General features: G+C 35.6%; 1 protein-coding gene across 1 annotated transcript; it reads left to right on the forward strand.

Moving 5' to 3' along the window:
* The first annotated feature begins 21,894 nt into the window (after nt 1-21,894).
* Nucleotides 21,895-59,074, forward strand: LOC128226939 (gamma-aminobutyric acid type B receptor subunit 1-like). Its single transcript, XM_052937062.1, has 15 exons — nt 21,895-22,146; nt 26,025-26,162; nt 26,823-26,993; nt 27,761-27,865; nt 39,111-39,176; nt 40,759-40,954; nt 47,146-47,307; nt 48,478-48,564; nt 49,132-49,282; nt 50,227-50,341; nt 50,933-51,040; nt 52,468-52,590; nt 53,532-53,678; nt 55,060-55,248; nt 59,021-59,074. Exons 1-15 carry the CDS (start codon nt 21,895-21,897, stop codon nt 59,072-59,074), a joined length of 2,064 nt encoding a protein of 687 aa, XP_052793022.1.
* The last annotated feature ends 11,282 nt before the right edge of the window (nt 59,075-70,356 follow it).

Raw genomic sequence — 70,356 nt, forward strand, 5'->3', positions numbered from 1 at the left:
CGTGATCTAACTGACTTAGAATACAACCTTATTGGCTGAAACATTGGCGACGAACACTTTGAAGCAGGGAATGTGTATCGGATGAGTGGCAGTGGGCGGACCCTTTAAACATCCGCGAAAGTTGGAATTCTTAATAATTGAGTCTAGTACTTAATGATTGCCTATGTGCATTTTCATTGGCTGCAAATTTAGTTTAGTTTAATATTAACTTTACAACGATTGTGAAACAAGTTATTACAACATTATATTTATCACTCTCGTTGGCACGATGTTACACGAGAGTGTGGTCTTGTGTTGTAGGAGAAACCGGAGTACCCGGAGAAAGTCCACTTGTCCGGCTTGGTGACCACATACCAAACTCACATGCGCCCAAGGCGGGAATCGATCCCAGGTCGCCTAGGTGAGAAGCGAGTGCGCTTACCACTGCGCTAACCGGATAACGATTTGGCTGCAAATGTAGGCTGGATTCTAATGAAAGTTTGCTACGTGAAGGGAAATGTTTGTACTATGATCTTATTTTGCCCTCGAGGTCGTTTGATTGGTTTATTTCATTTTTTTTACAAAGGTCTGCCCGCGCCTATGGACTGCATTATGTCGTGGCCTAGCCGTGATGTCATCACGACTTCTACCGACAATCCATAACAGAGTCCTAGGGGTACAGAATAAGTTGATGCCATTTTTTTAAAATAAAGTTAATGCAATATTATGTTTAACTAATTTGACTTGAATGATAAAAAAACAAAGTATGATTTGCGTACAGATAGAACAAAGTAAGAAATACTTAGCTGGGGAACTTGTGGCCGCGTAGCTTTTAAATGAAAATGGATTAATTTTATAAACTCAAACAGTTTTTTATTTGTGCACAAATCAAATACCTTTTTCAAAACCACGTGACAAGGACGCAGTGATTAATACTGCATAAGAGTTCCGAAAACGAAACGATGAGAAAAGAGAGATAAAAAATGACTTTAAATGGATAGTCGGCCCGGTTAGCTCAATCGGTAGAGCGTTAGACTCGGAATCGGACAACCCGGGTTAGATTCCCGGGCGGACCAGGTCACTTCTGTTGTGATTGGTTATGAAATCCTTTCTACCACTGCCCCTGGCATGTACAGAAGTTGTCAGTTCCTTGCAGAGGTGAAGGCACCTAGTACTGGTTCTGCCCAGGATAGGTGTGCGGTGGTTGAACTGTCACTCTGGGACCCTTCAATGTGCTCACGCCGGTTTATACCCGGAGTATAAACTACTAACACCACCACCTTAAAATGGATATCTAATTAAAACGTTAATTTCAACTAAGGCCACAATAAAAAAATACATAATTTCATCTTACCCGACATAAATTTCGACGTGTCGGTAAGGATGAAGTTAATACTTAGTTTGTATGAATTTCTCTAAGCTTGATTGTGAAGAAAGCTGTAGCTTATAGAATCACTCTTGAGTATATTTTCTGGTTGAAACCAATACTGGTGTCCATTTTGAGCGGCCGTGAGAAGGTACCCCTGCTACCCACAACCACTTGGGTTCGAGGCGGTACACCAATACCACTAGATCACTCTCTTCCCCTCCATAATCCCTCAATTTTGTAATAAGAAATATAATTCTCCCACCTCAGATAAGTAGATCCATTAATTTAACCATGCTAGAAATTTAGAACGCTAGTTAATTATTTCTCGCTTCAAATGTCACCAGAAAACAATTTTCACGCACCTTTCAGGAAATAATGCTTCACTCTTCTTAGAATTATTTTAAGACCGATCAGACCATTTACATACTCTGAATCACTGCGCGAATATCCATGACAACCACGAATTATCGCATATCCGTACGCAATTATTTTCACTAAGCACAAAAGAGTTCCAGCAAAAAAATACTTTTTTACATAATTTTCTTTAACTGAGGTGGGAGAAAAAGCATCTACCATAGCCGCTCGTGTAAGATACACTCTCGGCCATGGAAGATACTTATAATATTGATATGACCACCGTGACCACCGGGGGAGGGGGGAGGCGGGGTGTTCGAGGTGCATGGGGTGGTGGAGAAAAAACTGTTGAATCACGGGTAATTTTGAGGGTCAGTCGGTAATGGCCGTACTAACTGATTATGAATTGTGGCCTAAGGATAACATCATTTATACAAAAACGTATTATTATTATTATTATTATTACTAGTAGTAGTAGTAGAAGAAGTGGTAGAAGTAGTAGAAGCAGTATAGTAGTAGTAGTAGTAGTAGTAGTAGTAGTAGTAGTAGTAGTAGTAGTAGTAGTAGTAGTAGTAGTAGTAGTAGTAGTAGTAGTAGTAGTAGTGGTGGTAGTGGTAGTGGTAGTAGTAGTAGTAGTAGTAGTAATAGTTGTAGTGGTAGTGGTAGTGGTAGTGGTAGTAGTAGTAGTAGTAGTATATTGATATGATAAAATAGTCATCTCAATAGATGCTTGATATACCTGTACCCTTTAATCATTTTTGGTGGGCCAATGTTACATACCTTTTAAACAAGATACCACGATTACATTTCCTTTTTATAAACTCTATGTAAAGTGTCGCTTTTCACGTGTAACTCAATAAACTATTAGGTCATCGGGTCGCAGTTTTGGATGTTCGCATTGTTAGACTAATGACAAAATTTAAAGAAATCACAAACTGTCTGGCGATCACATCAACTATCCGTTTTCAAGATAAGTTTTCAATGAAGGACTATTAGTCTGATATCCCGCATTCAGGTTTGTTTAAATTAATATGCTAATATGGTTGTTAAAGTAGAGACTGATTAAGCGATTATAAAGTATCATTTTCGCATCAAAAAAATAGTTTTTCATAAAAAGAGTTTTTGCCATCACCTAAGGCAAAAATGCTAGTAATTAGTTCCGCTGATGCTACGAAATTGACTCCTGACAAAATATGGTTGCACTATGTGAAACGTTTAGTGAAGAAAGGTTTATTTTCACCCATATAAATATCAGGTGCAAATGATCTGAAAGGCGGATCCGTGGTCTAGTGGTAACGGTGTCGTAGGTTCGATTCACCGCTGCACCACAAAAATACTAATCGTCTTCCGGGAGGTACGTTAAATAGGGGTCCCGTGTGACAGCGCTATACACTGATGCACGTTAAAGAACCAGTGTAGCTCTAACCAGGGTTACAATCTGTCTGTGCACTATGCTCCGAAAACCTATAACGACTAACAATCTTATCGGAACACTTGCCGAATAGGCAAGGCCCGAGTGCGAGTACAATTAAGCTTACATGCCACCATCTGAGTGGCAAATCGTCGTTTGAGTTCCAAACTGCTCTAAAGGTGTTTTTAGGGTCAACCAGAGAAATCTATATAACAGGTGTCGTTATGCTCACTCCGCCTATTCTTAATCATAAAGATTTTAATTCTGGTAATCTAACAATTACATAACGATTTATGTATAGTATTAATATTAGCAATTTTATGTCAAAACATAATTTCTAACAAAATAAGTATATATTGGTTAAACTTGTTATAAAATATTGTATTACTTTTTCATAAGACACCAAGCTTATCTTTTTACGTATTGGCGCCATTGTGGAACAATCTGTTAAGACGGTTATGTTACATATGAAATAAGGGTGTTGATATGGATACTGTCTTCGGAACTCCTCGGACAAATATATAAAAATGCATTGCATGTATCTGTAGATGCAGGTTTGAGTTTAATTAGATTACATGTATGATGTATTCGGGCATATTCAGATTAACTAAACTGCTTTAAGAACTGGTCGGAAAATGCCACATTATTCTGAAGCAATTATTTAAGTATTCTTTAAGGTTATTGCAGACTATAAGTATATATATTGTGTTTCCGGTAAGGATGGAACAATCCAACCCGAGGGCACGCGCGTAAGCCGGTAACGAGGCTTGCCGAGTTACCGGCCACGCAGTGTGCCCTCGGGTCAGATTTTTCGATCCGGACCGGAAGCACATGATTGATATTTTGTGTTTATTTTGTGGGAAGATTGACGTAAAAAACGCTCTTTTGACTATATCACCAAAAAGCGCGTGCGACGTTGTTTACTAACGTCATAAAGCGCAGTCATTTTTAATTACTATTGACGTCAAATAGTTCCTCTAAAACTCGCGCTTTAACGATTATTTATTTTCAATTCTAATAAAAAAAATAATGCATACTTATATATTTAATTGCGCTTTATTGAAATGGCATAATATACTGAAAATTATGATTGCCAATAATAAACCAATCAATTGTAACCACGGCCTCCAGGTGTGGGGGCATTTGGCGGGGATTTGACCATCAGTTCGTCCCCGCAGGGCGGAGATTTTACCCGGGGTTGGCTGGACCGAAAGTCAAAGTCCCCGCTATTCCCCGGACCTGGGGGCCGTGGTAACCATTGACTGGTGCATAAGGGTGACAAGAAATCAGCCTTTTCAGCATTGAATCTTGATACTACTTTTCAACTGCATACTTGTGAAGACAGCAGATTAAAAAGCTGACTCTGCATAATGAGTTTAATTTAAAGGTGCAAAATATAGGTTGATCTATTTACATAATTTAATTTTGATGCATGTTGATGTTTAACTTCTTTGACCTTAATAAGATTTATGAACAGATAAAAATATTAGCAATATTTGACTCATTTTAAACTGGGGCCTTTATGGCCACGCACCTATTAATTAAATGCTATTATCATTTTATATGTGAAAAAAAAACACGTTTTGATCATTGAGGTCAAATGAGTGAATCCTGATATATTTTTTCATCAATCTATATCGTGCGCCTTTAAACCGTATTACGACATGCATGCATTTAGCGGTAAGTAGGTAAAATTTATTATTTTACTTCCTAACTTCTTCTTCCCGTAATAAATAAACGAAAATAAAAATGACCACCGGAGAAGCTTAACAAACTATCGGGTCTCTGGAATTTTAGTTAACCGTTCCATTGCGGCCTTACAAGCACATTTTCGTATAGCTTGACCGAAGCTTGCCGGAGATGGCCGAGTTTTTACGAAAGCTCACCGGAGACGGCCGATTGGTTAAAAATCTTGCCGGAGATTGCCGAGTTGCTCCGATTGTAGTCTAGTGTTTATCTAGTAAACGATACTGTTCTTGTGCATTTAGAAAAGATCAAAGAGATAGATATTATTTGCCTTTACGCGAGTCAAACGCATATATACCGTAATATTATGAATACAATTATACAAATCAAACTCAACACTGTTTACCTATCATTCATAATCTAACAATCTTTTCATCGTCCCATTCTCAATCTGTATAAGAAAACTTAACCACATTAATTAGTTTTTCCTATAATCCAAATACATAAATATTTACAAACTCCGCTTCTGTTTACTTATTATAACTTTACCTTACAAATATTACCGCAGCTAGACTTCATTTATCACCAATTTCTAAGGGAAAGACACCCTTTGTTATTGATCAATAGAAGCGGTGCATTCTGTCGTACTGTTTTTTACCGATTAATTTTGAGCTTTCCGCCACCTACAGCGATCAAGCTTCCGTTATATAAGACACTGTAAAATATATAATTATGTTTAACTAAAAGATAAACATATCGACCGAACCCCATCCCCCGTGCAGTTTTAAAGCTGCACGTTTTGACAACTTTTTTATTTTTTGTCTTGGAACGAGCCAATTTTTGCGAAAATCCATTGAAACCAGTTATATAAGACTGCTGACAAAAAAGCAGATCGCAGATTTTTATATTTAAGTTCAAAAAATGATGTTTTGTGCATTTTTCTTAAACCATAAGTAACGGTTTAAGCCATAAAACATTAATATTCGAACGGAAATATGAAACTCTACGATCTGATTTTTTGTCAGCAGTCTTGTATCACTGGTTTACAGATATTTACGCAAAAATTTGCTCTTTCCAAGACAAAAAATAAAAAAGTTGTAAAAATGGAATATCTGTGAGAGTGCAGTTTTAAAGGTTTAGAAACAAAAGTGGGAACATATACCGTCACCCTTAAATAAGGTATAAAGCCAATTGCAATAATTTGCACCCCATTCCCCACCCCCCAAAAAACTACAAGTAAATTAATTTAAAAAATGGCTGTGTAACGGCAACTATGAATGAGATCTAAACGTTATACAACCGAAAGATGCGATGAAAGAGCGGTCAGTTTCGGACAAATGTGGGCCGAACGGGCTCCTTGGATCGTTTGCCCAGTTTGACCCCCAAGCAAGGATCAGACTATCGACTTAAAGCTGCACTCTCACAGATTGGACGTTTTGACAACTTTTTTTATTTTTTGTCTTGGAACGAGCCAATTTTTGCGAAAATCCATGGAAACGAATTATATAAGACTGCTGACAAAAAATCAGATCTCAGATTTTTATATATGAGTTCAAAAATTGATGTTTTACGCATTTTTCTCAAACCATTAGTAACGGTATAAGCCATGAAAACATTAATTTTCGAACGGAAATATGAAAATCTACGATCGATTTTTTTCAGCAATCTTTTATCGCTGGTTTGCAATATTTGCGCAAAAATTTGCTCTTTCCAAGACAAAAAGTTGTTAAAATTGTCAATCTGTGAGAGTGCAGCTTTAAGCTATCATTATATCCGATCGTAATCAAAGCCGATCTATGCTTTTCAATTACCATCAAATTAATAATATACTAGCAAAATAACCTAATGAAGAAAAAACAACAAACAAACAATATTATATGAATAAAAGCGCTCAGTGTCAAGAAAATTGTGTATAACTAGGCTATTACAACATGGCTCGATTAATCAGAACATTGCTAAAGTGACACTCTTATTCAAAATCAATACATACACATGTATAACAAACATACAATTTGAGTGTTACACGTTTAACTACTCACTAAATAATGCATTTATGGAAAATATTTATTTCTATTAACAGCATTATAATCGTGTTTTAATAGCTGAAAACGCAAAAGTGAGTGCTAAAAGATTTACTGTGATCTACTATAGTCTAATAAGATAAGCAATGCCGTATTTTCTGTACATTTCTTTTAAACTTAACTGGGTTTCCTCCATAAGAACCATTGTTTTTGACATTTGTTCATCCTTTTTGGTATATTAAAAGAATTGTATTAAATGTGTTAAATCTCATTTGGGAGAAATATTGCATCTTTAAAAAAATGTTGACATCATCGTTTTTAACTTTCAAATCCTGTATTGCCTCTGCAGTGGCGTAGCTACATATAAGCTTTGTAGGCCTGGGCCTACAACTACTATAAAAAAAAGACAACTTTAAATATCCCTAAAATGCAATAAAATAGCTACTTAACAACTCTAAAATTTGTTTTATGTTTAACCTAAGCAAGTTTGGTGTTAATTAAACTACGTGCAGGGTGTATTGCATGATTTAATTGTAATAATTGCAAATATAAATAAGTCTGTGTAATGTGCATATGAAAGTCCCCAAGCTCACATAGAACCATCGGGCCTACACGTTTTACGGCTTAACTACGCGCTTGCTCTGTAGTACATTTTATATCTAACAAGGATGGATACGCCTGATTTAGGTGTATGTGTTTAACAAAATATATGAGCATATTATACAAAATCATCTTTTAAAATTGACGAAGGTGCTGTTAAAACCCTTGTTAACTTTAACAGAGTTCAGACAATCTGTCCATTCGCCGTCCATTATGAAAACCAAGGATATATTAAGGGCAATAAAAAGTTGAACCAATCAAACTCCATGCAGCGTTACTTCCCTTACAGTGCAATATTCAAATCACGTGATCCAAATTTTTTTTTTTTGTATTTTAACCTCAATGCACCTTTAATAATTGAAATTTAATAAACACAATCCAAAAAAGAAAAAAAAGATACTAATATGGTGGCAGAGATCTATTTTGCTTGTCAGGGGAGGTCACTGCGAAAGAGATTGCCGCTGTTCTATCACGAGTTGTCATTCTTCGAAAGGACTTGCCAATTTTTAGCTCTACTGGCCAAAGGCCAGAAGAGCTTATGCGATGGTAATGTGTACGTAGTATGTGCATCCGTGCGTCCGTGCGTCCGTACGGTCGTGCGGTCGTGCGGTCGTGCGTTCGTGCGTCTGTAAACAATTGCTTGTGAACACGATACAGTCTTCAGTTTTGATTGTATCTTGATGAAACTTGTACAGTATCTAGATATCCATGTGAGCTGGGTTCCTTCCGAAAACCAGCCAGATCCGCCCATGCATGCCTAGATTATGGCCCTTGATAGTATAAAAAAAATGCTATTGTGTAAACAATTGGTTGTGAACACGATACAGTCTTCAGTTTTGATTGTATCTCGATGAAACTTGTACAGTATCTAGATATAGATTAGAGCTCGGTTCCTTTCGAAAACCAGCCAGATCCGCCCATGAATGCCTAGATTATGGGCCATGAAAGTTTCAAAGAAATGCTTTCTATTTTTAGCCAGGTCTGCATGAGCGAATTCTATTTTTAGCCAAGTTTACATGTACATGTAAATTCAAGTCTAGAGAGGGGAGACAATTTGCAAGTCTAGGATTTTGAGAGACAATTTGCTTTTTGCTTCTGCAACTGATTTTGTGAATTACTCTGCCTTGTTCTTGTTTAAAGCCCAAAGGCCATTTTTTAGCTTTAAGTTTTGTAGTTTGCGCATTCATTTTAACAAAATTGGTTGTGATTGTTTAAGTTATGCACCTGGTGTCATTACTGGCCACACCCAGGATTCACAGGTTTGGTAAACATATCTGGAAAGGTTTGAAAATCTTTTTGTGTGTTCGTGCATCCATCTCAGCACAATTGATTGTGAATGTTTGTTCAAATTGATCAATGTTGTCCTAGGATGCCCTTGACTTTGACCAACTTTTTTAACTTTTAAAACTACAGAATGTTTTACTATGAGTACAGTTTTGAAAGCATTTTTTTTTGTCAGATGACTTTTACTTGGCACATATTAAAATAATTCATGCAACTAATCTGCTTACAATACTTTCTGGGCTCAGATGTTGAACGTGCTACGTTTTTAGGTAACCCAAACACAAAACATAAACTATATGTCTGTTGCCTTTTACCCATACATACATGCTCTGGATTGATATGACCACAAAAGCCATGCCAGTAGAGCATAGGCCCTTTTGGGCCTTTTGTTTTATGTCTCATGAGAACGACATACATTTTTCAATGAATTATATCATTATCATTATTATTATTATTATTATTATTATTATTATTATTATTATTATTATTTCATTTTTTTTATTATTATTATTATTATTATTATTATTATTATTATTATTATTATTATTATTATTATTATTTCATTTTTATTATTATTATTATTATTATTATTATTATTATTATTATTATTATTATTATTATTATTTCATTTTTATTATTATTATTATTATTATTATTATTATTATTATTATTATTATTATTATTATTATTATTATTGTATATGTTGTAGATATTGAATAAACTAATCGTTCCATGGTAATTATTGTCAGACCCCTAATGAAACTTCCTTATTGCCATACTCATTTTAAAATCAAACGATTGATTACAACTTTCAACTTTTAAACTTACCTTGTACAAACACATGACATATTTAAGTGAATTATTATATGTGATTAGACAATGTACGTTAGTATAAGTCTTAATAAAATGTCTGTTCTGTTCTGTTCTGATTACATTTATCATGACAAATAATAAACAACTTTATTTTCAAACCAACTCATAGGGCCTCGAAAAAGAAAGTAAGTAAAAATTGCAACTTTATATAAGATGACATCACTATATACAGTACCATTAAAGCCATAAATTGTGTATTGGAACTAAGTTATACATCTGTCAAACTTAAAAAACAACAACATTTTACCGTGTAGCCAACACACAATACATTAAACAATCTTATTAATAAGTTAATTACACTAAGTAGACTAGTATATGATGTGAATAATACATAAGAGTTCACCTCTAAGATAAATTCCGCGCCACTTACGTTGTTGTCAAGCCACAATGGGCATTATGCGTTCAACAAAAAGATATGAATGTCGTGCTATCACCGAAATGGACATTCTACATTCAAAACATGAAAATATGAATATCGTGCTAGCACCATATGACATTTCGAATTAATAAAATATTCTTCGATAAATTTAACAAAACAAAATCATCTTGAATTTTGAATAACATACGTACATCTTTACTTCACCTTCGCCCCGCCAGGACAGAAAGCAAAATTGACTTGTATCTCAATTAACATACATACAAATGTACTTGACATTCGCCCCGCCAGGATAGAAAACAAAATGAACTTGCATTTTAAATGACATATAGAAATATACTTGACCTTCGCCCCGCTAGGACAAAAACAAAATTAACTTGTAACTTATCTTTGCCCCGCCAGGACAGAAAACAAAATGAACTTGTATCTAAAATAGCATACCTACAAAGTTAATATACCTCACCTTCGCCCCGACAGAACAGAACGCTCTCTAAATTATAACGTTTCAAAACGAACAAAGGACGTGTTATGATTGTATTGTATTCGAACAATGCATTTTAGCATGTATAGAAATAGGAATGAGTAAACAGAGTCATATTTGGGTAACCTTACATGTACATTGATCAGTTTGAAGGCGAGAAACGAGACAATACGGGCCATTCGTAGAGCCGGACATCCAGGTATGTTTTGTGTGTTTAACATTCATTTTGAATGGTGGTTTCTAAGAATAGTGAAATGCTTTGTGAAATTATGCCAATTTGCTTTTATTAATTTTGTGTTTTTCTTGCAATTGCTGTTAGTAAACAAATCGTTCATTTCATCATCAATCATTCTAAAAGAACCTGCTAAACAGGTAAATAGCAACACATCTACAAGTGCGTCAGCTATATATGGGATCTCTTAACGTGTCTTTTATGAACTACTTTTAAAATTCACGTATGGGGGAGAGTGTAAGAAAACTTTGTATTTTAATATATTGACAAACGATTAGGTTATTACAGAGCCCCCGGGAGAGGTGCAGACACCTGAGGTTGATCTTCCTGTACAAGGTGGTGGAAGGGCACGTACCAGCCATTGACATTGACCAATTTCTTAAAACTCAAAGACCTTAAAGAACTATAAAGGCTAAAAAATGAAGATTACGTAATACAAACATTGTGAATAACAACACCAAATGCTTTGTGGCTATTCATGCTAAAAGTGACATAAAAAATGGCACCATGGCACCGGGGTTGGAGACGTCACCGCCACCACCATTCGGCTTGATGCAACTATTGATGGCACAGTCCTATCAAATGATCAACCGTTGTCATCCGTACGACGTCATAGTAGTCGCTGATGTCATCATAGTAGCTGACAAGATCATCGTCGCGGAAGTCATAATAGACGTTGACGTCATCATTGTCGCTGGCGTTTCCCATCACTAATGCCCACTATCTCATCGCACCAGCTGACGTCGACAAGAACAAAATCAAAAGATAAGTTTCATTGTTATGCCCACTTTTGTGTATTAAAAGTTGTTTAAAGTCAAACAATATGTTCCGCATTCTAGATCACGACAAATATAAACATTAAACGGATTAGCAGTACAAAGATCAACTTCTTCGACAAACATTGTTCACTTAAAAGGTAAATTCATATTTCATGAGCTTAACATAAAGCTTTCTCAGTTTATCAAAAAACTGAAAAAATGTGTATCAAAATTAAAAAAAAACTTTAAGTACCTCATAAAACAAGTGAGAACTTTATTTTATTTATCAAAACATAATTGGATCAATAATTGTGGGAAAAATATTTACACTTATCATTAAAAAACAACCACATTATTCAACAAAAAACCCAAACGGAAATCAAATATACATTTTCTGTCGGTTAAAGAATTTTTAAAGTGAAAGTGTACAAGGTGCCAGCATTTCTCCCAAGATTTCTTTAACCGAAAACGGGTAGCAGAAAGTATTTATTTCATTTCCGTGTATATTGATATATATGTTTATAACATTGCAACCAAAAGTGCAAACATTTTGGAAAAAAACTGTAAGGTGCTTCGTTTGTATGAGATTAATGATACAGTCTAGAATGGGGTTAATGCGTTATGTAACAGTAGGAATATCTGATGAAATATGAAGACAGGACAACTATTTAAGAACGAATATAGGGAAAACGATATCTGTTTATTAATGAATCTATTTTGAATTGGTCAACGGGGGGCAGGCAGCAGATTACTATGGTCTTGAGCCATATTGAAGTAAAGTATATGAATCAGTTCGATGTTCCATCGTACGCTCTACCGGAAGTGATGCCCCTTGCAACCTGAAGTGATGTTCCATCAACCAAACCACCTGCTCGACGCATTGACGCACTCGTACACCTCTCTCGTTCTCTACGCAAGCTGACCTCCATAACACCACCACCACCACCAACAACATCACCACCACCACCACCACCACCAACAACAACACCAACACCACCACTACCACCACCACCAACACCAACACCACCACCAACACCACCACCAACAACAACAACACGAACACCACCACCACCACCACCACCACCACCATCACCACCACCACCACAAACAACAACAACAACAACAACAACAACAACAACAACAACAACAAGATCGAAAGATAAGTTTCCTTTTGCTCACTCTTCTGTACTTGAACTTGTTTTAAGCCAAAAAGATATGTTTCACCTTTCGAGTTATGGATGCAGTATCTTCGTGTTTGCCTCCGGATGGACCCAATGTGTATTGCCAGGATTGATGTCAAGTGCCACTCTTCGGGTATCTATGTATGTATCCAAGGGACCAGCGTCTTATGCTTAATACAAAATATTTATTTAGAGGACCTCTATTCTTAATGATGGACCCAAGGGGATTAGGCAATATTAATTTATGGAGCCACTCATGTTTACACTGTCATGTATTTAAGGGGCCACCCTCTTTTTGTTAAATACGTATTTACTCATAAGTCCAGCTACGGTGTGCATCGATAATAACATATGGTTTGACTCAGGAAAGGCTTATGCAATGTGAAGTGAATGAAACATACGAAATAATATAAGCATTACGATGTTATTCTTTAATGAACCAATTCTAATCAATATTGAATAATACTTGTTTATAGCAAACTGTTTTCTCTATTCAACGTGTGCTTGTTTAATTGTGATATGTTATATGCACTTTATATTGAAGTGAGGGTATATGAATCGGTTCAAAGTTTCAGGGTCCACCCTACTGGAAGTATCCGTCTATGCGACCGGCAGTGATGCCCCTTGTGAAGTGATGTTCCATCAACGAAACCTCCTCCCCGAGAACTTGGCGCACGCCGAAACCTCAACACTCCCCTTACGCCCTCTTCGGGCCAGCTGCCGTCGACACTTTTAAGATAAGTTTTGAATAACTGCCTTTTGTGTATTGTAAGTTTGTTTGAGCATAATGAATCTATTCTGCATGTAAAGTTAAAACGAAAGTCACGGGTTTAGCTTTATGCGGATCAACTATTCGAAAAACAGTCTAGTTAGCAAACAAATACGTTTTACTTAATAGGTTACTTAAAGTATTAAGGCTTGTAAAAGTATTTGGGTTTTATAGTTATTTCTGTTTTTAGGCTGAAAACGAACGATACAAAAACTACATATTAAGCAATATTGATTAATACTAGTTTATAGCAAACTGTTTTCTCTATTCAACGTGTGTTTGTCTAATTGTGATATTTTATATGCCTTTTATATTGAGGTGAGGGTATATGACAACACCAACACCAACATTATCATCATCAACAACAACAACAACACCACCACCACCACCACCAACAACAACAACAACAACAACAACAACATCAACAACAATAGCACATTAGTGCAAACATTTTGGAAAAATTGTATGAGATTAATGATACAGTCTAGAATGGGCAGGCGGCAGATAACTGTGGACTTGAGCCATATTTAAGAATGATGAAGTATGCAGTGAACATCAATTTGGGAAATAAGCTTAGCAATCCGATATATTGAATTTATAAAAAAGTATTTAATAAATGTTGAGTAATATAAGTTTATTTCCACTATGTTATCATTGTTTAACATTTGTTTGTTTAATTGTGGTATGTTATACAAACTTTTTTATTGAAGTGAAGTTAATGAATCTATTCGATGTTTCAGCGTCCACTTGCAACCTGAAGTGCTGTTTCATCAACGATGCCTCATCCCCTGCCTTCTCTCTCTCTCTCTCTCTCCCTCTCTCTCTCTCTCTCTCTCTCTCTCTCTCTCTCTCTCTCTTTCTCGAACTAGTTGCCCCTTTTTGTTGCTCGCCTGAACCTCACCCCCTGGCTCTCTCTCTCTCCTCTCCTCTCCTCTCCTCTCCTCTCTCTCTCTCTCTCTCTCTCTCTCTCTCTCTCTCTCTCTCTCTCTCTCTCTCTCTCTCCCCTCCCCTCTCTCTCTCTCTCTCTCTCTCTCTCTCTCTCTCTCTCTCTCTCTCTCTTTCTCTTCCGAACTAGCTGCCGCTTTTGAAACCTTTTGTATAAGAGTAATGATACTATAATTGGTTAAGTGAATTATAAAACAGTAGCTAAGACTTAATGTATTTGGATGAAGTTATTGTTAATCAATTTTGTATGTATGAGTTGATGGACGCCATGAATCGACTGTTAAGCATATGTTTCTTCTGTTTATATGACCTCTATTTTAAAATGAAGTACATGGATCGGTTCGATGTTATAGCGTCATTGGTACCGGAAGTGTCCCTCCATGCAACCGGATGTGATGTATAAAAATTAGGTTGATACATGTAAATAAAAACATTCGTATTCGTATGTAATTAAATTTTATTGATATAGCACTCAAGTAGCTTGACCATCTTTGATACAACTCAGGAATAAAATATAATTATATATTTTAGGTTTATGATTTAGCTTAACTTTAATAATTTTTAAAAAGGTGCTGAATAATATCATATTCATATTATGATGAATGTACGTGGTGCTGGTGGTGGTGTTGTTTTTTTGAAGGATAATGACGTCACCAACTTCCATTTCCCGGATCCACCATTATCATCCCTACAAGGTGACCGTATTCGCCGACGTCTCTTAACCGTTTATTGACGCTCTCCAACACCCCTGTCTCTCTTCACCCAAGCTGTTGTCGACAAAACAACAGCGACAGGTAAGTTTTATTTCACTCATGATTGTGTAATAAAATTTAATGTAGTCAAATGATTTATTTCACAAAAATTCTCCAAATATTAAGAAAGTTATCTTTAAAAAACTTACCTGAATCGAGACTTGTTGGCATTTGTTGCCGTGCACTTTACCAAATAAGTCACGTGGGTTCTCCACCGTGACTAAGATGATGTTAATGTCCTTGAACCTTTGAGTCATTCAGAATCTTCAATTTTGCCATAACTTAGTAACCGTACAACATAATAACATGAAACTGTGTTCACATATGACCAGTGACAATGGACACAAACATAGAAAGGCCTATAACTGTGACTAAATAATGTTGAGTTATTACCCTTATTCGTCTTCAAAAACAGCACACTAGCATTGGTGTTCCTCTCGCGGCGCTCCTGTTTAAATCAATGTATAAATGTCCCCTTGAACTGATCCAGATATCGACCTGTTTTACTTAAGCTATTCTACTCATGTCGGCGCTATGGGGCCACAATGACACTCTTTTGTAAGGTTTACGATCCACATATAAGATAGTTTACTAGTTGTAAAATTACTTTATCTTTGCATGTATTTGTTTTCTAAACAATTTCATTCAAACTGTAGACGTCCTTATATTCGCAAATTGCATACATTTTATTGGGTGACTTGGCATGTAAATTTCACCTTAATTCAACTGATAAGATAGACATTATAAATATGATCATACTTATTTTTGTTTTCTTTCAGGGAAGAAAATAGGTACCTCTCCAAAAGAAGATGGAAATTGAAATGACGCTTGTGTTAATCGATATTACAGTACATCCTGTTGTGATGTTACATTCTTATATTGATGTGACATTCTTATATTGATGTGACATTCTTATATTGATGTTACATTCTTATATTGATGTGACATTCTTATATTGATGTGACATTCTTATATTGATGTGACATTCTTATATTGATGTGACATTCTTATATTGATGTTACATTCTTATATTGATGTGACATTCTTATTTTGATGTGACATTCTTATATTGATGTGACATTCTTATATTGATGTTACATTCTTATATTGATGTGACATTCTTATATTGATGTGACATTCTTATTTTGATGTGAAAATCTTCTATTGATGTGATATTCTTATATTGATGTGACATTCTTATTTTGATGTGAAAATCTTCTATTGATGTGATATTCTTATTTTGATGTGACATTCTTATATTGATGTGAAAATCTTCTATTGATGTGATATTCTTATATTGATGTGACATTCTTATATTGATGTGAAAATCTTCTATTGATGTGATATTCTTATATTGATGTGACATTCTTATATTGATGTGAAAATCTTCTATTGATGTGATATTCTTATATTGATGTGACATTCTTATTTTGATGTGAAAATCTTCTATTGATGTGATATTCTTATTTTGATGTGACATTCTTATATTGATGTGAAAATCTTCTATTGATGTGATATTCTTATTTTGATGTGACATTCTTATATTGATGTGAAAATCTTGATGGGGCATTCTAATGTTAATGTATACTCTTCAATTGAAGTGACATTTTAATGCTGATATCAAATTCTAATTTTCATGTTGTATGACATTGTTTTGACAAATGTTTATGTGATACATAGTAATTAAAGTTTGGCTTTACAACTTACAAATCAGGTTATTGAAATTAAACAAAAACGAAAACGTATCGCCATTTCGTACACTGTTAGTATTAAATTTTTATGAATTGTGAACGTATTTTAATTTCAAATTTAGGCCACTGTTAATTTGTTTCTTGTTCACTCTTGTTTGGAAGAAATGTAGGGAAGCGAGGAAAAGTACGTTTAATATCTATGTAAAAAGGCTACAACATAGAAATAATCAATAATTATTGTGTATTTCTAATTTTATCAAATATTGAGTACTACGAAGACGTTTATGATCTTATATAAAATGTTCACATTTTACATACATAATTCTTTCAAATGTGTAAAACCTTGGAAAATAATTGTGAAACAAAAACTCGATAAACGATTGTCCTTTAGATGGACACGTATGACATATGATAAAATTTGTTTTAACACCATTTCATTTGAATCAATGCAGTGGCGGCCCCAGAAATTAATAATTATGTGTGTGTGTGGGGGGGGGGGGGGGCACAACCGTCAAAACCACTCAAAACTTTATTTCACTAAGGTATAGTGTATACACGTGTACACTCGTTGATCCTTTTCATTTATTCATTCAAGAATGCCTTTGTAAATCTTATTAATAAGTGTGCATTCATTTACATATCGGCGTTTAAATTGCTAAGTTGAATCAATTTTAGGTTAATATTTGGTGTTTTAAGGGTTATTTCGCTAGCCAACTGGGTCTGTAGAATAAAACACGGACACGGACTGCAATGCTTATACGATGTTTACAACGATGATCCAGACTGCTTCCACACTTTTTATATCGCTTGACTTTTATTTTGTATTCTAGTACTTTCTAAAAATAAAGATTTATTTATGTTTTTGTTCATGTGTCTTTTTCCATTACTTACATTTCAACTTACAGACCAATGAAATCGGTTCAACTATTTGTCTAATGAGAAGATTTTGAGATAACGTATGGAATCTCTTTAAGATGAAAAAATGTTAGGCAAACTATTATAGTAAATGTGGTCTTGCATCTTATAAAGGGTCTTCCGCCATCACACAGTGGGTGGAGAAAGCCAAATATTAAAACATTTCTAAATTCGACGTTTTATTCAGTTTTTCGGTAAAGTAGTTTTCAAGTGGAAACATTACATCTTTTGTAACGTGTTTTGGTGTCATAAAAAGTTGAGAGAACTTTATGAAGGTATATTTGATGATATCTGTTGAAATGTCTTTCAACAACATGAATATGATTGTGTCAAAATTATCCAGGCGATTCAATCAGCATTGTCCTTTGTCTTCTTGATCAGTGTTTAAGTATATCCAGCTATTAAATTCAACTAACTGAACTCATAAAATGATGTATCTTAAATTACTGAAATATTTCTTAAAATAAGATTCGAGCTTACTAAATGTCAATACTTAATTACATTTATAAGTCATGTTCACCTTCTCATTAATAGTTTATTGATTTTTTTTCTACAAATTTGTATGTTGTAATGATAATTATTATTGTTTATTATCATTGCTCGTACACGTTGACAAATTGTATTATAAAATGTATGTGTTGTGACGATGTACTGTGTGTAAGTCAATAAATTGTTTGTCTGTCTGTCTTGATGATGTTTTAGAAATTGGAAGTATATTTAATAAATAATTGGAGAGTTCCTGGTTTCATTTATTTGTCAAAAATGAATCGACAATTCATTGTTGATCGATGTAAGTGAAGCTAGCGGCCACCAACTTCACGCCGCTAGGCCGCTGATTTTACGCTATCTCTCTTACTTCACGCACATCATGTATCAGCAATTGGACAATTACAACTTACAAGTATGCGCAATAGAAGCCAGCACCAACATGAAACTAATGGAGATAGAATAAAACAAGCATTTAAATGGACAAATTAATTCACGAACTCAACGACCAGAAGTCCGGAAACATCTCACTCGTCTTGAAGGTTATTCTTTTAAGAAGTCAAATTCAGGATAATCAATGTTTCAATAATTATGTGAAGTGTGACTTTGGCTATGGTTTGCATCTACACTTACAATATATACTATATATACAATATACGAACAGAAGAAAATATATGTAATACAAATACCGATGCAATATACCACCGCACATCTCACATCATATTTGACAGCATATTTGACAGCATGATTCACAGCTAGTCTATAAATAACTGTTTCACTTCATGATACCTGATTACTTTTGACATTTTTTTAAACAATTCCGAGTACCATTTGTAATGGTAGTCGCGGATGGTCCAGACATGCTGTTGATACATACTACCTTGTTAACACATACTTTCTAAAGGGCGTTTCTTGATTTTAAGTGTCGTCTGTCAACTGAACTTAAATAGATTTTCAAGACTATTCGAAGATTAGAAAGAAGACAGAAAGGGATATTTTTGTAAGTTCAATTGGAAGTATTACATAAATATTGTCGATTTACATTAGTCAAAGGTAAATAAGATAGGTGTATAAATAAATATTGACTAATCCCACTATCAAAGTGGTGTTTTATTTTGTGACAGAAGCTGTGAAAATGTAATAGTATGACATGAAACAAGTATGTCTACTTACTCTACGTAAGATGTGTAAATGTATTCTTGAATGAAGGGTTGAAGTGCATCAACGATTATATAGTGTCATTTTAATCCCTCAGTGAAAAAAAAGTTTGACCCGATTGAACCCCCCCCCCACCCCCCTTTCCAGTTTTTTTTCACAGATAATCACAGCAAATGTGCTAACATTGATTAACTTTGTTAAATCACTTTCAACAAAATAGATTCAAAACGCGAATACTCAAGGTGTGTCTGTTAAGATAAGGTAATAATCCTTTTTCTTAGGAGTAAGTGAAGTGGGGAGATTTAAGGAGGCATTTGGAGCTTCTCGGCCATTTTCCTCGAAAACAGCCTCGGATGTATGCCGGTACATCAGTAGAAGTAGTTCGTATATTTTTTAATTATATCATTTATTAAATGTAGACAATGTTTTAGCTTGTATTTATTGAACTAAGTTTAAATTGATTGCCAGTGAAGTGTATTATTGCAAACATAATTAAGATTCCCAAGAGATAAATCACTAAGTTTAACTGCAAAATTAAATTACTACGCGATCTACTTGCAGCGGACTTAAACGTACCGATTTCAGAGTATGTAAATCGTCTATATTCATCCGAGGTTGTTTTCGAGCAAAATGGCCGAGGAATTAGGATGTTTAGGATGTACTGGAGTTCATTTCCACTGTTGTTTACTTTACAAATGTTGCATTTACAATTGCTACTCAAGATGCTGTATAAATAAGTAAGGCTAGGGATAAAACAATTCTTTATATTTATGCTCCGTTATATTAATTCGATAATTGTTACACTGGTCAATCAAACTAATTGCTTTTTCCAGTTTTTGTACATATAGATATTTCTCATGGGAGAGTCTCTTATTAATTGAAATATGGCGCTGGCTTTTGACCCAACACAAAATCACAGCAACATTTCCATGACATTAAATCTAAAAATAATATCAATAATAGTTATATAATCATAATTTCTTACTTCTCTGCGGAGGATTACGAAGAGAGTTTAAATTAATATGTCTGAAGGCATAAGATGTATTAAAAATGATATAATATAAAACCGTGTCAGATTGTAATGTATGATGTTAGCTGGAATATTTTGCTGGTAGAACTGTTATACATATCTGTTTTAAGATACATTCAGAAAACCTTAGGCTTCAATGCCAACCATAGATTTGGAACCAAGAGGTAAAATGCAAAACTATATCTTTTTGGTTGTCCGGTTAGCGCAGTGGTTAGCGCACTCGCTTATCCCCAAGACGACCCGGGTTCGAATCTCGGCTTGGGCGCATGTGCGTTTGGTTAGTGGTCACCAAGCCGCCCGCAGTGGGTTTTCTCCGGGCACTCCGGTTTCCCCCACCACATAAGACCACACTCTCGCGCAACATCGTGCCAACGAGAGAGATTAATATAAGTTGCAATAGCTTGTTTCACAATCGTTGTGAAATGAAAAAAGTTTAAATTAAACTAATATACCTAAATGAAGTTTTGAACACTGAGAAAAATATTTTATCTGTGATATGTATAAATAAAATAACTTTCTTATTTATGCCCAGTATCTACCTACTTTCTTAATGGCCCTCGTATATATAAATGGTACAACTATAGTTATATTTAATATGTTAGTGTATTATCGTGGTTCCAAATGATCCAAACTTTGTTAATACTACGGAAAATATTCCTAGGTTCGTTTAAGGCACACGGTCAAACTTCAATCATTGTTTCAAATGTTTCTATCTTTGTCAATTAAGCTGAAAATACTCATAAGTTCGTTCAAGACACAGGGTTAACTTTATACCATGGTTTCAAATGTTTCTATCTTTGTCAATAATACGGAAAATATTCGTAGGTTCGTTTAAGACACGAGTCAAACTTCAATTTCTGTTTCAAATGTTCCTTTCTTTGTTAAAAATACGGAAAATATTCGTAGGTTCGTTTAAGACACGAGTCAAACTTTAATTACTGTTTTAAATGTTCCTATATTTGTTAAAATGCGGAATATATTCCAAGGATCGTTTTAAACACAAGGTTTACTACAAACATTTGTTCAAATGATCATATCTTTGTTTTAGTCCTAAAAATATAAGTAGGTTCGTTTTAAACACGAGGTCCTATAATTAAAATTATCCTATCTTTGATAATAATGCCGACAATCTCCCTAGAATTGTTTATAGCACAAGGCCAAACTTCAACCATGGTGTCTGATGATCTTAACGGGGAACCTCCCCAGGTTCATGCCTTGTAAGATTAAGCATTCAGTAACATCAGTGCCACGTGATATGATTTCCTATAAAGTCGCAAATTAATAAAGCCTGCGAGGCCATTTCCCAACTGTGTAATCTCACTGCCAACCCAAGTATTGTACATTGGAGAAAAGTTGAATTAAAACGTGGATAGGATATCTGCATATTATATGGGAGGATACAGTAAAAGACAAAATAACGTAATGAAACAAAAGTATTAACGTAAGATAAGTGAATATAGTGCAATTTGATAATATCTTATTGGCATTCTACGTTATAATTGACTTTTGAACCAGCAGTTGGGCAACAACGGAATTTAAAATCATGGCTCATAAAGGAAGTATAGTTGGCCAATTCCGTTTCGCCTTACTTTTCGTGTTAATACTGACTGAGAGTGTTACCTCAATTTCCGGTTTGAGGGAACTGCGACTTCTGGGACAGCTACCAATGACCGGAACTGCTTGGACAGGCGGAATGGCGTGCCTACCTCCCCTGAAAATGGCTATAGAGGACGTCAACGCCCGTCCAGGGATACTTGATGGCTATAAACTGACGTACGAATATATCGACTCAATGGTAAGGTTTTGTTTATAGGTACATATCATTGATATATGCACCAAATGAACATATGATTTCAATGCTTCAATGCATTTTTATGTTTAATTTACATTTATTTAATGATCACAACAAAAAGAGAAGATTTTTATACATATAAAAATGATAAGCGATATTTTGTCGCGTTTTAACAGGGGAATAGGTGGCCACGTAGCTATAAATTCAAAACCTTATTTATAAAGATAACACAAGCTTGTCTATTTTCTATACGCACATTTTTCCCTTTCGTTAACATAATTTACAAAGATTGCGAAGCAATACAATCATTTAGGTCGTCGCATAAAGCCTGTATCTTCTGACAGTCCCAGAGTTCGTGCTCTATTGTTTCTGGATATATTTTAAAAAAGGGGTATAGAGTTGTTCTTTTTATTCTACATTAATACAGATATCTATTGGTAGTCATATTTTTTAATTAAAATATTTACCGTAAACATCAAACATACGTTTATATTGTAGTTATATTGGCTTGTCCATTTTATATTGTCATTTTATTTTTTAAAAAATGCCTATTCTGAGAGAACGCATAAAAGTGACACTGCTTTTTTTTTAAAATCAATATATTTACACCTCAACTTCCATTCCTTAAATGAACTGCATTTCGGCAATTTGCGTTCATCAATCGATGAACGCAACATCTTCGGATATGTTTGGATCGCAATTCGTCGCATAAAAATATAAATGAAAACTATTGATCTTGTTATTTTTTGTATTGTGCCAGCAGGTCCCGTAAAATATAAATCAACATTTTAGAAAGTGCTAAGTTATTATATTTTAAACGTTTTGTTGCCAAAAGTGTTTCAATTTTACGTTTTAAAGTGATTTCAAGTGGTTGATCTTTTCCCGCGTTATTTTGACGTCATTTGAAAAAAAAAATGTTTCCGGTAACAGTCGGGTCGTTCTATTTACAGAATGGGTAAGAAAATAATGGGATAAACGCAATTGGGCTGGTCAAAGTACGCGTGGAGTCCTTCGGACTCCACACACTTAGACCAGCCCAATTGCGTTCAAACCCCGATTATGACATCAACACGGCAATTCATCCCTTAAATATCCACATGTATAACAAACATAAGTTTTGAGTGATAAAGCTTGAACTACTTAATAAATAATAGAATGCATCTATGGAAAACATGAATTACTGATATCAAGATTATAACTGTGTATTTAATAGCTGACAACGAACAGATATTGAATGAGTGGTGGGTCCTAAAATTTACAGTAATAGACTATTGTCTCATAGAAGTAGAAGTACCGTGTTTTATGCACCTTTCTTTCAAACTTAACACAGCAGCCATTGTTTTCTATATTTATTCATTCTTTTGGTAAATTAAAGCAATTGTATTATTGGTGTTATATCTTATTTTGGAGTAAGAGTGCTTCTTTAAGTGGTCTATATTTTTTGTGAAGTTTTGATATAAAAGAAACAGTAGCAACGCTTTGATTAAAGCAAGATATACTCCTTTCCTCTAATTAACTGCATTGGCAACCAAAACCCGCCAAGTGTGACCTTGACCTCAGGCTGCAAATGTAATCAAAACCGCCAAGTGTGATCTTGACCTTAGGCTGCATTGGCAACCCAATCCGCCAAGTGTGACCTTGACCTTAGGTTGCATTGACAACCAAAACCAATAATGTGTGTCATTGACCTAAGGTTGCATTGGCAACCCAAACCGCCAAGTGTGACCTTGACCTTAGGTTGCATTGCCAACCAAAACCGCCAAGTGTGACATTGTCCTAAGGCTGCGAATACATAAATTATGTTACTAAAATGCAATGGTTGAAACGATACATTGCTATGAAACTTGGTGGATGACATTTACCATTCAGGCTGTGAGCAAAAATGTAACAAAAGACATTCTCATGGTGCTCTATGTTATGTAGGGGATGTTAATTGAAATCCCTGTAATATCTTAACCACTTTACGGCTTAGAAACGATAAATATGTGCATTTCTACGTTTTCATTAAATGTGATTAATTTCAGAGTAGCCTGCTGAGCTGATTGCAAGTAAGGCATTGAGTTGATGCATACTATTGCATCCATCGGTGCAATCTGACCTGATCAAGGAAATTGTCTGATTGAGTTATATGCAGAGCAGCAATGGCAATGATGCCATTCCATGCTCATGGGGCCTTCATAGTCAACAAGTATTAAGTATACTAAGTGAAGACATGCAGATAGTCAGATAAACACATTTAGAACGTACATGAAAATAAACCAGATTTTTTTGAACGTTGGGCCCATTTGAACTTACTAATGGGTACTTCTGAGTTTATTAAAGGGACTGTACACCAGATAAAACCAGAATCTTTTGAACGTTGGGCCCATTTGAACTTACTAATGGGTACTTCTGAGTTTATTAAAGGGACTGTACACCAGATAATACAATTGAAAGAAAAAAAAAGAAAATTGTCAAAGATTTACATACACATTTATATCGCCGTGTACAATGCATTGACTCTATCGCAATTTTTGCGCATTTTTCCCAATACGAAATTTACTAGAGCTTTTTTTTTGAAATCCCGGGAAACACTTAGAGGTCAATATCTATTATATGACTATATTTCGTGTCTGTCTATATCTCTTGAACCGCTCAAACGAATTAAAAATAATACTGTATTGAGACGTTGTGCATTTGACATGTAATAACCAGTTTGGTAAAGGTCAAGGTCAGGCTAGGTAGTGTTTGTATTTATCCCGATATTTCTGTTTCTAGCGTTCTATTTTTTTCCATACATATTTCCCCCATGTTGTGGAATTGAATTGAATTGAATAGACAACCTTAGGATACAAATACAACCATGAAACGTTCACCAGTCTTATCCGAATTTGTTCTGCACGAATCTTCTTTTTCATAATCCAAATTAATACGCAATTAAGGAAATGGACATTCGCCGTTTATTAAATTTCTTTTGTCATTGTCAAAGTTAATGGAAACACGCATCTGTATTACCCAGCATTCATTTCGCTATCATACCTTCCCGAGCCTTGTCAGCAATATATATGAATTACTGTTTCCCCAGTCGACTTGTCGACCCCCGTTGAAGTGTGGATTTATTGGACATGCGACAGTTTAACTGCTACTTTTCGCGCTGACAAATTTGTTCATACATATAACAATGGACAGGGTTTTTGCAGTTCTCCACATAAATCGACGATAATCAGTTTTCCCAATTATCCAATATCCTTTTTCGGTCCGTCTTTGGAACTGTCGCACTTGAATTCAATTTTGTTTTTCATCAAAATGGCTACCATCGAAATCATTCCGTGCATTATTTACTTCAAATTGTATTGATTAGTTCTATAATATTATAAATAAATAAAATTTTAGAATGGCACTCGTATTAAAAATCCGGGTAAGCGTATTCATATTGCGAGAAAAGTCATAAAACTTACTAATCAGGTGAAAATATCTTCCCCTAAACACCAAAATCTCTTCGAACACCGGCATTTTATTCCGCATCACACGTTCCCACACTTAAAATTCGGAAACACAAAACACGTTAGACCCCCTGCTATTGAAACTATTAACTAATGATGACAAGATTGTGACCGTGTATTTAACTGTTGGAAACGCACAAATATTAAATGACTGGATGTCCTAGAATGTTTACAGTGGTCAACTTTCGCCTCAAAAGGTAGACAAACCGTGTTTTTTAACCTTTCTTTTAAACTAAACACGGTATCCTCCACAAGAACCCTTATTTTTTCGATAGATATACATTCTTTTTCATGAATTAAAACAAATCTGTTAATTGTGATACATCTTATTTGGAAGTAAGAGTGCATCTGTAAAGTAACGTACAGCTAATCCACTTAACTTTGACTCTTTAATTTCAGTGTAGCAAAGGCCCAGCTAGCTATCGGACATTTCGGACAATACATGAGAAGCCCCCATATGTCATGCTCCTGGGAGACGCCTGTTCAACGTCATCCGAGTCCACCGCCGAGGTGTCCCACTTTTACAACCTTACCCAGGTAAGAGGCGACTACCTACAATCTAATATACCTTATAAGAAATGTGAGTTTACTTTTATGGATGCTTTCAAAAGTTCATTTTTAGTACACGGTATTTAGCGGCCTTTTAAAGAGTACTTGGGACTCAAAGGGGTGGTACGCGTTATAAAGAAACTCAAAGTTTGGTATTGGTACGCCGGTTCGCAAAATGGATAGATATCATTTGGATCGCATTCTTTAAGTAGAACATAAAGGCTTTTTCTGTACGGAAGGAGGATGGGATTATACCATCAAATGGCCGCCAAACAACTTTGTTTCTTGACCAATCCCATATTTTGTGCATTTTTCGTTTATCTGGCAGATTAACGATTTATCAGGTTATTAATATTATATGGTTTATTTAGCTTCGTACTAAACGGTTTTATATAACAATTCCTTAATCAGGTACAATCGATCAAATGTACCACAAAACTTCCAGTATACTATATAATACTTATCGTACAACAATTCTCTTACACGTGTAAGACGAGTCCGAATTCCGACTACTTAATCTATGTACAGCCTTTCTTTTATTCTGCTAATAACGACCATTTGAAGCCCACAAGAAGGACTTCAATTTGAACATTGTGTCTCAGCCGCATTGAAAAAAAATCATTTATATTTAATTTATTCCACTGATAGTTGTCCTATGGATCTACATCACCAGTGTTGTCGGACAGGGAGAGGTTTCCTAAATTTTTCCGCCTGTCCCCGCCAGATACAACGATAAACCCGACCAGGATTGACCTCATGAGGACGTTCAACTGGAACAAAATTGCCACCATACATGAGGCGTTGGAGTTTTTCTCAGTTGTAGGTTTAATTTAGCTCATTTGTCTTTCGAGAAAATAAAATCGTGGTTGCAAATTACCATTGCCTTGACGTCGTCGCCGTCGTCATAATACAAAGCTTTAACTTGGGCGAAAACTCCAAAACTGTTTACGGTATTCAAGTTCGAGCCAACGGGGTTGGACTGTATGTTATAAACCTTTGCTGTTTTCTGTCGATGTGTGTCAGTAAGGCATTTGAGACTTGTGCCTCTTATAAGGAACACCGTTAACAAAATTATGCTTGGCATGTCTCTTGAGCTTCCATGGTGTTTTCGGGTAAGATATACACGAACTTTTAGAGTTCGAGTTTGATCGTAAATTTCCATGGTCACCTACATGGCTGTCAATATATCTTTTTTATTATACCGAACCAACAAAACTTGCATGGCGTCCGAGGGTCACAATGCGTCAAAGGGTGATATTGCGGGGCGATAGTCGAAATAAACCCTGGCGTTTGTACTATATGTTATATGGAAGTGATGTTTAATAAAGTTGATACCTAAAACAGTTTTTAATTAGCTGTAAGAGTACATGTGATATCAGAAACCGCTAGGTTACTGTCAGCGTATTCTGACAAACAGACGACTTTATTAACAGAATGAAAGTAGTGTACTTTAAATAATTGCTGAGAATCTGAGAACACTTCAGGGAATATTTTTTTACTATGTATGTACATTCAATCAAAATATCGAGTTTCAAATTTAGCATTTTGATTTCTTAACACTACTTATTGTTCTGTTCTGTTTGCAGTCAATGGACACATTTATCAGGGACGTCAAAAACCTGACCGAGATTGAAATAATTTCTCAGGAAGTATTTGTACATGATCCCTATAACAGAGTGAAGAATATGAAGGTAAGTTGTTAAAAAATCCTGTTTTGTTTCCATAGGTACATTGTAAGACCGGGGAAACCTGTCCTGTTTGTGTAGCCACATGTAGGCCTTGTAAGACAAGGAAAACCCGTCCTGTTTGTGTAGCTACATGAAGGCCTTGTAAGACCGGGAAAACCCGTCCTGTTTGTGTAGCTACATGAAGGCCTTGTAAGACCAGGAAAACCCGTCCTGTTTGTGAAGCTACATGAAGGCCTTGTAAGAAAGGGAAAACCTGTCCTGTTTGTGTAGCTACATGTAGGCCTTATAAGACCGGGAAAACCCGTCCTGTTTGTGTAGCTACATGAAGGCCTTGTAAGACCGGGAAAACCCGTCCTGTTTGTGTAGCTACATGAAGGCCTTGTAAGACCAGGAAAACCCGTCCTGTTTGTGAAGCTACATGAAGGCCTTGTAAGAAAGGGAAAACCTGTCCTGTTTGTGTAGCTACATGTAGGCCTTATAAGACCGGGAAAACCCGTCCTGTTTGTGTAGCTACATGAAGGCCTTGTAAGACCGGGAAACTCCTTCCTGTTTGTGTAGCAAAATGTAGGCCTTGTAAGACCGGGAAAACCTGTCATGTTTGTATACCTACATGTAGGCCTTGTAAGACAGGGAAACTCCTTCCTGTTTGTGTAGCTCCATGTAGGACTTGTAAGACCGGGAAAACCTGTCCTGTTTGTGTAGCTCCATGTAGGCCTTGTAAGACCGGGAAACCCCGTTCTGTTTGTGTAGCCACATATAGGCCTTGTAAGACCGGGAAACCCCGTCCTGTATATATAGCTACATGTAGGCCTTGTAAGACCGGGAAACCCCTTCCTGTTTGTGGGGCTACATGAAGGCCTTGTAAGACCGGGAAAACCTGTCATGTTTGTGTAGCTCCATGTAGGCCTTGTAAGACCGGGAAACACCGTTCTGTTTGTGTAGCCACATATAGGCCTTGTAAGACCGGGAAAACCCCGTCCTGTATGTGTAGCTACATGTAGGCCTTGTAAGACCGGGAAACCCCGTCCTGTTTGTGTGGCTACATGATTGCCTTGTAAGACCGGGAAAACCCGTCCTGTTTGTGTAGCTACATGAAGGCCTTGTAAGACCGGGAAAACCCGTCCTGTTTATGTAGCTACATGAAGGCCTTGTAAGACCGGAAAAACCCGTCCTGTTTGTGTAGCTCCATGTAGGCCTTGTAAGACCGGGAAACCCCGTCCTGTTTGTGTAGCTACATGAAGGCCATGTAAGACCGGTTAAACCCGTCCTGTTTGTGTAGCTACATGTAGGCCTTGAAAGACCGGGAAACTCCGTCCTGTTTGTGTAGCAGCATGTAGGCCTTGTAAGACCGAGAAACCCCGTCCTGTTTGTGTAGCTACATGTAGGCCTTGTAAGACCGGGAAACCTGTCCTGTTTGTGTAGCAACATGTAGGCCTTATAAGACCGGGAAAAACCGTCCTGTTTGTGTAGCTACATGTAGGCCTTGTAAGACCGGGAAAACCTGTCATGTTTGTGTAGCTACATGTAGGCCTTGAAAGACCGGAGAAAACCTGTTATGTTTGTGTAGCTACATGAAGGCCTTGTAAGACCGGGAAAACCTGTCATGTTTGTGTAGCTACATAAAGGCTTTGTAAGACCGGGAAAACCCGTCCTGTTTGTGTAGCTACATAAAGGCATTATAAGACCGGGGAAACCCCGTCCTGTTTGTGTAGCTTCATGTAGGCCTTGTAAGACCGAGAAACCCCGTCATGTTTGTGTAGCTATATGTAGGCCTTGTAAGACCGGGGAAAACCCGTCCTGTTTGTGTAGCTACATGAAGGCCTTGTAAGACCGGGAAACCCCGTCCTGTTTGTGTAGCTACATGAAGGCCTTGTAAGACCGGGAAAACCCCTCCTGCTTATGTAGCTACATGTAGGCCTTTTAAGACCGGGGAATATCCGTCCTGCTTGTGTAGCTACATATAGGCCTTGTAAGACCGGGGAAAACCCGTCCTGTTTGTGTAGCTACATATAGGCCTTGTAAGACCGGGGAGAACCCGTCCTGTTTGTGTAGCTACATGAAGGACTTGGTAGAGCGGGAAAACCCGTCCTGTTTGTGTAGCTACATGTAGGCCTTGTAAGACCGGGAAACCCCGTCCTGTTTGTGTAGCTACATGTAGGTTGCCTTGGAAGACCAGAAAACCAGTCCTGTTTGTGTAGCTACATGTACGCCTTGTAAGACCGGGGAAAACCTGTCATGTTTGTGTAGCTACATGTAGGCCTTGTAAGACCGGGAAAACCCGTCCTGTTTGTGTATCTACATGTAGGCCTTGTAAGACCGGGAAAACCTGTCCTGTTTGTGTAGCTCCATGTAGGCCTTGTAAGACCGGGAAAACTCCTCCTGTTTTGTAGCTACATAAAGGCTTTGTAAGACCGGGAAACCCGTCCTGTTTGTGTAGCTACATGTAGGCCTTGTAAGACCGGGAAAACCCGTCCTGTTTGTGTATCTACATGTAGGCCTTGTAAGACCGGGAAAACCTGTCCTGTTTGTGTAGCTCCATGTAGGCCTTGTAAGACCGGGAAAACTCCTCCTGTTTGTGTAGCTTTATGTAGGCCTTATAAGACCGGGAAACTCCGTCCTGTTTGTGTAGCCACATGTAGGCCTTGTAAGACCGAGAAACCCCGTCCTGTTTGTGTAGCTACATGTAGGCCTTGTAAGACCGGGAAACCCCGTCCTGTTTGTGTAGCCACATGTAGGCCTTATAAGACCGGGAAAACCCGTCCTGTTTGTGTAGCTACATGTAGGCCTTGTAAGACCGGGAAAACCTGTCATTTTTGTGTAGCTACATGTAGGCCTTGCAAGACCGGGGAAAACCTGTCATGTTTGTGTAGCTACATGAAGGCCTTGTAAGACCGGGAAAACCTGTCATGTTTGTGTAGCTACATAAAGGCTTTGTAAGACAGGGGAAACCCGTCCTGTTTGTGTAGCTACATAAAGTCATTATAAGACCGGGGAAAACCCGTCCTGTTTGTGTAGCTTCATGTAGGCCTTGTAAGACCGAGAAACCCCGTCCTGTTTGTGTAGCTACATGAAGGCCTTGTAAGACCGGGAAAACCCGTCCTGTTTGTGTAGCTACATAAAGGTTTTGTAAGACCGGGAAAACCCGTCCTGTTTGTGTAGCTACATAAAGGCATTATAAAACCGGGGAAACCCCGTCCTGTTTGTGTAGCTTCATGTAGGCCTTGTAAGACCGAGAAACCCCGTCCTGTTTGTGTAGCTACATGTAGGCCTTGTAAGACCGGGGAAAACCCGTCCTGTTTGTGTAGCTACATGTAGGCCTTGTAAGACCGGGAAACCCCGTCCTGTTTGTGTAGCTACATGAAGGCCTTGTAAGACCGGGAAAACCCCTCCTGTTTATGTAGCTACATGTAGGCCTTTTAAGACCGGGGAAAATCCGTCCTGCTTGTGTAGCTACATATAGGCCTTGTAAGACCGGGGAAAACCCGTCCTGTTTGTGTAGCTAAATATAGGCCTTGTAAGACCGGGGAAAACCCGTCCTGTTTGTGTAGCTACACGAAGGCCTTGGTAGACCGGGAAAACCCGTCCTGTTGGTGTAGCTACATGTAGGCCTTGTAAGACCGGGAAAACCCGTCCTGTTTGTGTAGCTACATGTAGGGTGCCTTGTAAGACCGGGAAAACCCATCCTGTTTGTGTAGCTACATGTAGGTTGCCTTGTAAGACCGGGAAAACCCGTCCTGTTTGTGTAGTTACATGTACGCCTTGTAAGACCGGTGAAAACCCGTCTTGTTTGTGTAGCTACATGTAGGCCTTGTAAGACCGGAAACCCCGTCCTGTTTGTGTAGCTACATGTAGGCCTTGTAAGACAGGAAAAACCCGTCCTGTTTTGTAGCTACATAAAGGCTTTGTAAGACCTGGAAACCCGTCCTGTTTGTGTAGGTACATTTAGGCCTTGTATGACCGGGAAAACCCGTCCTGTATGTGTATCTACATGTAGGCCTTGTAAGACCGGGAAAACCTGTCCTGTTTGTGTAGCTCAATGTAGGCCTTGTAAGACCGGGAGAACTCCTCCTGTTTGTGTAGCTCCATGTAGGCCTTGTACGACCGGGAAACCCCGTCCTGTTTATGTAGCTACATGAAGGCCTTGTAAGACCGGGAAAATCCCGTCCTGTTTGTGCAGCTACATGTAGGCCTTGTAAGACCGGGAAAACCCGTCCTATTTTGTAGCTCCATGTAGGCCTTGTAAGAACGGGAAAACCCGTCCTGTTTGTGTAGCTCCATGTAGGCTTTGTAAGACCTGGAAAACCCGTCCTGTTTGTGTAGCTACATGTAGGCCTTGTAAGACCGGGAAAACCTGTCATGTTTGTGTAGCTACATATAGGCCTTGTAAGACCGGGAAACCCCGTCCTGTTTGTGTAGCTACATGTAGGCCTTGTATGACCGGGAAACCCCGTCCTGTTTGTGTAGCTACATGAAGGGCTTGTAAGACCGGGAAACCCCGTCCTGTTTGTGTAGCTACATAAAGGCCTTGAAAGACCGGGGAAACCCCGTCCTGTTTTGTAGCTCTATGTAGGCCTTGTAAGACCGGGAAAACCCGTCCTGTTTGTGTATCTACATGTAGGCCTTGTAAGACCGGGAAAACCTGTCCTGTTTGTGTAGCTACATGTAGGCATGGTAAGACCGGGAAAACCCGTCCTGTTTGTGTAGCTCCATGTAGGCCTTGTAAGACCGGGTAAACCCCGTCCTGTTTGTGTAGCTCCATGTAGGCCTTGTAAGACCGGGAAAAACCGTCCTGTTTTGTAGCTCCATGTAGGCCTTGTAAGACCGGGAAAACCCGTCCTGTTTGTGTAGCTACATGTAGGCTTTGTAAGGCAGGGAAAACCTGTCCTGTTTATTTAGCTATAATGTTAAATACAAATGTCAACTTAAATCCCATGGGTTTCCCAGGTATAAACATCTAACATATGCGCAAACGGCTGGATATAGACAAGATTATATGTACAATGGACACCTAAAAGGCTTTGTTCAAGGAATTTTAGGCATGAAAATCCCCTTCTGTGCATCTACTGCTAATTGCACTAGTGTCACAGTAGGGGCCAATTTCCAGTGTATTGGTTTATTGACTCAGGGCCATTTAGGGTCCATTTCTCTTAAAAAAAACCATTCCAAATTGCACAGCAGGATACTCAGAACAGAGATCTGATAAGAGGGATGAAGGCATGTAGCTTAAGATCAATAAACAGAGGATGTGTACTAAACACATTTTTTTTTTTGGGGGGGGGGCACTTATAGTAGGATTAAATACATTAGATGAACAAGTATTATGATTTCCGTATATGGAGATTGATATGATTTTACCATGTAAAATAATTTTTTGCCCAAATGAATAGATTTGTCACTCGTTAATGGAACTATAACTCTAATTAATGGTTATTATTATTTACAGCTATAAAGCTTTCTGTATTATCTTAATGGGATCAGGAGCTGCTCATTCTTAACAGTAAAAATCCTGTTAAGGCACACGCAACTAATCAGTAGTTTAAAGGCAAACGTTAAAATGTGTGTCATTTGGTCATAAAAATATTGCACTTTTATAAAAAAGTAGAGCAAAAAGTCCCATAATTAATATTGACGTGTTTCCATCGTCAGTTTTATAATTGACTTTGGATGATGTTCAACTTTCACAGGATTTGTTTTGCTAAGCCATATACTTCTATTTACTAACAAACATCAATGGGTTTAACTGAATAATCTTATTTTTAAACAGGCTTTTCAATAATGTGGAATAGTTATTTATGGTCAACTGATTTATTTTACCTTCACCAATATGTACTTAGAATAATGTTAGTCTTTACCTGGGCCAAAAAAATCACCTCTTTATACCTGTAAATTTTCCCGTCTAAATTATTGCAGGATTCAAACATAAAGACGGTCACAAAGACACGTTTTTGTCTATTTCATATCGCCATTTTAATTATTGCGCATGCGCAAATCTTCATCCGCGATACTACGCAAAATCAATAAGGCATTTGTATGTCTAATGTTTTAGGAAAATAATATTAAAATTACCTAATTAGTAACTGTCACTGGTCCTCCGAAGTGAGGCAACAAGGCATTAACATTATTCACAAAATGCTAGCTGATATGGAAAGTCGTTGTTTGAAAAATAAATTGAATATACAAATACAATTGGTGCGAACTTCACTTGAATTCGATCGCATTTGGTTCACTCTAAATGTACGAGGTTATACCATTTTTGTTATCTTATAAACAAAGACTTACGGAAAATGAGTATATACTATGACCAAAAGTTTCAAATAGATTCATCCCAACCCGAGCGTAGTTTTTTGCGGAAACGGCCATGGTAAATGCTGTTTCTTCTACCTGTCTTAAACAAAGTTTAGTAAATATGTTTTATTCCGCTGGAACTCTTATGTGCGTAATGAAAATAAAAATAGTACCATACGGGTACTTATTATTTCTTTGCCCGTGGACAAGATAAGAATTCAAGCATAGCCAAATATTTTGATCTTTTCATCTGGGTCGGGAGAAAATCTTTTTCCTAATCTCAATCGTAGACAATGATAGAGTCTTTAATATTAATATTATCAGTTATATTTAAAACATGGTCATATTGAGAATTACCAGAATGCCGTCAACAAATTAAGATTACATTTTGGAACGGTTAGATAGAATAATACAAATTTTGTTAGTAGGATTTGTTTATCTTGTAACATTTGAATAGATGATTTTCACTTCCTTTTTCAATTTCAAATGTTGTTAAATATTCACTTTTACTCCAAAAAAGGATATACCACAATTAAAGCAAATGTTTTAATATACCAAAACGGATGAATAAATGTCGAAAACAATGGTTCTTATGAAGGATACCAAGTTTAATTTAAAATAAAGGTGCGGAAAACACGGTAGTTCTACCTTATGAGACGATAGTAGATAACTGTACTCCTTTTAACCCTCACCAATCATTTAATATTATTGCGAGTTCAGGTATGAAATACGCGGTTATAACCGTGTTATCAGTAATTCATATTTTCCATAAATGCATTATTTAGTTAGTATTTAAAGGTTTATCACTCAAAGTTTATGTTTGTTATACATGTGTATGTTTTGATTTTGATTAAGAGTGTCACTTTAATCCAGAAGTCCGAAATAATAACAGATACTTGGCTAGATATTATTGGCTACACTATTGTCGACAGAGCATGTCTAAAACCATTCATTTTATGCAACAGCAGTTGATGATCTCGCTGCAATTGTATATAGGTCTTTAAAAGGTAAAAAAATGAATGTTAATCCATAAGCATTTTTAAGGAAATATAAACGTGATTTTTATATGTTTCCGAAATCTAAAGAAGTTTTACAATTGTAATTTTGTACTGAGTAATTATTTACGGATCAACGTTCTATTTTATATACATTTAGTAAAGAATTTAATATATCCTGATTAAATTATGTTTCCATTATATCTTGTCTTATGCTTAAGGGATACATGAACTTGTATAATCATAAACTTGTATTACATGTGTTGAATAAACTAAGTTAACTGCAGGTAATCCAACATTTAAAATTCTTAAAAACAGAATAAACAGACAAATGCGGAGCATATGCATGAACATTTGAACCAATAAAGAATAAATATGATGTTACAGCTGCGCTCTCACTGATTGAACGTTTTGACATTTTTAAGTTTAAAAAATCCGCTATCTGCTATTATTTCGCTATGTATTTTGTGGGGTGACACTCGTATTTAAAATCAATGCATACACATTTATAACAAACATAAATTTTGAGTGATAAACCTAAACTACCTATAAAATAATGCAGTTATGGAAAATACTAATTACTGATAACTGTGGGGATTCTCTAGTGCTGACAGTATTGAGAGACTGCATAGAAAGCAAAAGTTTGGTGTTAAAATGGCAACCAGTAATAATGGACTGTATGGTGGAACGGGAAGGTCACCATTGATAATCAGCAGAAAGATACGCATTATTAAATATTGTTTTAAGCTTATAAGTTGCTATGATAACAATTGCTCTTCACGATAATTTGTTTCATATGATTTATTTCATATGTTTTGCATCTTGGCTATAGATGATATGTCATTTAATGCTGAATAAATATGATGTTATGTTATGTTATGATAACAATTGTATTTTGTATGCTATATATGTTAATGTGTTACGAAAATGTGATAATAACGAAAGTAACTGGCATTCAAATATTAAAGAAATGCTTCGGCAGACTGGTTTTAATGATGTGCGGTTATTTAGGGACTCGGTAATAAATGTTAAATGCTTTATTGCTCAATTTAGATTAAGCCTTAAAGACATTTATACTACCCAATAGATGGAAACAGTGAACATGTCAAGCGGATTATCGTTATATCGTGAAATAAAGACTGCCTTTGAAATACGTGATTATTTAGCAGTGTTAGACAACTTAAAGCACAGACAAGCTATTTCAAAAATGAGATTGAGCTCACATATTAAAGCTAAATATTGAAAGGGGCAGATACACACGAATACCAAGACAAGATAGAAAATGTGAACTATGTAACAGGAACGATATTGAAGATGAATATCATTTTATGATTGTATGTGATGTATATAGTGACTTAAGGAGAGACTAAATCCCTCCGTATTATACAAACAGGCCTAGCATGTTCAAATTTGTTAAACTACTAAATGTAAAGAGTAAACAGCTCCTGCATAAAATAGCTGTTTATATTATTAAAGCCTCTAAATTAAGAGATACTATTATTAATAGTGTGCAATAGAAGATTGTATCATTTCCTTCTCTGTGTAATTATATTAGATGAAATGCATTTTTTTGGTAATGGTGTTGTATGCCATTCTTTGTGTATGTGTACATTTGTTATCTATTAACATGTTAATGATGATAAGCTGTATATGCTTAATCCTTAATAAAATTATGTTATATGTTATATGATAACAATATTGAAGCCGTGTATTTAATAGCCGAATAAATACAAATATTAAAAGACAGGTGAATGCTTAAAGATTTAAGACTATCGTCTCATGAGTTAGACATGCCGTGTTTTCTGCACCCTACGCTCGGGTCGGAATGAACCTATCTTACACTCTCGGCCATGGAAGATACTTATAATCATTGGGAATTAATTGTCAATTATGCCTGATAAATATTGAAATACACCGTTAAGACAATGTCACTGATCAGAATGTTTTTCTCAGCGCTGAAAGGAACTGCCTATGCTTCTAAATTAAGGACATTCCTAGCTATTAGCTTCTTAGTTTCATATTAGCCACGGAATAAAGACTATCAAGTAGTACTTTCTTCGGGAATAATGAACTAATATTTACGTTTGAGAAACATGAGTAGCATAAACCGTACTTATTAAACATAGGACTTCGCTAAGCAGGTTCATCAGAGTGGATCACTATTGATTTGAACCTTTACTTTCTGGAAAAATTATGTTTGGTTGACAACTAGTACAGAACAGAACAGAACAAAACAGAACAAAATGTTTGTTTATCTTAAGCATATATAGCTCATCGTTATAAACACAAAAATAAATACACATATTAAACATTGCATGCATGAATGAACAAAATGAATAATTTTGCATTCTACTATTTACAATCAAGTTATACAATACCGCGAAAAAAAAAACACTTTCCAAAAATAAAAAAACGACCTCATTAATACAATGTTTACACACACAGTTACCTCGATGCAAAAAAATTGGGAAAGTCATGTGACAGGAATATTTTTTTTTCGCGCAATACACTACCTGGGCACTATGCGCGCTTTTGAAAATTACTATAATTCGAAATACACGCTATAAGCGATAAAAATGCTATTAGACATTAACATTTTCTTTTCCTTTCTTTTTGAGTAAATAAAGGTCTGGCCGCGCCTTATTGTGGCAGCATTTTAACCTGACCCCATTGATCCCAAAGTGTGACTTAAACAAAACTTTGAATCCATCGGAGGAGTTTCACCCTCACCAGTTGATAGAATTTTCGTCATAGGAGTAATTTTGTAATGCCGCGAGACCTGCGATCGATCATATCCAGATTGGAATAACGATTCTGACTATTGAAAATGGTTACATTTCTCCAGCCAACTTACTTTTTATCAATGCATACGTACCCAAAACTTAAAACTGGATTTTTTAAAAATGTTATTCCAACTAATTTTGGCCCTTTTAATCATTATTTATATGATCCAATAAAGTGTATTGCAATCCCAGGCAATAAATTGAATTTGTAAAACACCAGATATAACAAGAGACACCAACATTAGAATTTAAATTGTTCAATCACAAGGTTTGTTTAAAAATCAAAACGTCTTCCTGACTAGATTAGTATCTGATTTACCATTACACAAAATACTAAGCTTTAATTTATAGTAAAATTGAAGATTTGATTATATACAAACTCATATTTTTGTGTATGTCAATGCAAAAGAAAACAGAAAGGAGAAACAGCATTTTTTCTAATATTATATTTGAAGGCAAAGTTTACAAATCTAAGACCCCTTTCTCCTAACAACACGGCTGTTTTATCTTTTGAAAATCCTAAAGGTATAATGAAGATTTACATAGTACAATGTTTTGGGGTAAAACACCTAATACCTTTTGCATTAAGTATATAAACAAGCTTAAAACACTAATCTTTAAATGCAAACCAATTGTGTACATAACAAAAAGAACATTTCGTTTTAATGTATGGACCAATAGCAGTTATAATATTCATTTTTACCGTCAATGTCACTTGAGCGCTTATATTATTTTCACTTCTGTTTCTTTTAAGGCATTCAATTTACGGAATGGTTTTGAAACCAACCGTGAATAATCTAGTTTATTATCATCATAACCAATTGACAATTAGTTACAAGAAAACAACCATATGGCAAGGAAAAAATACAAGAAAAAGAATCACTCAAGGTTCAGTAAGGTTCTACCGGGCAATACCCTTGTCTGAACACGGGAACAAAACATTGGAAATGAGTTTTTTTTATCTTCCAACATTTACAAAACACATCTTTTTAATTAGTTTTAGATAAAAATGCACGTCAATTAGCTGCCATTTTATATCGAGATCATGTGGCGAGGGATTTCAGCTAATTAATTGGCCAATTAAATGATGTGCTATTATTTATTTACGAAATACAATTTAAATACTGGTCAACTGATTGTTTCATTGGCAATTTGCGATGGTAAATTCGATTTTATATTTTTCAGGACAGAGATGTAAGAATCATCGTTGCGCTGATGTACGAAGACAAGGCGAGGAAAATGCTGTGTGCTGTAAGTCAATTACCCAAGATGGCAAATGCAGATGGCAAATGCTGATCTCGGGTTAGGGCCGCAAAGCTAATAATCGCCGGCATAATCAGAGATGCATTGCATAAGCATTTAGCTCAAGAGCCTCCTATGGACAATATGTATGTAATGTTACGTAATGAGAGCTCGGTATGTAGTTGCCCGTTTTTGCTTGTGGACATCACTCTTCAGTAACATGACGTTACATTGACAAGTCAACTTTTGAAATGAAAGGGATAACCCGATTGGAATTTCTACAGGCGTGCTCTTATTTTTACTCCAAGTCGCACTGCAACTAACTCCCCATGCACATTTGATTCAAAATGAAGTTACGCATGTATCAATATCACTTCAAAAATGTATTTTAAGAGATACCAATTGCATTTAAAATGTTATAAAATATCGGACACCTTGTAGAAATAGTATATACATCACACTGACGATTTGGTTTGCTCATGGCCTGCAATTATGTGACGATGATATATGTTGTTTTAAACATGTTCAAATAAATTCCATAAGGGCAGCAGATTATGGCCAATAAATATGTCAAAACACAGCCATTTCATTAGCGATTCTTTACGGTCGTAAGGTTACTATCCCATTATTAGAAGTAATTCCATAACAACTCTATTGCATGGCCATATCAGTTATGTAATATGTCTATATCATGGCTTCTTTTGACCATGTTGGTCACCGTCTGGCAATTGGGCCAATTTAGAAACGTGATACCTTAGGTAAAGCTAGTAAGATACTGTTCTCAATAATAAAAATGAAACTCTAATTTAGCCCTTTTGAGAGGAACAAACTTTAAAGCTGCACTCTCACAGATATACCGTTTTAACATTTATTTTTATTTTAGCTGAAATGAAAAACTCTGCGATCAAAGTTTTGTCAGCAGTCTTATATGACTGTTTGTCATGAATTTACGCATAAATTGCTCGTTCCAAGACAAAAAATGAAAAAACCCCATGTCAAAACGTTCAATCTGTGGGAGTGCTGCTGTAAGGTCTTTCAAGTCAATCTGAACGAGAACACACACATTTATCAGTGTCTGAAAACGGCATTTGAGTACACTGTTAACTGTGTGTGTTTGTCCTGGGGCATCATATATATTGCTGTGTGTCTTGAAGAAGTTCTGTTAGGTTCTTGTTCCTTTAAACCTTGACTGTGACCATTTGAACTACTTTCTATTTTTTGTCGCTATAATAGTAAACTTTGGACCATGCGTACAGTTTTGAAAACAAATATCAATGTTGTGCTTTGATGACCTTGTGTAACATTGTCTAGTAGGAACAGTGGTTTGAAACTTTCACTGAGGTGAGTAATTAAGGGCCACCATGGCCCTCTTGTTATGGTATTTTAATCAAACATATACATTAGTTCGATATTCATGACAGCTCTGTTTCTTTTGAAAACCAGCCAGATCTGCTCATGTGTGAGTGGATTATGGCCCTTGAAATTGAAATTGTGATAGTTTACTCTAAGGGTGACAATTGTTACTGATAGTTATGTATTATTGTAATGTAAACCAGTTTACTGTTGAATTGTCAAACTCTTTCAATTGCAGGCGTACAAAGTAGGACTGTACGGAGCTAAAATAGTGTGGATCATGCCAGGTTGGTTTACCAACGAGTTCTGGAAGGACGACATCGGGAGTTTATCCTGTACGCTGGAGCAGATAACTGAGGTAGTAGAGGGAGCTATTTTCGCCGGTCCCATATGGGATAACCCCATAGAGGAGAGAGGAATAGCCAATATGACTAGTACGTATGCTTTAAATGAACCATAAACATTATCTTTGAAATAATGTGATTTAAGGAAATCCGGTTCACAAGTAAGTTAGTACTCTGATAGTTTAACTATAATTATAATGTTTTATTTTGATGCCTGATGACCTATGTAATTTTGGTATCATATATAAAAATAAAATATTTATACATGCAGCGGCATTTTCAAATGGGTGTTTTGTGAGTACGTAGCTATATATTGGACACCACATGTATAAAGGCTAATAGTTTTTGTTTGTACACAAAACTTATGCTTTTGTTTGTTTTGGTCATGAAATCATAACAATGCATTTAAACGTATACGATTCTTTTTTGCATCGATATAGACTTCCTACCATTTAGGCCCAAAAGTCTTTTTTAATATGTTGTTAATTCTTTGAAATGATAACAACACATCATAGGGTCACAAGTCATCCAAAGTTGACATTCATTGGTTCTTTGCAATTCTTTGATACAATTGCATGTTATCGGTTACTTTTCTTGAAGAACATACTCTCAATCGCAGAAGATACTGCTAATTTTCAGTCGTTAGGAACAATTACTTAAATGCAAATATAATTATTCATCGCATTTATTTCTCTTACCTTGATTTCTCATTAACTCCAGAAAAAACTCGATCAATCCTTAAATCTTACTAATGAACCATATAACGAGCTGTTTTCTTGTATGACACCAATGTCGGACGTTTTCTGAAGCAAACATCGATCAAGTAATTTGTACAAAAACTATTTATCGTCGATTAATCTAAACCGCCTTAAGTTTTCCGTAAACATATACTTGTTCTATTGATATTAGCAATTAACGAACATTTTCCATTTCTGACATTTTTGTCAATTTATATAATACCATGTATTACATTTTTTTATCCAAGAGTAACATCATCATTAAAGGACTTTCCTATATTATACTGTTTAAATATCAACATATATTTTCTTCAAGTAAGCATGTTATTGAGGACAATCAAGCGCAGCATATTTTCTTTAACATAAACTAAATAGCATCAGATATCAAGGTCAATCATTTTAAAAAAATCCTCAATCGAATACTGTGTTAAAAGGCTCGAATTCAGGTAAGAGGCACATACTGCACATATATTGCGAATTATTGCTGATACTGATGGATATTTTATTGTGTTTTGACGGCTTGTTCAGAAAAACAACACACAATTGTCCGGATGTCCATCGCAGAAAGAGAAATAACCATTCTAGTGAATTGTCCTTAGTCAGCAACTTCGTAGAACATGACTTAGATGGGCCCGTGCACTTCGATATTCACCGGAGCTGACTGGGCACATATCCAATTCACGGATAAATCCCGTATCCAATGTTAAGCCATCGATGGTCGGATCCGCGTTTACAGGCGCATAGGTGAACGATATAGTGACGCTTGAGTTCATGACAGTGTTGGTGGTGGTTCAGTGAATATTTGGGCAGGAACCACTTCAGTTTAAAACACCCACTGTTTTCATAAAGGGAAATTTAAACGCCGCTGTTTAAGGAATTGAAGTCATCCTATCTGTAGTTAAAGAATAAGGGCATGGCACCGTTGAATGATTGGTCAACGAGTCACACTGCTCTTGCTACACGAACTCATCTGGATGCTTTAAGATGCAATATTACTCCCAAATAAAATTTAACACATTTAATACAATCGTTTAAATATACCAAAACGGATGAACAAATGTCGAAAACAATGGTGCTTATGAAGGATTCCGAGTTTTATTAGAAAGAAGTTTGCAGAAAACACGTTTTGGTACCTTATGAGATGATAGTAAATATATGTAAATATTTTAGCATTCACCAATTATTTAATATGTTTTGTTGTCAGCTATTAAATACACGGTTATGATATTGTTATCAGTTATTAATATTTTCCATATATGCATTATTTAGTAAGTAGTTGAAGGTTTATCACTCAAAGTTTATGTTTGTTATACATGTGTGTGTATTGCTTTTTAATAATAATATCACTATAAAGAATCAACGTTCTGCCGTTGCCATCCACGTCACCTGACTTGACCCCATCAAGCACTTTTGGGAAGAACTCGGTTGGCGAAACTACAGGGGTCACAATCCGTCACAGAATCTGTAGAAATTACGTGCCAATATAAGTCAGGAGTGGAACAACATCCCGATGGCTTATTTCCGCAATTACATCATGTACATGAGGGCACGATGCTTGGATGTTATTAGAGCTAGTGGAGGTCACACACGTTTCCCCACCCCCCTGTAACCTGCCATTCAGTAATTTTTAAAAACATGGTGATAATATTGTTCGTTATTATGTTGATCACCGTACTTGTTTGACATGAGTGTACTTAGAAATGAATTTTTATCATTAATCAGTTTTTAAATTTTGTATTGCTAGTATCCAATAAAGTTTTTGCACAGATAGAGGTTTGGGTACTATGGGCAGTTTTTCAGCACGTCATAAAGAAATTCACAATTAAGGCTTTACAACGATGCCGCCAACAACGTTATTAACTTTTTCCAAGGCGGTACCTAACAATCCTTGATAAACATACCTAGATTTTGTATATATATATAGTATGTATGCAATGTGCTGTTTGTGGTGTTTTGTGCTGTTTTTCCATGTTTCTTGTTTGTGATTTTTTGTTTTTATGTTCTATGTCATTGGCGTTTACCCAGTGCCATTAAACCGGGTTTATGTTTAAACTGTTTGCTACTGAGATTACTTCTGTAGCTTTTCGTATATATATTGGACAAAGCTCGGAACAATCGGCTCATTATCAGCCAGTGAGCAAAGGTTTTACTGCAATATCATGTCCTTTCTCAATCAAATTGAGATTGCCGCTTGCATGTATGCGGTTCCGATATATATTTCTTTCGGAATGTATTCATTTCGCTCTCTTGTTTCTTTCGCAGATCGTGAGTTTTGGAAGCGGTACTTTAATCGCCCCGATTATAACCACGGTACTGCGGCGTTTGACATGATTTCGCCACAATGCTATGATCACATATGGCTGGCGGCACTAACTCTGAACTGCACTGATGAATACCTTACGTCGATGGGTAAGTAGCTTTGAATGTACCGGTGAACAGCTGTCATCGACTGTCAAGCCACTATGAATGTACAAATGAACACCTGTCATCGACAGGTAAGCCATTTCTTAATGTACCGATGAACACATGTCATCGACAGGAAAGCCATTTCTTAATGTACCGATGAACAGCTGTCATCGACTGTCAAGCCACTATGAATGTACAAATGAACACCTGTCATCGACAGGTAAGCCATTTCTTAATGTACCGATGAACACATGTCATCGACAGGTAAGCCTTTTTAATGTACCGATGAACACCTGTCATCGACAGGTAAGCCATTTTTTAATGTACCGATGAACACCTGTTATCGACAGGTAAGCCTTTTCAATGTACCGATGAACACATGTCATCGACCGGTAAGCCTTTTCTTAATGTACCGATGAACACCTGTCATCGACAGGTAAGCCATTTTTAATGTACCGATGAAGACATGTCATCGACTGGTTAGCCGCTTTGAATGTACCAATGAACATATGGCATCGACTGTTGTTTGAATGTACCGATGGACATCTGTCATCGACTGTCAAGCCACTTTGAATGTACCAATGAACACCTGACATCGACAGGTAAGCCATTTTTTATGTCATCGACTGGTTAGCCGCTTTGAATGTACCGATGAACACATGGCATCGACTGTTTAGCCGCTCTGAATGTACCAATGAACACCTATCATCGACAGGTAAGCCATTTTTTAATGTACCGATGAACACATGCCATCGACTGGTAAGCCTCTTTGAATGTACCGATGAACACATGAAATCGACTGGTTAGCCGCTTTGAATGTACCGATGAACACATGGCATCGACTGTTTAGCCGCTCTGAAAGTACCAATGAACACCTGACATCGACAGGTAAGCCATTTTTTAATGTACCGATGAACACATGAAATCGACTGGTTAGCCTCTTTGAATGTACCGATGAACACATGAAATCGACTGGTTAGCCGCTTTGAATGTACCGATGAACACATGGCATCGACTGTTTAGCCGCTCTGAATGTACCAATGAACACCTATCATCGACAGGTAAGCCATTTTTTTATGTACCGATGAACACATGTCATCGACTAGTTAGCCGCTTTGAATGTACCAATGAATACCTGTCATCGACAGGTAAGCCATTTTTTAATGTACCGATGAACACATGTCATCGACTGTTTAGCCGCTTTGAATGTACCAATGAACACCTGTCGTCGATTGGTAAGCCACTTTGAATGTACCGATGAACACCTGTCGTCGATTGGTAAGCCACTTTGAATGTACCGATGAACACCTGTCGTCGATTGGTAAGCCACTTTGAATGTACCGATGAACACCTGTCGTCGATTGGTAAGCCACTTTGAATGTACCGATGAACACCTGTCGTCGATTGGTAAGCCATTTTGAATGTACCGATGAACACCTGTCGTCGATTGGTAAGCCATTTTGAATGTACCGATGAACACCTGTCGTCGATTGGTAAGCCATTTTGAATGTACCGATGAACACCTGTCGTCGATTGGTAAGCCACTTTGAATGTATCGATGAACACCTGTCGTCGATTGGTAAGTCACTTTGAATGTACCGATGAACACCTGTCGTCGATTGGTAAGCCACTTTGAATGTACCGATGAACACCTGTCGTCGATTGGTAAGCCACTTTGAATGTACCGATGAACACCTGTCGTCGATTGGTAAGCCACTTTGAATGTACCGATGAACACCTGTCGTCGATTGGTAAGCCACTTTGAATGTACCGATGAACACCTGTCGTCGATTGGTAAGCCACTTTGAATGTACCGATGAACACCTGTCGTCGATTGGTAAGCCACTTTGAATGTACCGATGAACACATGTCGTCGATTGGTAAGCCACTTTGAATGTACCGATGAACACCTGTCGTCGATTGGTAAGCCACTTTGAATGTACCGATGAACACCTGTCGTCGATTGGTAAGCCACTTTGAATGTACCAATGAACACCTGTCGTCGATTGGTAAGCCACTTTGAAAGTACCAATGAACACCTGTCGTCGATTGGTAAGCCACTTTGAAAGTATCAATGAACATCTGTCGTCGATTGGTAAGCTACTTTGAATGTACCAATGTACACCTGTCGTCGATTGGTAAGCTACATTGAATGTACCAATTTAAAGCCATAGTATAAAGAACATATATCGCCAATCGGAAATAACTCTAACTCATGTTAAACACAATGGAGAATCGAGCGATAATGGAGCAGGTGCGTTCAAATTTGATGAAAATGTGTATTTAGATAATACTCTTTATTAATCGTAACAAATATGCGTTGAACAGTATGCGCAACATTAAAAACAAAGTAAAAAGCGAAACCTGGTTATTAGAATGACGTACGTCGTTGTTCGGGCGGGCCAGCGGAAGTGCGGAGACAAACTATTGTCTCGAATAATTTTAGTTAAGTTTGACATATTGTGACCGAACTTGTATATATGAAGAGTTTATTGAGACATTTCATTGGATTGAGTTTGATGTCCCTAGAGTCAATGTTAAGGTCATTGTAACCAAAAAGAAATGTCTGGTACTGAATAACGTGAGTTTGAGTTGACATATTGCAATCTATAGGAGTGGAAATAGAGACTTCTCATGGGATTGTGTTCGGGGCCCACGGAGTCATGGTCAAGGTCAGGGTCACTTAAATAGAAAAATGGTTGGTACTGAATAACTTTAGTTATGGTTGACATATTGTGACCAAACTTGGTATATAGGAAGAGCTTAAGGAGGATTTCCATGGAATTACATTTGGGACTCCAAGAGTCAATGTGAAGGTCCCTGTTACTAAAATCAGAAATAAAAACCCAGTTGAAACTGAATCTCACAACGAAGGCTGAAGTTCTTCTGTCAAACATTGACAAACCGCATTGCGGCATTTCATGTAAATGTTTTAATTTGATTTTTGTATTGTTTTGGCAGGCACATATTGCATCATAATTGTAATCATATCTATGAAAAAGCAACATATAGTCGAGCGCGCAGTTCTACGACAGCTCTTGTTTCAAATTCAACTAAGAAAAAGATCATTGTTCCACTAAGTTAAAAATGTTCACTAAGATGCTTTATGAATATAAATTAATGTTATGAATGATACAGGGCACAACAAGACATTGGATGAGTTCACGTATGAGGACGCAGACATTGGCGAGGAGATATTCAAGTGTTTGTCTCGAGTAACACTTGTTGGGGTGTCTAGTAGAATATCTTTCGGTAACGGAGCAGACTCGAACAAAATAATCAAAGTTCAACGCGTGCAAGGTATCACGATTTGTTAAGCCCAATTTAGTTTATATTTCCCCAAACACCAGAAAAAGAACCTTACAAAAAAATCAATAAATAAAAAGAATCACACAACATCATACCATCCTGAATCGGGAGAATGTTTTGTACATTTTGACTGCTATATTAACAATACTTATACAAACCCCATTGTCAGATACTATAAATATAACCAACTTAAATGAATTCTATATGAAAATTAATTTACATTTAAATGCTGAAATAAACGCGAAACGTCGAACGTGTAGGATGGTTTCCCAAGAATAGCTGAACAACACTTTGGTATTTTCATAGTATCTTCTTTTCAACGATATAACCCTTACTAGTGCTGTATTGTTCTGCTTCAGTCTCAGACTATTCTATTGAGTATTTTGTTTAAATTTTATACCTTGGGTTTATGTGATTATTTAAATGGAATTGATGTCAATTGAATAAATACCATCAGTGCAATAAATTAAACTGGTATTGATTTAAAACTGAACTGTTTGCATATCTCAATTATGTTTTATCGGGAGAGCACTTGGATTTAAATTTCAACTTTTGTTGTACGCGAAAGATAATATCATCCATTACGCCAAAACCTATACCACTCTGTTTTCATTCCACGCTTACAACTCATTTTAACTGCATTACGCTGAATTCCATTTTAAAAGCGCGTTAATGTTTATTTTTTTATTTTTAACTGCACGTAATTTTGGGAATTACCTTTTCGACTATTTGTCCCAGCTTTGTGTGGGTTGACGTTTGATGTGGACAACACAACCGAACGGGCCAAATTTTCCATACAACGAATGATCTTAAAATGTTCAACAGTCTGACCTTATTAAATGTTGTTGATAAATGAATACAAACAGGCGGAAATTATACTTTAAAATGTAATCTCGAAAGAGACCAGAACTAGTAACATGTTACATTGCTTGTTTTGTAAGACTATCTTTATGATTTATTATTGAAAATTATCAAATTTAAATCTGTATAAATATATATCATCTTTTATCTCCATACACAGTCAAAACACGTTTCGACATTGCAAAATGATATCATACGTAGAAAATTATTCGAACTGAAAACCCCAATGATAACTGAGGTAGAACTAATGAATTAAAACATATGCATATGTATACATTTACAATTTCAAACACTTTGAAGGTGGAAAGAGAAAGCTCATAGCCTATTACCACCAAGACAAAAGTCCGTCCTACTTCGAATGGGTCCAAGGAGCTCTTGTTTGGAAAGGTATTTTTCTTGTAAGATCCCCATGTCCTTTTTAATTTTAATTTTATCTTTAGCATATTTAATTCAACTCACTATTACTCGAAATGTACAATTCCGTTGAGTAATGAGAATATATCAACTAACTTAACGACGAGTTTTTTTTACTTTTTATTTAATAACTAAAATATTATAATATCTCGCCTCTTAACAAATTAACAAAATATAACTGTCTCATATTTTTGAACAGAGTTCTGCAAACCTCAAGCATACGAAATGCATGCATACAAGTCACAGTACAATCTTTGTTACAAAGTTATTAACTTATATGTTGACTGATCTCCCTATAGGAAATACGGTTTTGCTTTACTACCTTTTTAAATTTAGGAACGGAAACGTTCTCTTAAAAATATTTCACCAAAAGGTAACCACAAATTATCTGATCTTAAACCAGAAGTGACCATTTATGTTACTAAAAACTATAACTTTAAGATTTTAAGTCTAGTCGGTAAAATATAATGGCTACACCATTCAGCAGGTTCAAGACCAACCATATTTATATACCCACTCGAAACTTATCATTCCTTCCAGATAATAAGATACCCCGAGATTCAACGTATATCAGCGTAGAAGAAGTGACCGTACCTCTGACCTTGTACACCAGCATGTGTGTTCTGGCGGGCACCGGCTTATGTGCAACTGTATCGCTTTTCGCCTTCAATATCGTATATCGAACCAACAGGTAGGTGGTCTAAATAAGACTCTCTTAAAGACAAGCAAGATAAGTGATATCCCTAGCCAAACTCCAAGTAATTTATTAGAAGTATGATTTTTGCAGGATATTTTCCTTACCATAGTCGACTTTGAACTGCGTAACGTGATTTGGATCAAAATAGGTCACGCATGCGCAGCTGACCATATTGCAATACTATCTATAACCTGTCAATAGTTCAGGTACTCGAAAGGGTTTCCAGAGCAGTGATTATTGATTTTGCTGAAATATTGATTTATTTTGGCTAAGATCAACATGAATCTGATAGAAAACATTTTCATACATTTCGGTATATGTTTTGATGTTGGTTTAAGGTAAGATGCACTTTGTTGACAATCTATGAGAGGGTCAGTGTTAAGTAAATGTATAAGTAAATATGCTTCTTTTATTAATCACTTAACTTTTTATGTTGATCTTGTCCAAGTTAAGCTTTGTTCTTATTAAAAATTGCATATCAGGTTGAGATCTCTTAAACCAAATTATTCTACATATTCATTTTTAACTCAGCGTAACAAGGTGTTAACCTCAAAAGTAATATTATTGTTGTCTCTCAGCTTGAACCCTTCAACAATTGATGATATTCGCTAAATTAATGTCGTTGAAGATCAAAATTTTGAATACCGTTAGTAACGCATATTAAGCATATTGTTGTAGCGTGGTTCGATGATGGATATTTCCACGTGATGTTTGCAAATGGGTTGGATAAAGGTTAGAAATAAACATCATGTATTGTTTATGTCCTTGTGGCCGAACGGTGAATGCGTCAGTTTTCTTAAAAAAAGTGTTGACTGAACCGGCGTGGTTTCGCTCCCCACTACAACCATATGATTAATATTACTTATACTTATTTTTTTTTCTGTAATTTCGATAAAAAAGTAAAAATAAATAAATAAAAAAATGTTATCAAATTGCAGGTTTGTAAAGCTTTCATCTCCTAACATCAACAACGTATTGCTTCTTGGTTGCTTTCTCTGCTATGCAACTGTCTTTATCAGGACGACAGGAGCAGATAGCAGATTTGTATGTGAGGTATGAGCAAAATTACTCTGATTAATTATAGAGAAGTGATTATTTACTATATTAAAGCCAATAAATTCCTTAAAATATCTATAGAAAAGATACCAATTCGACGGAAATGTAAATTTAAAAATATATTTTTATTCAAAATCATTTCTGGCTATGATCGGAGTGTTCTTTTAAGATGTATTTGGTTCATGTGTATGCAGCTTATGTACTATTGCCATTCTCAAAATAGAATTAGGTATTTTGAGAAAGATTAAGTTTTTAAAAACGTTTTCCATTTATGTCATTTTATTTTGCAACGCTCCTTCAACTTTAGCACTGATTAATTTCGCCAATGTACAGCACAAAAACCGTATCATTGATTTGTATTTTATAAGATTTCTTGAATCATTCGCGCCTGGCTTCATTTGATGCACCTTTTTGGAAATATTTGCACCAACCATCCGGAAACTATACATAAACAATACCAGTGGCAAAACACCGTAACAATAAAATTGTCCTTTGAGTATCCATGAAATAGTAGGACAATCAATAAGTGCACTTTTAGATTTGAATCAAATTAGTGAAATACTGTAAGATAACTTTCAAAACTTGCAGGCCCGTTCTTGGTGCTTTTGTCTGGGCTTCACCATTACATTTGGGTCTCTGTTTTCAAAAACATGGCGAGTGTACAGGATCTTCACAAACAAGAAACTACTTCGACGGGTAAGGACTTCAAGCGTCTTTTTATGTTAGTTTTCGTTATATATTTTGAATTTTATGGCATAAAGCACAAGCGAGTGTACAGTTTGACCTATTTTATCACGTATGCAATGAAGCTTGATCATGCTGTTTGAAAAACTAAATTTTCCTATATCAAGGCATCTAGGCATTTAATGATAATAATAATGATTTTTATATTTTAAACCGCTTTACAGCGATTTCGTTGGCGAACAAAGAAGAGACAACTGTAAAATTAAAAAAAAATGTATAAAGTAGCTCAATGCCTGCTTAATTTTAACGGATGCTTATAGACCAACTCCACAAAGCGGTTGATTCCCTTTGCTGTTCACAAATATTTGTTGTTATGCATATAACATGGTAATGATTACAATCACGTGACAGCGTTCAAAATCTTGAAGTAAGGATTAGTTTCCGATGTATATCACGTTTCATATATGAAACATTCAATATTTTAAAGATTTAAACAAAACACTACGGCAATACGTTAAAAATATATAATAAAAGCAAGTATGTAGTGGAAATGTAGCTATGTTCGTACTTTATCAGCTCGTCCTGGGAGATCAATGCATACTACCCTGAGGCATGTCCGATGTTTTGATTGAGTGATTAAGAACTTTTTAAATAAATCGAATAGTAACTGTTGCTTTTCAGTTTTATTATGTTATTGTCTATAAACTTTAAAATGAATTGGATACGTTTTTTATAGTTATGATAGGACCTAAATCGTATATTAGTTTAGAAAGATACATTGTATGTCACAAGGTGAGATCCTCTTTTTTATACAAAAGCTTACGACTAACCTAAAGAACCGTTTGGATTAATTTCTAAGAATTCAAATGACAACAGTTGATTAATTTCAAAACCAGGATTTCCTTTCACGAGCAGATAGGATCTTTGCCACCAAGTACAAAAAAAGCTGGATTTCAGCTGTACAAGTTGTACTTAAAAAAAGAATTTGTGCAGTATTTTCATGCAATATAGTTTATATCAGTTCAGGGAAATAACATTGCTTGCAGAGTAAAATAAATCAAGTAAAAGACCATTATCACTTTTTGAATGACGTCTCGTTATTTCGATCATTATCACGTGATACCTATGATGGCAATAATTTTTGTACGACAAAGGGAAGTTACCAATATGTGGAGTTTTGATCTTAATAAGCCTCTATATGATTTTATTTAAAAAAGGAAATTTTACAAGTAATGTTCCTGCTTTTCTCTTTCGGGAGCATTTATAGTACACATACTATTCGTCTTCCTGTCCATATATGGCTGCATTAATCATTTTAAAGTGGCATACATTTCTTAAAAAACACATGATGTCATTTGAATTTATAAAGACAATCGTTGTTGTGATTGGAATGAATTATTATAAAATATTTGTTCAGTATAGATTTTCAATACTCACAGACAATAAAGGATTACCAGCTTCTTGCCATCAACGGAATTTTGGTTGCCTCAGTGATGGTGGTCCTGGGCACCTCGGCATTAATCTCCCCTAGTCAAGTTGTGACAAAATACCTGACAAAGGAGGTAAGGACTTAATAAAACCGCATCGAGTGTGATGTGTTTTTTTTATAGTTATTGACAAATTTATATTCCAAATGATAGACTTAAAGGCATAGTTTAAGCCTTCTTTAAATGACCCCCCCCCCCCCCGAAAAACTGTGTATAGTACATAACTTCTATTTATTGATTTTAATATTCTTGCCTTGATCCCTCTTATCAGATCTCTGATCTGAGTATCCTGCTGTGCAATTTTAGAAGTTCTGTTATATAATGGACCCTTAATGGCCTTGAGCCAATAAACGAATTCACGGGTATTGGACCCTACTGTGATACCAGAGCAATAAGCAGGAGATGCACTGCAGGGGATTATCATGCCAAACATAACTTAAACTAGGCCTTTAAATATCTCAATGCTTACATAGCCAGTGCATTGTCTCTACCTTAAACGAATGTGTTGAATTTGAACGATTTTTCATGGCCCAAAAGTGAAAAGTGCGCAGTGAATTTAATGTAGCGACTTTTTAAAAACAAAATGTAGTGATGTTAATATTTACATGTTTATTTTTGCTTTTATTGTTAAATGATCAGACAAGTGTTAGGTTAAGCGCGCGTCAACCGGTGTTACCCCAGTGAATTATATAGAGAAATTGTTTGCTTCAGTGTAAGATCGTAATATACACAACTTTACCGACTACGCACCATAACGTATATTTAACGAGATTTGGTGTTCAATAGTTTGAATATATTGCACTGAAACAAACATTTTTGCAAATAATATGGATACAATTTAAATTTAAGACATTTAATAACCTTTTATAAGAAAGTCCTTTCAAAAGAAACATATTTAACATCCTAATGATGGTAGGTTTACCTTAAACTTGCTCACACCTAATAATTTGCGTAACCAATGTGATGTATTGGGTGCGATCCCAGGTTTGCATTATTTGATTGAATAACGTTCGTAGGTGAACCTGATCGGATATGATGAAGAGGTCCATCCCTACGTCCGTGTATGTTATTCAAAGTACGCCTCCTATTTCAACTGGGTCATCTACATTCTAGAAGGAGCCCTTCTATCGTTTGGAGCATTTCTCGCCTGGGAAACACGCCGAGTAAGTGTATTCTATTTGTTGTTTGATAGTTTGTGTAAAAAGAGTAAAAATATGTTGGTGTCTGATTTTTCGTATCGGGGAAAAATGACCGAATTGCGAGGCGAAAAGGAGCCAAGTGGTGGGCAAATAAAAAATATTGTTGCAAATTTTCACCCCGCCACTTGGCTCAATTTTGCATTTTTGCCCTTTTGCCGCGAAAAATGCGAAAACGCGAAATATCAGAAAATAGCCCCCATAAATATAGTGCGTAAAAATGACGACCTTTATGCTATAATGGTCAAAATGAACAACTTTCTTTAAGGGTTTTATCAGCATAAAGTAAGTATAAACAATGAGGCGGGATGGTGCAAAAAAAAGGTTTCTGAAACTGCTTTTATAAATGAAATATATGAAATGCATAATCCAATTTTGATGTTTGATCAATGTCTCATTGGTTGAGATAATCAAATGTATCTAAGTTTGTATAATTACAGTTTAAGGCATCATATTATTTCATTATACCTCACTTTTATTCTCTATGTTAAATTTCCTATACCCGAGCGGTCAATATTTTTTAATATTGCCCGGTAATGTTGACTGGCAAAGTAATATCACAAGCGCAGAAAAGATGCGCGTGCGCTTTAGAATTTTTAATGGCCGCATTAATAAGAGCTGATGCCCGCACAATAAATAAAATTGCATAACAAAACCGTTCAAGTTATCGACTACGATATGAAAAAAAAAATACTATATTTGTCAGGACATCAGAGGCATTCTTAACCTTTTACCTCTCATACGGAGGCCGATGGAAATACATTAGTTGAGTCTATAAAGATTCCAAAAGTACAAAAAGGTTTAAAAATCGGCATGTTTTATTTTCCCAAGGCTGAGGTGGTAAGCGCTAATTAAAATGTGTTGTTAATCTGGTTACAACCGGTGATTGCATTATTTCTAAACGTCATTTGCCACAAAATGACAGCTAATAATGTAAACAAACAATAATTACAGAATAAATTGATTAAATTTGAAAGTTGTGTAATGGTAAAAATCTTATTTATGTATATGTAGTATCTGTGTTCGCCTCGGGTAACAGTATTTCCCTCATGTTGACAATATGTACTGTCACACTGGAAGCCGTGCAATATTTATATAATACTAAAGTTGGTTCTTGTGGATTCAGGGAGGTCATATTCGTGTGACAAACAGTAGTGCCACATGATATATACTATACAATACATTTTGAAGTGCGAAACGTTTGATTAAACAATTTCTTAGAAAATGATCATTCGAATCATAAGATATATTTAAAAATTAATTTGTTTGTCTTGTTAGGCTCTCTAAAAACCTCAATCAATATAAAATTACGAATCTGAGACAAAACCATTATTTCAAACACTTTCAGGTGAAGATCGAGGCTCTGAACGACTCACACCAGATTGGCTTCTGTCTGTACAACGTAGTCGTCCTCAGCGCTGTTGGACTCTTACTGTCACTTGTTCTAGGCGACCATGAGGTGTTGCTCTACGGAATTACTTCTGCTTGTCTCATTATTGGCACGTTTGCGACACAGATGGTCGTCTTTATTCCAAAGGTATACATGCACCTGTGTCCTTATTACAGAAGCATCTTGAGAAAATGTTTATGTATTTAACTTAAGGGTAAAAATTTAAATCGTTGTGTTTCTTGAAAAACGAATTATTTAAAATGGTGTTTTTATTTCTAAAAGCTTACCATATTAAATTGTATAACATACACTAATAAATAAACATTACACTTTCTACCAGTGGAAAAACGATTAAGAAAATTGTTAAATTCTAGGAAAAGTACAAGTTTCCGTAATATGATCCCAGGGTCACTTCACTCGGATACTCGTCCTTCCTACAAAGCATTTATGACGCAATTGATCATGTGATCTACGCGTACTGTAAATTATCAATAGCTTTTCGGTTGTAATTGATATTCATCTGCAGGAAATTATTTAAGTTCGCATGTTTTCGTGAGTACTTACTGCAAATTAACCTCGAAGCGCTATCAATCTTCAATGAATTTGCCCTCGCGCCATTCATTCATACATCAAACACACATGGACAAATTTGATCAGTTGACCCTAGTTACTATAGTTAACTGACACCTGCATATGTCTTATAATCATACCCGCCTGTGTTGTACAATTTATAAAACTGTGTGTTTCTAGATCATCGCTGTGCGCAATAAAATAGATACGAACGGGCCATCGTGGGTTCCAGGGGGAACAACTGCAGGTACAACTATTGCTTCTCACAGCCAGACTAAACAGCCGTCGATTTCGACAGTACCAACATAGAAAACACGAGATGGTATTGCCAACAGCAGCTTACACCGAACTTCTGACAGCCATAGATCAAGCAATAAGGAGCAATTCATACATATCGATAGTTATACTTTTCACAAATGTAATTTAGATACTGTTAGAGATGATGTATTTTTGTTGTGTATTGTGCATTATTCATATTCAATACATCGAGAGGGGGAGGGGGAGGTTAATTTTGTATAATAGTCTGGTCCCAATTTCTCGAAACTTCTTAAACTTAACAGGCTTAAGTCGCTTATTTCAATTAGCCAAAATACATACTGAAAATGGATTTTAATAAATAAAAAATGGTTTATTCTGATTATCATACAGATTATTCCTACATTATTTCTTAAAATTCATGAAGAAGTAAATATAACACATTTTATAAAACAACCAAAATAGTGAGATCAGCTTAATCCTGTTATAAGGGACTTAAGAAGTTTCGAGAAATTGGGGCCAGTATGTCAGTTGATCTTTCGACTCTCGTCATACGTTAGTATCTCAACTTTTGATTTTGACTTACTTTTCAAATATAGCCCTTGTAACGCTGCAACTGTATTTAGTGTTAAATATTTTCCCATTTAAATGAACCCCATACAGCCAAATTTATGAAGTTATTACATGCTAATATGTAAATAGCCGATAATTGTGTTTAACCCCGGTAATTTTGCAACTGTATGAAATGTTTTTTTTCCAATTAAAAGAACTCCATACATTTAAATGTTAGAAGTTATATGTTGTTTAACTTGAGCAGAAAATTCGTATTGACTGCGTTGTCTGTTAGTTACGTGTTCCTTGTAGTTGCCCATCAGAAGCACAACGACATTTGTTTCAAAGTAAAAAAAAGTCCTAAACGCAATCGTCAGTGTGTTGTCATTATTTAAAAAATGTATAAATCCAAATCAACAGAATGAAATATCCAACATCATGTACTCAAGTAAAAATACATTGTTAACTTCCATTCAAAATTCTAAATGCTCAGTCAAAGCAGATCGCCAGCAATGCTCAAGTTCACATAGTCACTGATTCCACATCAAATCTCACTGTTTCTAGTGCATTTCACAACACTATGAAAAAAGGTTCTAAAACTGATTTTAGAAAACGTCCATATTCACTGAACCATCCCCATTTAAGCCTTTAACAAAAGAACAACGGGAATAAGCCCTTCAGCCGACATTTTATCAAATGTCCGGTCATCATTATTTACTCAAATGATTTACCCCTAATTTCAATGAAAATGAAATAAAAAAAGAGATCATGAACTATTTAATTTCAATAAGCAAATAGAGCGTGACGGATAAGGCCGAGTTGTCACAATGTATTATCGCTCGTCAAGGAAGATCACTGTCGCGACTTTTTTATCCAATTATTGCAGCGGCATCAAGCAGTTATCTTTTATTAATAAAAACAACTATTTTTGACGGCATATTATAATAACGCAATTCGCAACAGCTGACAAGCCTGTCTTTATAGATCAGGCAGCCGTAGATGACGCAGCAACTGCGAATGACACACTATTCTGGGCATTGAAAGAATTTAGGTATGCACAACTATGATATCAGTTTTAAAAATATATTAACGCCAAAACAAAAAAAAAATACAAATGTAAATATGTAACTGGTTTTGTTTCGATTGACATTATATTTACAGTCTGCAATTTTGATACCACTGCTATAAATTCTTGTTGGCCTAATCATCAGGACTTATGTCTTACAACTTGCTGAATTTTTGCCACAATTTTAATGTTTGACACGTTTATTGTGTAAGCTTAATTATACTCCTTGCCGATTCGGTTGTTCCGTTTAGATTGTTAGTCATTTTAGGTTGTTAGAGCATAGTGCACAGACAGAATATTACTCTGGTAAGAGCTACCCTGTCTATTTAACTTGCACCAGTGTATAGCACTGTCACAAAGGACCCGATTTAATGTCATTTCACGGAATACGATTAATATTTTCTAGTGGTGCGGCGGGGAATCGGACCTGCGACCCCTGGATTGACAGTCAAGTGTGTTACCACTAATTTAGATTAAGATTTGACTTGAGTATTGTTCAGTGTGGAAATACCACGTGGTTTGTGACGTCACATTTAGTTATAACGTGAAGTAAAATACTGCTCGACTCAAAAAGGATTATCGCTGTAAGTGTGTTATTTTTATATCAATTTTTATAATATCTAGCGGAGGCTAAGCGGAAAAATGTACACTACACTCGGTTACTAAGCGGCATGTTGAGTAATTTATAGTTTTTTCAAAAATCGTGGGCAAATGCTGAAAATAGACAAAGTATTGTTTGTTATGACGAGAAGCAAATTACGTTTCTGGTCCAAAAAGTTGTTTATATATATATTGACCATGTTGGCCTTAAAACGGAAGTCTCGGAATGCATATTCTATCCTCAGGGTATATACATACCTACAAATAAGGCATACAGTATATAGAAATATCAAATGTTTGTATATTGTTATGACGAAAAGTAAAACCTATTTGGTTATGACGAAAAGCAAGTTTTAGGAACAATTGCCGACCTCGCTCTATCTTGCAATGAACCCACTTTGAACCTGTTTTGCAATGAGCATCGGTTATGTTTTACAGCAATTAAAAGACATATACATATATGACAACTACATGTCACTGCTAAGTATGTCACTCAATTTCTTGATCAGAAAACTTCATGATTCCAACAACACGTTGCATGTTATTCATAAGCTTGTCTGGTATTTTTTGACAAAAATGGAGTTTATGTGTCGTCGGAAGGTTAGAAGTGCACCTACATGTAGTTCACATTAATTGTGTTTCAATTAAAACCCTTAAAACATTTGATTGTAAGTTAAACAAACGTTCATTGAAGTAAACGTTGCCATTTTGTCTTTATGCATTATCAAACTTGATTAAATGCATATTAATAGGCATATGTTAAAGTGGATACGTCAGTGATAAACCTTGATGTCGAACAACTGAAGCAAAACCATGTTTATCGGCACAATAAAGATGGTCAATGATTTAATCAAACAATATGTTTTCTTTTTTCAGAATGATGTGGCCTCCCCTTGTCGTGGGGAAGCGCTGCAGGCGAGCAAAGAATAAACAAGGGGGAGGACGTAATTTCGTTTCATGCAAACATTAAGTGAGAAAAATGTTTCATGGCAAACAAAATGGCGGATTTAGAATGAAATGTACTGATTCAGGAACCAGCTATTGCCTGGTAAGTGGACGTTTCCTTAAAATGTTGAGTGTATGAGTCCAGTATGTGGCGAAAAACATCTTAGTAAGGTATCATAACTTTAAAGATAAAAAAGTTATTGAAAAGATTGTGGCTTAGGAGGCAATGTTTACAAATAAACGTGCTGATTTTATCCACAATTGTTCGTATTTTCTCGGCAAATATGGCATATCGATGCATGTTGTAACTGTGCTTGCATGTATATATTCCTATTTTCAAAACTTCATGGTTATTGCTCGACTGTACACGTTTCCTGGACGATTTTTTTGTTCCTTACCCCCCCCCCCCCCATTTTGTTTATTGCAAGCACATTATCCACATTTTGGGGAAATGTAAACAAACTTCTGCACAATTGTTAAACCTTGAGAGGCTACGTTTTTAGTTCTGAGAATCGCTAATGTTCTTTCAGTTTGGCATGTGATGTGTATCATAATTTGAAGTCAACGACTTTTTCACTTCAGGAACTTCACCATGGCCCGATTTAGAAGGCGAACGATCCTCACGTTATACAGAAAATCACACAAGACCGCAGTGGCAAAGATATCCGTCAATACAAGAACAGAAAATGCTAGCCTGTCGCCGATGAAAAAAGCTCGCTTCTGAAACTACAACTCCCAAAGTAGTTAGATTCTCAGTGTACAAAAAGAGATGTTTAACGTCTTTAACTAGTAACAGAACACCCAAAAGCACACGATAAGCCCTCGAAATACCACATAAACATATGCGCGTTTAACGCGCCTGATAACATATGGAAAGTATTCAATGAAGTCAATTTCCTACAAGATATTTGAAGACACATTAAAATGATAACACCTCCGCTATGCATTATTCTGAGGAGACGAAAGATTTCTATCGGACTTGTTTGGCATGTTCATTCCCTGCTGTGCATCCCTTGTTTATTGCACTGGGTCACAGAAGGGGACAATTTCCTGTGTATTTGTTTATTGACACAGGGGCATTTGGAGCTTACACTTTTAGCGTAGATAGTCTCATTGTCTCACTAATACATAATCAATTCATGTATAATTTGTATATCCAATGTATTTATTAATTTGACCGATGGGATATAAATAATAAACAAATAAGAGTAATACGTGTTTTAATAGTTATTTAACTGATATATTTCAATCCACTTTAAATACATGGTCACCATTGTAATATCAAAATTGTGAAGCATCATGGTTAAATCATATTAATGAGCTTTTATAAACATGTATAAAATATAACATTACTCTTATTCTAAAGCATTGTAATAATAATCATAATAATAATAATAATAATAATAATAATAATAATAATAATAATAATAATAATAATAATAATAGTTTTATTATAATTTGAAAAAGTAAAAAACAAAAACAAACAAACTATAAGACAAGTTCATTTGGTCATTCCTATAATAAAACATCTAGGTCACTCAGATCTGAGAACTGATAGACAGCAGACAGCAATACAGATAAAGATCAAAACACAGAAGTTGTTTACTTTACACGGATGGGGGAGCTCACTTATAGATGACTTAAACAAGGCCTTTAAACGCTATATTGTGGCACTAAGGTTTTCTAATATGTCAGTTTCTTGGGTGTTTTCTGGCGAAGCAGCTTGTAGTCCTATGTCTTCATCTAATTCGTCGCTTTCAGCATTTATTTTAATTGTCACATACCCGTGAACCCCTGTACCGACTGAATTTCACTTATTTCGCTCTCCGCGACTCACTGCACTTTTTCTCACATTCACTTGAAATTAATTTTTCATGCTTCCGTTCACGTGGTATTTCGATGGATATACTTTTCTGGGCTCAAGTTCGTTCCTGAAATGAAAAAAGTCATTGACTTCAAATTATTATACACATCACATACCAAACTGAAAGCACGTGATCATTAGCGATTCTCAGAACTAAAAACGTAGCCTCTCAAGGCTAAACAATTGTGCAGAAATTTGTTTACATTTCACCAAAATGTGGATAATGTGCTTGCAATAAACAAAATGGGGGGGGGGGGGGTTAAGGAAAACAAATCGGCCAGGAAACGTGTACAGTCGAGCAATAACCATGAAGTTTTGAAAATAGGAATATATACATGCAAGCACCGTTACAACACGATCGATATGCCATATTTGCCGAGAAAATACGAAAACTTGTGGATAAAATCAACACGTTTATTTGTACACATTGCCTCCTAAGCCACAATCGTTTCAATAACTTTTTTATCTTTAAAGTTTTGATACCTAACTAAGATGTCGATCGAAGAATATGTTTTCGCCACATACTGGACGCATACATTTTTCAAAATTTTAAGAAAGAGTCCACTTACCAGGCAAAAATTGGTTCATGAATCAGTACTTTTCATTCTAAATTCGCCATTTTGTTTGCCATGAAACAATTTTCTCATTTAATGTTTGCATGAAACGAAATTACGTCCTCCCCCTTGTTTTTTCTTTGCTCGCCTGCAGCGCTTCCCCATGGCAAGGGGAGGCCGCATCTTTCTGAAAAAAGAAAGCATTTTGTTTGATTAAATCATTGACCATCTTTATTGTGCCGATAAACATGGTTGTGCTTCAGTTGTTCGACATCAAGGTTTATCACTATGTATCCACTTTGACATATGTCTAAAAATATGCGTTTAATCAAGTTGCACTTCTAACCTTCCGACGAAAAATACCAGACAAGCTTATGAATAACATGCAACGTGTTGTTGGAATCATGAAGTTTTCTGATCAAGAAATTGAGTGACATACTTAGCAGTGACATGTAGTTGTCATATATGTATATGTCTTTTAATTGCTGTAAAACATAACCGATGCTCATTGCAAAACAGGTTCAAAGTGGGCTCATTGCAAGATGGAGCGAGGTCGGCAATTGTTCCTAAAAACTGCTTTTCGTCATAACCAAATAGGTTTTACTTTTCGTCATAACAATACACAAACATTTGATATTTCTATATACTGTATGCCTTATTTGTAGGTATGTATATACCCTGAGGATAAAATATGCATTCCGAGACTTCCGTTTTAAGGCCAACATGGTGAATATATATATAAACAACTTTTTGGACCAAAAACGTAATTTGCTTCTCGTCATAACAAACAATACTTTGTCCATTTCCAGCATTTGCCCACGATTTTTGAAAAAAACTATAAATTACTCAACATGCCGCTTAGTAACCGAGTGTAGTGTACATTTTTCCGCTTAGCCTCCGCTAGATATTATAAAAATTGATATAAAAATAACACACTTACAGCGATAATCCTTTTTGAGTCGAGCGGTATGTACTTCACGTTATAACTAAATGTGACGTCACAAACCACGTGGTATGTCCACACTGATTGTTGTGGTATTGCTAAAAAGCATTTAACGATCTGTGTATTATATTCAAGTGCATAATACAACTAATGCTTCTAAAAATGTTTGTTTATTTACTAGATTTATTTATAATCAGAACCTCGATCGATATTTGTAGGCCACTGAAAACTAAGTACGAACTTAGAGAAGACTCAGATTCTTTAGAATATATGCAATTCTAAGCATTATTTTCTTTCTTCATTGATTTGAATTAACTATGTATACAAAATATGTTATTGCTCCAATGCTAATAATTGAATTACAAATAGGTAAAACAAAGGCAAATAATGCACTTGCTTTACTTAATGTTAATATCATATTGTGAATGAACACTGCATTTCAGATGAAATGGGCGAGATACAAGATCAAGATAGGTGATATTAAGATCTGTAGAAATAATTGTAAAGCGTTTATAGTTGTTATCACAGATATGTAAAAGATATGTATTAATATTTAAGATACTGGTGAACCGGAAAGCAACAACATTAGAAAGATCGCAAAACTGTTTAAAGATTTTCCTGTCATTCGATCATATTATAGTAAGTTTTCAATAAGTATATGATAAGGGCTTTTACCATTTCAACGAAATTGAAGTTGATTTAACTATAAGGTATTTCGCAAACGACACACTGAATACAATAAGGTTATAACAACTGCGTTTTGATTCGCGGATCTGTATGTTTTTTTTGAGATTCTAATTTTTTGGCGCTAGCCGAGGGAAAAATCAAAACCTGCAAAAATCCACGAGAAATGAATATGGCATTCGGATAAAAAACGTAGTAATAACCCTTTATTGTAAACATTACTGATTTTAATCTCTCAACAGACACATGATATCATAATAAATGGCATTTGCAACGCGCAATGGCACTTATAAAATGACTTACGTCAGCGGAGAGAAATACGGCCATATTGCACTGGAGTGGAATACGGACTACAGTATTTTGCGATATGTTGCTACCCTTCCAGATAGGTGATTGTGTCCTGACAAAGGTGCTGAAACGATGTATATATGCCATTCACGGACGACTAATAATTCATTTTGTTGAATATACTCCTGTAATGGTTTTGTTTGCGGTTGCATCATTTTAATTCAACAATCTCTGAACTAAACTAATACCAGCTAGCTCAGCTATATCCCATCTGCTTGCCAAAAATATAAGTCCCTTATAAACGCGTCAAGCTACGCTGTCTGTGTTTGTTTTGGTATTAATTCTGTAATATTCTCCTATTTAAATAATATGAGACGACGACAAAATCTCAAGGACTATTAAAAAGGTAAACTTACCATTTTAAATGGACCTCGTAAATTCTCAAATATCTTAAGTTCATGCATATTGTCTTCATATCTTTAAAAGCGATAGTAGTAGTGTCAATATTTTAGGCGTATTATAAAGAATTGATGAAAGGTTATTTTCTTTTGAAACGACGACATATTATTTGATAATGACACACGTTTAATATTTAACTTTGATTGCCTTTTAGAAAACTGCAACCGGCAATGACTGTGCCAATTTTTATACAGAGAAAATTTGTTGTAATTTAGAAGCATCGACATTAGTTGATCGACATTAAATCATACTTACAAATGAAAAGAACATTTCTAAAATAAAAAAATAAAAGTTAAGTTAAAGGAGTGGTTAAAATTAAACAGTGTTGCAGATAACAGATGCATCTTGAAAATATAGAATACGTCATTTCCATTCTCTGACAGCATAGCCTAGTATTGAAAGCAAATATCACGAATATAATATATGACAAATTTACAGCCTCTTATATATTGTATGTTTGTCCCCGTGAAAAAGCGAGTGCCGGGGAGCCGTTCTTTTAACGAGTGTTATGATTACTTATAATATCATATTTGTGTAACTTGACGTCGGCCATACGGAAAAACAACTTGAGAGAGGAATCACTCTAACAGCGGTGAGACCCGGAGGCACAAGATGTGCCTGAAAAACAAAACGATCCAAAGGTGACATCCATCCTAAGGGGTCGAATCACAAAATAAAAGCTTTGATGTTAACATAATTTTCGAGTTGTTAAGTAAGCTGATGAAATAAAAGAGGATGGTATGCAGAGCACTATTACCAATATATGAACACTAATTATGAACATTTGGAACGTTATTTTTGCTGCGAATATCAATTCGGAATTTTAGTCGGTCAAAAGCGTGTCACCAGATAAAACAAAAACGTATGTTTTGTTATGTGATAAAAGATGAATGACAGTTTTTTGGTTATATGATCAATTGTTTGTTTGAAAAAAACAAGAAATGTAATGGCCAAATGCATTATAAAAGAAAAATGTTGTGGAACGCGTTTTTTTTCGTTTTTGTCGAAGAAAATTTTGCTCTTTCAAGTTGTGATTTAATTTGATCAGTATTATGCACCAAAGGAAAAGTATTTAATTGTGATTGTGTAAAACATTTCCTGCTTGTCAAAACGGCCCTCATAAATGGTTACCAATTTACGTAAAAAATGCCCTATTTAGTAGTGATGAAAAGGAAACTTATTTTATAACAAAATTGTTTTTGTAAGTACACGAGTTACCTTGACATTGAAGTAAATGGAAATGTTAAATTGAACATCAGTGTCGAAACAAACATTACCTTTAATCTAAGGACAGACAAGGATACGGACTGTGTTTAAAGAAGTCATTCAAATGCTTTTAAAATTCAAAACAGTGTAGACTAGAAAAAGCATTATAGCGAAAAGCCTAGAACTAGTCAGTGATAATTTTGCTTGATTCAAGTATCATTGACTCGTACCATAGTTGTCAATAGAACCGTAAAATTTAAACCAAGACAGGCATTTTCAATTTTGCTTTGGAAGTATATCAGAATGTATTTTTTTTTATTTTTTTTTAAAATTATTGCTGTATAATCCGAATTGCACAAACATGTATGGACAAAGCTAAGGGACTCTTTGTTTCATATTGCAAATGCCTGGACATGTTTGAAAATATATTTTAACATATCCACGCGTGTACCTTAAACACGAAGCATTTCAAGCGCTAGTTTAATAAAACTATGAACTTTTCCGTCTCTAATTTCACAGAGTATCTCACTATAATACCTATAACAGGCGTTAAGGCCTACTGCTATTTTTCTATGTTCAATCAATTTCTTTCACATACTAGAAAATAAATTATGTATTCGTTCCCATGTTTGGTTCTTAAACTTTTTGAGTGAATTTAAATTTGTCCGAACAATATTTTGGAGAATTGTTGAGTGCCACTCAAGAAGGAAGTCAAAGCCTCTTAGAATATTTCATTTTATATTGTGGAAAACATGTTTTGAAACATTTTTTAATTCTTATAATTAAAAAGGCGGTTGAACATGTGTCGAATGTATCGATCAAATTTTGGAATGATAAGACTTGATCAATATTTTAAAACACAAACAACAATGATGGTGATTACCCAAGGGTGATAATACAAGACATGAAGTGGAGTAGTCCAACAAATAAGAACGTTTTATCCGGACACGTGACCGTTGTTTGATGCTTCTTTTTTCACTTTGTTTAAAAACACGTCAATGCGAACCGTGTGTGTGCTAATTTATTCAAATATGCATATATCATCATCTTTCATTCCAAAAACAAAAACAAAAAAAAACGTATTCATTCAAATTATTTTGTTTAGTTTATATCAGCAAACAAGATGTCACGCCCGTACACATTCTGGCCTATTTTTGTGATGATTTGATGAAGACCTAACGGGATTATAAAAAATGGAATAGTCCGACCAATAAGATAGCAATAACTCTATCTGGACACGCGAACATAAAAACAAGCCAACTCGCCCTTTTTTCCTTATTCTTCAAAGACTGCTTTTGAGGTAATATACATTTGGTTTCGCCTGTAGGGTTTTACAACTGCTTGTCCCAGTGGCAGGTATACATATACTACAGAAATAAGCTCAGTAGCCGAAAGTTTAAACATAAACCCCGTTTAATGGCACAGGGTAAACGCTAAGAACATAGAACAAAACAACAACAACAACAAAAACAACTAAGTATGTTTATCAAGGATTGTTAGGCATTACCTTGGAATGGTCAGTAAAATGTAAATTTACTGGGGGGTTTAACCAGTTTGTATCCACAACCTCACTCTTATCCCAACACTCCCGCATAAAGTAAAAATGTATGTAAAACTTTAGGGGGTGCCTATCTTACTGAACGATTGGTATAAGTAGGGTATGAGGGTTAATCATTAAAGTATTTCATCATACATTTATGAGAGGAACATTATAACAAAATGAAAGGCGAACGATTTCAAAGTTCCTTGCTTTCCATTGTAAGAAAGGTAAGAAGAAAGAAATTCAAACTTTGTTTATCAAGGGTTCATTGAACTATACTTATTCAAACCAAATATAATTTCTGTCAAATCATTTCATAGTCATGTGTTACAAATCAATTAGGAAGGATTGCTATTTAAGGATTTCGGACTCCACCAGCATTTTGAACTGCGCCATTGCATACAATACCCCAATAAAATGCAACATGTTGAATTTTAATACTTATATTTACATTTTTTTTAATATACATTTCTGCTAAAATTAATAATTTGTTCAAGAGCATTTCTTCTTTTTTCTTTCTCTCGTTGTTCTCAACGGTGGGTAAATTAGAACAGCTATCGTAACCTAATTTTATACAACAATGAATGCGCAGATAAAATAGTTCCTTATTTATATGTTTATTTTCTATATTTTCAAGGTCAAGAATATTATAATACGTTATAACTGTATAACAAGTAGAAAAACATATATAACATGAGCTATAAAAATTAACAATAACAAGAAAACAGCAAAAATATCGCCACCTACAAAGTTTACTTAAGCAGGAGGACGCGAGAAGACTTCGTGTTGAACTGAACTCTTTCTTCTGGACGTTGCTGGGTGCACTACAAGATGTCATTGTTTCATATCTCGATTTCATGTTTTGTCAGATGCTTTATTTTTACGAAATGTCAATTCCAAATTCCGAAATAAAACGTCATCATTGTCCTTTGATATTTTTTTCAACTGTTCAATCCATCATGAAATCATCTATATTAAAATCAATCAAATTATCGTTGCTTTTTTGTTTTAACTCTTTGCTGCAGAGTACAGTTTGCATGTCGCCAATAATTTTACTACGATTTCATTGAAAAAAATTGTTCCGTAGTAAATATGCCCCGCCCATTAGTATTATTGCGCCCAATGACAGGAAAGAAGTATCGAACAAATTCACGCGATTTCGATGGGAAATGCTATTGCATTTTATACAGAAATAATGTGAAATTGATAAACAACAACCATCGTTAAGGAATGAAGTGTTAAAGTAAATATATTTGTTTGGAGAATTAGCTTGCCCTTGCATGTTACAACAGTAGTGAATTTATCTTGAATGTGTCTAGAAAAAATCTTCTTAGTGTATTTTCTATGCATCAGTCTTAGCGTTTATATATTACATTTCTAAATTGAGATTTTGTAATGTAGTCTGTCTTATATAAAATGTATACATTCGTTTGGACATTTCCTAATAGCCTGGGTATTCTTAAATTAAGATGATGTATGAAATAATTAAGAATGTAGACAGTTGATAAAAGAACGCACACCGTCGTAAATAGAAGTTCGCAAGTTTATATTGGACGCTAGAAGTTAAAAATGTTCGCGTAGTTATATGTAAGGATTGTGTTCCTAGTATTACCCCACCCACATGAAGTCATTTGGTTTTGAAAAAAACCTGGCTAGCTAGGTTACGGTATTATTTATTCTTGTGTTAAATTGGTTAAATCATGTCAAAAAGAAAGTACGTGTTCTAAGGTATTCGAAAATGCACATGTCGTGAGGCCTTAATGATATTTTAAAGAGTTTATCCCTGAAACTCAACGAAGTCTGAAACGTCGAATTCGGTTTCCTCGCTGTGATAGATGTCGTCAATATTTTGTTGGCTTATGACATAATATAAGAAGCCATGATCACGTGATTCGCATCAGAAAACTTAATGAACACGACACGAAATGGTAACATATGGCATCTTCACGCACGTTTATATCAGTGTTAATACTTTTAAGAAACTTCTAAATTATGAAATCGAAATTTCAAACAAGCAAAATTTTAGGCCGTGACAAAGTCAACCAAGTTCTAGTAACAATTAACTTTCGTTTGGTGTGTGCTTGCATCTGTGGAAGGTATTCGTTGACAAAAAAAGACAGTAACTTTGATACCATAGGCTATGGTAAACTCTCATAAAATTTTCTCGGACAACGATATTTGAAGGATTCATAACAGTCAGGTAAAAGTGAAATAAACATACTACTCGAACACATGCTATTTAACTACCGAATCTTTTGCTAAAGAAAACATCATCAGCAGAATCCATTAAGTCTTGGTGTGAAAGCAAAAAGGTCATATCTGGTTCTTAATTTAATGTCACTTAGAACCTTTTTCGCTTTCTGCTCTCTAACTATGGGACCCCTCTTGTGATGACATTTTGTACACACTTGGGTGTCATTTTTAATTTTAATGCAGCATTAACTTTTGCGTGCAAGTTTGTTTTATCGTGACCAATTTTGAAACGGGCGTATACATCATGCTCAATTCTCAAGGTAACAACTCTCCGACAACACGATTCCGTTTCATAAGCCTGAACTTCGGTATTGAGATGAACGCCTTCTGATTCACTCCCGATATAGGCACTGTAAATACTTCATTCATACAGTATCGGCTTACGCCATGGTAAACAAGTCGAATTACTATTACGCATCTGCATGACACGCAAGTGAATTAGGCCAAAACCGATCCAACGGGTGCCGTTATATCGTTGGCTGTGTGCTGGACAAATGAAATCGGGGTTTAACCTTTTAAAATTATTTTCTCATAGAATATACTTTCTGTTTAAAGTGACTGCTCATAGTTCGAAATAAGAAAATATGTTGTTAATGTTATTGACCATCGATTTTTGAAAATCGTAATCGGTTATAACCGACGATCGATATCGACAAGACTCGAGCATCGTTTAATTAATAGGTTCAAATACTATGTTATTTTTTTTCCTATATATGTTTTTAACTTCTTTAACAAATATTGTTATGCTACTACTAGCCTTAAACTAAAGTATGGTGACTTAAGTTGAAATTAGAGGCTGGACAAACTCATAGTTAGACCATAAACAGGATAAAGAATGCGCCGACGATCATGACCCACATGCTACACAAGCGGCACATTGGCGATGCCGCAGAAAAACAGGACCCACAGTTTTGTCTCATGCGACACATGTGACATGAACAAGGTGGGCTTCTGTAAAGAGATCATTTAATATTCAATAATATGCTTAATGTTGAACAGTTGAAATGCCAATGTACTCACAAAAACGGACGTAACATCAGAAAGTAGTAACCCCTAAATAAACGAGCATATCTCAATCACACCTTAACCAATTGTAAATCTGAATATAGTCCCCTTAAAAAGAGATTTCAATATATTATTATATTTAAACAATACCTGATTATTAGATAGTAATGTTTCATGGTTGAGAACTATTTTTTTGTATTCACTATTGTATATGTTGTGCCGATAGCTGAATGCAAAATGAAAACAGACATTCGGCCGAAATACTTGTCAACATCTTGTTTACATATGACGTCACTCACACATTTGGATGCAATGTACTTAATATAACCTCAAGTTTTCTTGAGGTTAATTGGAAAAAAAAACATGAATGAAGCAGAAAAGGAAATCATGCTAAACGACACCTTTTGAATAAAAAAAAGATGAAAGATGTTTTTGTTGGCCCGTACTCGAAAAACAAACAAGATTTCAAAG

The sequence above is a fragment of the Mya arenaria genome, chromosome 1 (genome assembly GCF_026914265.1).
Source record: "Mya arenaria isolate MELC-2E11 chromosome 1, ASM2691426v1".
NCBI lineage: Eukaryota > Metazoa > Mollusca > Bivalvia > Myida > Myidae > Mya > Mya arenaria.

Bases quoted from the DNA above. Each gene is read 5' to 3' on its own strand.
- LOC128226939 (XM_052937062.1), top strand. From the start codon at position 21,895: ATGGCTCATAAAGGAAGTATAGTTGGCCAATTCCGTTTCGCCTTACTT. The intron at 53,679-55,059 runs GTAAGTGTATTC...AAACACTTTCAG, and splicing joins TCGCCTGGGAAACACGCCGA to GTGAAGATCGAGGCTCTGAA. The intron at 55,249-59,020 runs GTATACATGCAC...TTCTTTTTTCAG, and splicing joins TGGTCGTCTTTATTCCAAAG to AATGATGTGGCCTCCCCTTG.